Genomic DNA, 72089 nt, shown 5'->3' with positions numbered 1-72089 from the left:
CGTCGAACAGCGAACAGCCAGCTTAGGAGAGTGCTGAGGAAGCCGGCCGTCTTCGCCACCTTCAGCCATCCGTGCGAGCTACGCTATCCGGCGACGTATCCTTTACCTTGCTAAAACCTATTCTAAAACCTATTCTAAAAGAGCAGCGAGTGTCTTTTTTAAGACGCCTCGCACTTCCGGCTGTGAAGCGCTTCCGCTGTCGACCCTGCGGGCTCGACTCGAAGCCTTCAACACCCCCCGCCTCTCCTCACCGACGCGCAGCTGCCGCTCACGAGCCTCACTGCCGTCGCATCTGAGAATGAGGCCGAGGGACACGTACGAGCACGCGGCTAGCTCTCTTTACGTTACAAGAGAGCTACCCCGCCCTCGTGTCCCCGTTCGCGCGTCATGCAGAGCCCTCTCGAGCTCTCTGCATGACCCGGACGGGCATCATCTGTGTTACATGTAGGTCCCGTGCCCACTACTCGTGCGCGCGCCCTCGTACAAACACTGTTCCAGTTCTGCTCGACCACCGAGCACGCGGCTAGCTCTCTTTACGTTACAAGAGAGCTACCCCGCCCTCGCGTCCCCGTTCGCGCGTCATGCAGAGCCCTCTCGAGCTCTCTGCATGACCCGGACGGGCTTGCGCGCCGCCGTCGAAATGTCTCGCCATGTCAGTCCCCTTAGATAAGGCTACTGCAGTGGTTTATTTGGCAGCCAAAGAGCCGGTAATGCAACCCGCTCGCCTGCACACATCCACCGTTCTCGCGGCGACCCAGAGAAATCTCAAGTGAGTATAATGTCAGATTAAGAATGTAAGTTACGTACCCGCTCACGAGCGCTCACGCTTACTAACAGACACATCGCCTCCGAAAAGACGTGCGTGTTTAAGTTTATTCCCTGTCAGTCCCCTTCAAACAGGCTACTGCAGTGGTTCATTTAGCAGCCAACGAGCCGGTCTGTTGACCCTCTCGCCTGCACACAAACGCCGTTTTCACGGCGACCCAGAAAAATCTCAAAATGAGTAAAATGTCTGGTCCGGCTCATGCCGTCGGTGTTGTAAGTGTAATGAAAGTGCCCACGCCCCAGTGTTCACCACTACACATAAGCACTCCGAACCTCGCAGAGCACACTCTCATGAAGCGCAGAAAAGCCGCTCGAGTGTTGAATGTAAGAAATGTGTCCACAAGTCTGTGCCCACTATCTGCCCGCTCTGTTACACGATCAAGAAAGCAGGTTATGAATGTAAGTCTCGTGCCCGCCAGAGTGCGTTCACGCTTGCTAACACAAACCTCCCCCCGGGCTCCGCCCGCGCGTTTAAGCGTTATCACAAAACGCAAGGCATTAATAAAACGTTCCCCATCCATTATGATCGGGGCGTCAAATACACTTGTAAGTCTAGTGCCCGCGCTCACGCTTACCGGAAGCTTTTCCACCCGGAGCGCTGCTCGCGCGTCAAAGAGTGAAAAAAGAATGTTCCCCATCCCTTATGATTGGGACATCTCACATAAATCAGCCGGTCTCGGCTTTCAGCGAGCAGCCATTGCCCAGGACCGAGAGCGCGCGCGCCGCGCTTTCGGCTAAGGGGTCAGTTTCACAAAAGAAAGCAGGTTATGGATGTAAGTCTCGTGCCGCCAGAGTGCGTTCACGCTTGCTAACACAAATTAGACTGGTGAGATAAAGTCAAAGAGTGTCCTGGGATAGTTTCCCACGCAGCTATGTGAGCCGCTAGGGGGGAAAATCGCCATTTGCGGGCTTGTGAAACTGAACCGGAGCCGAAAGCGCGGAACTCTATAGAGAGAGTCTTAATGTTATTCAGGAAACAGGTCACAGGTTTAATTCGTTTGAAGTACTTGTACTAAATATTACGCTCTTAGATGTAAGAAAGAAATCCCTATTATCTCTAGCCTTGGCTACTGTATATAGACCTCCAGGGCCCTATGCTGATTTCCTAAAAGAGTTTGCAGAGTTTCTCTCAGATCTATTGGTCAATACCGATAAAGCAATAATTGTTGGAGACTTTAACATACACGTAGATAACACAAATGATGCGTTAGGGACTGCGTTTACAGATTTATTAAACTCTTTTGGGGTCAAGCAAAACGTCAGTGGTCCCACTCATCGTCTAAATCATACACTAGACTTAATTATATCATATGGAACCAATCCAACTGATATAGATATTATACCGCAAAGTGACGATCTCACTGATCATCAAATGGTAACTTGTATAATACGTACTGCTGAAATTTGTCATGTTGCGCCACGTTATCGACCAGGCAGAACAATCGTTCCAACCACTATAGATAGATTCTTAAATAGCTTACCTGATCTATCTCAGCTGCTCAGTGAACCCAAACAAACAGATGAACTAGAGGAAATGACTAGCAGTTTGAGCACCATTTTCTCTAGTACATTAGATATTGTTGCACCAATTAGATTAAAAAAGGTTAGAGAGAAAACTAAAGCACCTTGGTACAACAGTGCTACGCATGTTATCAAGAGAGAAACTCGTAACTTAGAGCGTAAATGGAAACAAACTAATTTAGAGGTCTTTAGATTCGCGTGGAAAGACAGTATGTCACGTTATAAAAAGGCTCTAAAAGCAGCCAGGGCTGAGCATCTCCACAAACTAATAGAAAATAACCAAAATAATCCAAGGTTTTTATTTAACACCGTGGCTAGACTAACAAATATACAGACATCACCAGAGCAAAATATTCCGTTACAGTATAGTAGTAATGATTTTATGAAGTACTTTAATGAGAAAATAGAAAGCATCCGAAACACAATTGTAAATATACAATCCTCTATGATGTCTTATGATTCAGCCTCAATTATCGCCCCTCTGGAACAACTACACCGCTTTACAACTATAGGACAGGAAGAGCTAAATAAACTTATCATTGCATCGAAACCAACAACATGTTTATTAGATCCAATACCCACTAAACTACTGAAAGAAGTGTTACCTGTAGTGGAAGAGCCTCTTCTCAATATTATTAACTCGTCTTTATCTTTAGGTCATGTTCCAAGAATATTCAAGCTGGCAGTAATAAAACCTCTCATTAAGAAACCGCAATTAGACCCAAATAACTTAGCAAATTACAGACCCATTTCAAATCTTCCATTTATGTCTAAAATACTAGAAAAAATTGTGTCCGCTCAATTGTGCTCTTTCTTGCAAGAAAATGAGATATATGAAAAATTCCAGTCAGGATTCAGACCGCATCATAGCACAGAAACTGCGCTAGTTAAAATTACAAATGATTTACTTTTAGCTTCTGACCAAGGCTGTATCTCAATACTAGTTCTACTCGATCTAAGCGCTGCGTTCGACACTATCGATCATAAAATACTCCTGGATCGACTACAAAACTACACTGGTGTTCAGGGACAGGCATTAAGCTGGTTTAGATCGTACTTATCAGACCGTTATCATTTTGTCTGTTTAAATGGGGAAAAATCAAAGATAACGTCAGTAGACTATGGAGTGCCGCAAGGATCGGTGTTAGGCCCTCTGCTATTCTCAATATATATGCTCCCACTTGGTAATATTATAAGAAAACATGCAATTAATTTCCACTGTTATGCCGATGACACTCAATTATATATTTCATCACGGCCAGATGAAAACACTAACTTATCAAATTTGACAGAGTGTCTCAAAGATATAAAATGCTGGATGACGCGTAATTTCCTGCTACTAAATTCAGATAAAACGGAGGTATTACTTATTGGTCCAAAAAACTACCCACAAACTCACTTACAATACAACTTTAATATAGAAGGATGTCCTGTTACTTTATCCACTACAGTAAAAGACCTGGGTGTTATACTAGACCGCAACTTGTCTTTCGAAAATCATATTTCATATGTTACAAGAACAGCCTTTTTCCACCTTAGAAACATTACAAAGCTATGTAACATGCTATCTGTTTCTGATGCAGAAAAGTTAGTTCATGCATTCATGACCTCGAGACTAGATTATTGTAATGCTATATTAGCTGGCTGTCCTGCATCCTCAATAAACAAGCTACAGTTAGTGCAAAATGCAGCTGCTAGAGTTCTTACTAGGTCAAGAAAATATGATCATATAACACCAATTTTATCATCTCTACACTGGTTACCTATCAAGTTCCGTATCAATTACAAAGCACTATTACTGACCTATAAAGCCCTAAATGGTTTAGCTCCTGTGTATTTAATGGACCTTCTATCGCCCTACAATCCATCACGTTCTTTAAGATCACTAAATTCGAGGCTTCTGGTCATTCCTAGGATATCTAAGTCCACTAAAGGAGGAAGGGCGTTCTCACATTTAGCTCCAAAACTCTGGAATAGCCTTCCTGATATTGTTCGAAGCTCTGACTCGCTGTCCCAGTTTAAAACTAGATTAAAGACGCATCTCTTTAGCCAAGCATTTACATAATGCTTACCTTTTATACCACTGCTGAATCAGATCAAATGCATTTAATATTATAAAACTTGAAGAGTCTGTAGGTTATTTGTATAAGTTGCATAGTATTTACAGTCATTACGTTCCTGTGTATATTGCGTGAATGACGAGTGGTTGGGTAGATATTGTGTTTTGCGGTAGTTGGTATGCCATACGGAACAGTTGCCACTGAACCTGCATTAACGACGACAGTGGGGCTCGACAGCCTTAGTCAAACGGGTCGGCGCGTATGGTTGGGCTGCGGAGAGATTGTGGTTAGGTCTCAGCAGCAGGAGGGATGTAGAGGTCAGTAGGCAGGGCTGAGTTGAGTGGGGGACGGAGGGGGGTGACTCTGGGACGCAAGAATCACTGTCTTCATGTTTTTTATCATTTACGCCCGTGTTATGGAAATCATTATGAACAGCAGCTACGCTAATTATTTTCCCTTTTTGCTTTTCTGCTGTTATCTCGGGACGCGAGTCCCGAGAAAAACGGCGTTCGTCAGCTCCAGTTTGTATCCAGCCTTTCACAGAGACTTCAGATACCCCAATCACAAAGCCTGTGAAGAGACGACTCAACACCGGCGATATGGACCCTCTGTGGTGGACGGCACTGATCCTCAACAACTCGTCTCAACACCGGCGTGATTACTTGGACTTCCAAAAGATGGAAATGGATAAATATTCTAAATGTTCCGATCCAATCTGACTTGTAATGCTGCCCGAATCATAAATCATGCACTGTTCCTTCGTTGGCCAGAGGAGAACTGGCCCTCCGACTGAGTCTGGTTTCTCCCAAGGTTTTTTTCTCCATTCTGTCACCTGATGGAGTTTTGGTTCCTTGCCACTGTTGCCTTGGCTTTTGGCTTGCTTAGTTGGGGACATTTAATATTCAATAATATTATTGATCTGCCTTGCTTCAGGTGGACGTTGACTCAATTTTCTTTTAGAAACAAACTCTGTTATATTATTTTCATGTTATCACTGTGAAGCAGCTTTGATACAATCTGTATTGTAAAAAGCGCTATATAAATAAAGGTGACTTGACTTGACTTGACAAACCTCCCCCCGGGCTCCGCCCGCGCGTTTTAAGTGTTATCACAAAACGCAGGGCATTAATAAAACGATCCCCATCCATTATGATCGGGGCGTCAAATACACTTGTAAGTCTCGTGCCCGCGCACACGCGCTCACGCTTACAGGAAGCTTTTCAGCCGGGAGCGCTGCTCGCGCGTCAAAAAGTGAAAAAAAAAAAAAAAAAGAATGTTCCCCATCCCTTATGATTGGGACATCTCATATAAATCAGACGGTCTCGGCTTACAGCGAGCAGCCATTGCCCAGAACCGAGAGCGCGCGCGCCGCGCTTTCGGCTCCGGGTCAGTTTCACAAAAGAAAGCAGGTTATGAATGTAAGTCTCGTGCCCGCCTGAGTGCGTTCACGCTTGCTAACACTAACCTCCCCCCGGGCTGCGCCTGCGCGTTTAAGTGTTATCACAAAACGCAGGGCATTAATAAAACGCTCCCAATCCATTATGATCGGGGCATCAAATACACTTGTAAGTCTCGTGCCCGCGCACACGCGCTCACGCTTACAGGAAGCTTTCCCGCCCGGAGCGCTGCTCGCGCGTCAAAAAAATGACAAAAGACTGTTCCCCATCCCTTATGATTGGGACATCTCACATAAATCAGCCGGTTTCGGCTTTTCAGCGAGCAGCCATTGCCCAGAACCGAGAGCGCGCGCACCGCGCTTTCGGCTCCGGTTCAGTTTCACAAGCCCGCAAATGGCGATTTTCCCCCCTAGCGGCTCACATAGCTGCGTGGGAAACTATCCCAGGGATTTCAGAATGGGTGTTGAGCACAATAAAGCAGGGCTATACACTTCAATTCATTCGCCGTCCCCCGCGCTTTCAAGCCCGGACCGCGACGATTGTGAATGCGTAAGTAGCACACCTACTTCACGCAGAAATAGCAAAGCTGCTGTGCAAAGGGGCTATAGAAAAGGTACCGCCTTCTCTGAGCGAGTCAGGCTTTTACAGCCGATATTTTCTCGGACCCAAGAAAGACGGAGCCTTCAGACCTATCCTAGATCTGAGATATTTGAACTAAGTGCTTGCGAAAAGACTGTTCAAAATGCTTACGACCAGGAAAATCCTCACGCACGTTCGCCCGAGGGACTGGTTTATTTCTCTAGATCTGAAGGATGCCTATTTTCAGATTCAGATAGTACCCCGTCACAGGCAATTTTTGAGATTCGCCTTCGACGGTCAGGTATATCATTACACCGTCCTGCCGTTCGGCCTGTCCCTGGCACCCTGTACATTTACGAAGTGCATGGACGCGGCGCTCGCCCCCCTGAGAAGTCAGGGGCTGCGAATAATGAACTATCTGGATGATTGGCTGATATTGGCACAGTCAGAGACAGAACTGCTATCTCACAGAACAGTGCTTCTCAGTCATCTGGAAAGCTTGGGTCTCACGATCAACTGGACCAAGAGCTCATTACTGCCCAGCCAGTCAATTTCCTTTTAAGGAATAGCACTGGACTCGGTGACCATGACGGCTCGTTTATCGACACAGCGCGCGCGCCGTGTTCGCCACCTAGCCGCATCTTTCCAGAAGGGCAGCTTTCTCCCTTTGAAAACATTTCAAAGGATGTTGGGCTGTATGGCATCAGCTGCAGCGGTGCTCCAGCCGGGCCTACTGCGCATGCGCCCGCTCCAACGCTGGTTGAATGCTTGCGTGTCCCGCCGGGTGTCTGGCGGCCAGAAAATCAGAGTGACTCAGGCCTGCATAGCAGCTCTGCAGCCCTGGTTAGTGACCGACTGGTACCAGCAGGGAGTAATGATGGGAACCATCTCTTAACGTAAAGTCATCTCGTCAGACGCGTCCAACTCGGGTTGGGGCGCACTGTTCGAGGGCAGACCGGCCTTTGGCCAGTGGTCAGACCAGGAGAAGGGTTTTCACATAAACTGTCTGGAAATGATAGCGGTCGAGAACGCGCTGAAGTGCTTCCTCCCGTTCATACAGGACCAGCATGTTCTTGTCCGCTCGGACAACATGTCTGTGGTATCCTATGTAGACCGTCAGGGCGGTGTCAGATCCAGAAATCTCTGCAATCTGACGGAACGCCTCCTTATTTGGTCTCCGATGCACCTGCGCTCGCTGAGGGCGGCGCATGTGCCTGGCCATTTGAACGACGGCCCAGACAAACTGTCCAGGGACAACGTTCCCCCAGGGGAATGATCCCTGCACCCCAAACGGTCCAGAAACTGTGGCGCCTATTCGGCAGAGCGGAAGTCGACCTATTTGTGTCAAAAGACAACGCTCAATGCCCGACGGTCTGTCCGAAGGATGAGGATGCGCTGGCCCAGGTTTGGCCCAGCCTCCCGCTATAAGCTTTCCCTCCGGTCTATCTGTTGCCACAGGTGATCAAGAGAATCAGGGAAACGCGCCACTCGGTGCTCCTCATAGCCCCGCGTTGGGAGAATCAGATTTGGTTCCCGGAACTAGCAGGGCTGTCACATACAGCTCCGTGGCCGAATCCGGTGAGGGCAGATCTCCTCTCTCAGGCTCGCGGCACGATCTGGCATCCCAATCCAGAGCGCTGGTCTCTGCATTTATGGTTGATCAACGGGTACTCGTTGCCCTGCCAGAAGGAGTGATGAACACGATCACGCAGTCTAGAGCCCCTTCCACGAGAAGGCTCTACGCGTCTAAATGGTCGGTGTTCTCTGGATGGTGCACCGACAGAGATCTGGAACCGCGGACATGCGGGGTGGCGCATCTGCTCACCTTCCTACAAGAGCTGTTGGATAAGGGAAGTTCCCCATCCACGCTCAATGTATACGTGGCGGCCGTGGCAGCGTTCGCAGAATCGACGCACGGCCAGTCATTGGTAAGACACGAGTTGGCCATCCGCTTCCTTAGAGGAGCTAGAAGGATGAATCCGCCGCGCCCCCCGTCGGTTCCCATGTGGGATCTTTCATTGGTCCTCGAGGCCCTGAAAGCTTTTCCATTTGAACCACTAGACACCGTGGGGTTGAAATATCTATCACTGAAAACCGTCTTTCTGACTGCACTGTCGTCAGTAAAACGTGTAGGGGACCTGCATGTGCTGTCTGTCAGCGCGTCGTGTCTTGAGTTCGGACCGAATGACTCTAAAGTCATCCTCAGACCTAGACATGGCTATGTCCCTAAAGTGATGGGCACTCCATTCAGAGCGCAAGTTATTTCGTTGTCAGCTCTCCCAGCATCTGACAGCGAAGGTGATGTGAATCTCCTCTGCCCTGTCAGAGCGCTGAGGTTTTACATTACGCGCTCCGCCTCCTTCAGGCGTTCGGAACAGCTTTTTGTTTCGTTGGTGGGCGCACCAAGGGTCTCGCCTCCTCGAAACAGAGCCTGTCCAGATGGATAGTAGACGCTATAGCGGCCGCTTACGCGTCAAAAGGTCTGCAATGCCCTCTGGGCATCAGGGCTCATTCCACAAGAGGCGTGGCCTCTTCGTGGGCATGGTCCAGTGGAATTTCTATCCATGACATATGTGTAGCGGCGGGCTGGAGCTCCCCGTCTACCTTTGTCAGGTTTTATAACCTAGAAGTTCCTGCCTTGCAGGCTAAACTGTTGTCAGTCTGAAGGAGAGGTGTATTCTGCCCAGATCTCCTGCTCAGATCGCTCTCACATGACTCAGCTCTCCTGGTTGAGCTGCACTAAGTAGGGTGTGTGCCATGTGCCTATACAGACCGGCGCGCTGCTCTGTATTCCCTATGTGTGCTTATGTACAAGTGATGGCCCGCGTGGCTGGCCACCTTATTTTTTCCACTTATGGGGTCCCCCTGAAAGCTCGGGGTCTCATGTGGATGCTTGGCGCGCACGGCGTTGACAAAGTGTTCCCGTAGCGTAAGCTAAACTTACGCAATACGAGAGAACCTCTCGTAAGAGAACGATACTCGGTTACTGACGTAACCTCGGTTCTCTCTAGAGAGGGAACGAGTATTGCGTAACCGGCCGTGCTCGCGCCACGAGCGACTTCGCTTCAGTCGACGAAAACCAGGGAATTCAGCCTACAGCCCCTAGTGTTATACGCTAAGCCACGCCCATTCTGGCGGGCTGTGACGCTATGAAGGCGCGGGCGCCCTTCATTGGGCGTGACGTCACGCCGGGCTCACTGGTAGGCTGCAGCAGTTGCCCGCAGGGCAGCCAATGAGCACGCGAGATGGCCTGCTCTAGGTCTGCTAGCTGCTGCACTGCGTTGACAAGGAATACAAAATTAAGGATAATTTTTTGGCTTCAGTATCTCGAGAAGGTGAATCTTTCCCGTAGCGTAAGCTAAACTTACGCAATACTCGTTCCCTCTCTAGAGAGAACCGAGGTTACGTCAGTAACCGAGTATCGTTATCCTTGTATTACATTACACTGTAGGTCCATGTAGCTAATAATAGCCTATATAGCAAATATAAAATCAGAAAGATTTATCACATGCACACACATCAGTTATGTTTAGACTACTTAATATAATAATCCTAATTGTATTTGTTATTTCCCCAGTTGTAACCTGGTTTCATTGCTGTGATATCTGAGAGGAATTTGCTTAGCTAATCAACTGATCGATCTCCTAACTGGCACTGTATTGTGTGTTGTAACGTAACGGCGACCATCAGTAAACGTTATTGATAGAAACAATTTATATTTTTTATTAAGCTGTTCTTGTCTTTACAAAAATCAAAATTAGGCTAAGCAAAGAGAAGAGTGCTCTTACAAATCACGAGTGAGCGATTTGACCGCTGATTATGGCTAACGTAGCCTAATAGACTCGCTGTTTTTTGCTGATGCTGGATCGTCTTTAGCATACACTGCATTCATTGAAAATGTAACTAAGTTAAACGTGTGTTTAACAACACCTGGGAAACTCACTTCACCTTCAGAGGCTCTGGGGCAGCTCAGTCTCTCCAGTCGGGTTTCAGGGCCACCCTACCACAGCAGACTCGCTGTGTGTGTGTGTGAGAGCGCCAGACTGAGTGAATGCCGCTCTCCACGTTTGAATCAGGGACGTACTAAGTATTTGAGGGATAGGGGAGGGGCTTTAATAAAAATTAAATTGTTCAATTTTGGTAAATGTATAGTTTAGTTCACTGTTTTGAGAAGCTTGCGAGTTGTTTTTACAAGTAAATTTTTTGGATCATCAAAGTTAGGGGGGCAGCTGGGGGGGCAAGGCTCTAGAGTGGGGGGGCACCTGCCCCCCCCCCCCCCCCCCCCTTGCCCCCCTGTAGATCCGCCCCTGCTACACACACTTATATACTGTAACCATGTGGTGTACTGCTGTGTTGTGTACAGCCAAAGATTGTCAACAAATACACCTTTGCATGGAACGGATCAAATCCAATGTGTTTTGACGACACCCCATTAAGGAAGGCTTGCTATATACCATCACCTAATACAGACCAACCTTTTATACTGTTCTGTGCTATACTGTTCTGGTCTAACACTATGTTTTCAGAAATGCTCAAACAAACAACCACACATGTATGCTCTAGTTTATTTTATTAAGCCTCATTTATATATCAGCAAATTCAACAGGTTAAAGCTTTATATTAAATGTAAAAACAAAAACAAAATACATTTAAGTATTTTTGCTGTTCAGGATGTTTGGATTATTCACTGTCCTCATCAGAAACGACTTCAGGTGAGTCACCAATGACTTCAGGTGAGTCACCAATGACTTCAGGTGAGTCTGAGGAATCTGGCTGATTGGGAGCTTGCTCTTCATCACCGCTGAAACACACACATACACACGGTCATCTATAAGTTATATGTTTGCATATTGCCATTTCTCAAACCACTGCACAAAGCATTAGTGCTTCTTGAAAACGGCACATGCAATACACAGATACATACATTGATTTTCAAAATGGCATAATAAGACTTTACTGCCAGATTTCGATTTTGATTTTGCAAGAGACATATTTTCTGTAAAGGTTGTTACATGGATGGTTCTTCTTCTGTCTCCCCGAGGTCATTCTCAGTGAATGCTCCAAAGTTATCATAAAAGATTTCAGTGGTGGGTTCAGGTTGGGTGTGATCAAATCTGCCCAGACATTTGCACAAAAAAGTATAAAGAAAGAATATTAGAGTGTCATCATTTTGGTCATATTCACTAGAACAAATTTCCTGATTTCTGCAAGAAAGATGGAAATACATGTTGAAAGTGATGTGGGCTATATTTAAATAATAATAATTGAATATAGTGCTTTTCGTGCACTTAAGCCATTTTATGCAAACAGAAAAAACAAATAAGAAAAAGATAATTGAAGAACACAGTCATGCATCAAAGCAACATTTCCACAACCATAGCAATATAATTATTTTATAATAAGCAAAAATTGAACAGGGAAATGAGGTGTGTACAAGTATGCAAATGTACCGTTCACAACAGATGATTCCATACTCAACAGAGTCCACACAGACACATATTTCATGTTCGTTCCCCCAATCAGAGTTAAATTCATGGAGATTTCCATCAGAGTCAATACAACCTGAATCAATAATAGAAATGTACCGCAGATATTATTACTTAGTTATCGAGGATCATAAATACACACAAACACAGAAATAGTTTTTAACTTGATCTCGTGAGAAAACTTGTACTTGCAGTGCATACATTTGTGCATTCATTTATACGGGCCTGCTGCTATAAATCACAGTGTCCAGATGAAATGTGCCAAAAACAAGTTTTTCGATCATTAGTGAATGTGATGCTTAAAGGGATTAAAAGCCACATAAATCTTCATACCACTGGAATAGCCATTGACGGGTCTCTGAACCCAATGGGCATTTAAGCCCTCCTACCACAGCATCATCTCTCTGGCTTTAATAGGACATGCTGACAATTTCTGAATCAATCAATTGATTGATAAATTAACCAATCAGTCAATCGTAGAGTTTGTAGCTGCAACCATATATTTAACGGTTTGCACAAATGTGAGCATAGTTACATTTTTAGCAATAGACAAGGCAGTAACATCACCTGGGGTGTTAGTGGTCTCTTGATTCACTGTTTCTAATCTGCAGGCATTACAGCAGACCACTGATGTAAGCAACACAATCAGTCTCAACTGAAAGAGAGCACAAATAGAGATTAACATGGACTTATTTGACATTAAATTTAATGTAATTATAGTATATGCTGCAAAGTATATAGAAAAATCAACATAACAAAGGCAACATAACAAATTTTTATTTTTTCTAATAAAAATATAGTTGCATTTTAAATAACTGGAGACATATGAACAGAACCAAATACATCTACAACATACAGCACACAAGACTCATGAATGAAATACTGACCCCCCCCCCCCCCATATAGGTTCCTTTTATGTAACAGAAAATCACATTGTATCATACTAAAGAAGAAAACACAAAATATTCAGTTCCAGAATAGACCCCAAAACAGCATATTGTTAAAGAGATCCCAAAAACCTGCTGTACCATGTTATGGCGAGATGTGGTGAGCAATACGAGAAGACTGGTCAATCAAACACCAACAGGCACATTTCAACTCTTGAAATGATACAATAAATACTACCTCTAAATTCACATACCTGTCTTTTCATCCAACCAGTGAACGGCAGCTGTGTGCTGGCATGAATGGGTAAACCCCACCCCCATTTCTGCTTCAATTGTTCTGCTTAGTTACTTTGCATCTGCGATTGTTGCAAAACAGCACTTATCCAAAACCAAATAATTTGCATTGGTGGGGTCAGTGTAGATATTATACAAATTGATCTTGGATAAATATGCCTAAGAACTGGTTGAGGGTGTGAATGCAAAGTAATTGATTTAAATTTTTGGTGGCTTTACAAACATATGATTTGATAAAAATCTAAAATATCCACTGCACGAATCTATAAACTTCCATCAACAAATTAGAAGAAAATTCATTATACACAGTCAAAATATTTTCATGATTTGTTATCACAATTTTTTTTCTTTTGTCAAATCAACTTAGATAATTCATTTGGTTCGGATAACATTTATTATTAATATTAAACTCAAATGTTTAATGTCACTGATCTCAAAATTTTCAGGCAACCAGGTTACTTACTTTTTTTAAAAACTGCATTCCCTAACTTTTTTGGGTTAAAATTATCCAAAATAAATTTTTGAGCAAGACAAGTACATACAGTTTTCAAAACTATCTGCTTGCCTTAGCTCGATTCAAACCGGTAAGCTTGTAATAATGTTTTTAATTCCAGTGGTACTGGTGGATTTCCACTGGAAATTCGAGCATGTCTTTGCGTCATTACGTCACATCTGTACACATAAAGAAGGTGTCTCGGCTAGTAGGCTATATTGGGTGTGAGGATGTTGGAGGTGGAGATTTATAGCCTTTTCTCACAGTACTTGATATAATTAAACTTATTTATTTGATGGCGGATCCAGAAAGGTTCAAACGACAATCACCAGTGACCAGTGATTCACCCGTTGTAAAATGCTAAAAAATGCTAAAAAAAAGAGACTGCAACGGGGACCATGCGAAAACAAGGATAAATAACAAAAGGGCATCAAATGTAGTCAAGCAATGCTGATGTTGTTAACAATAACAATTTGAGAACAAAGTATAGCCTTATTTGCACGGTTTGACATGATATGATAAGCGATCGTTAGATTTATTCAGCGCGATTTACTGCAATGCTTTTCCCCCCTTAGTTGGTCAGAACAAAAGTGTATGTTACCCCAGTCAGATGACATTTTCCAGTGAAAATTCTTATGTTGGTCATACTTGCAAAAAGTAGTACTACACACCAGCACGGTGACTGACAGCTGCACATTCTCCTCAAAACATTGGATTCAAGACCTCACCCATGCACTGCATGCACACATATGGCTATAGGCTAAGGTCAAATATTTGTAGTTTATATTAAAAAGTTGTTTAATTTAACAGAAATAAAAGCAATAATGATTAGCAATTAGCATTTAGCAATTAGCATCTTTGGAGGAGTGTTACATTCCCATTAATTTCATTCAAAGATAAAATTAATTATTAAAATTATATTATATCCTGCTCTCTGCAAAAATGATCCAATAGTGCTCTATAAATGAGAAATGTTTGAAAAAGTCTCAACTGAAAGAGTGGACAAAGAGACATCGGACATGATTTTAGGGCAGACTGAGTACAGTTGAGACACTTTTTGCGTTTTGATTTTTCACACAAAAATAGATACTGAAAAGAAGTGAATTTTCACATGACATGCCACATGACATTTCATTAGCTTGTAGACTAAGACATTATCAATCAATAATACCCATAAGTAGTTTATATTTTCTTCAACTAGCTCATAAAAATAAGGTGCCTTTTGTCTCAACTTTGTCTCAACTGTACCTATACCCATATGTGGTAGGCCTACAGTTGAGACAGCATGGTACAGTTGAGACACCCATTTTTAATGATGTAAAGGTACAGTAACTAAACATTCATTGCAAATATAATAAATAAAGACAAATAAAGAAAATAAAAATTGGGCAACATGTTTATTTATTCGTCCATTTAAATTCATTCATTTTATTTAAATTAGCACTGGTTAAAATATATAAAACAGGAACAATATATTTAATATATTCATTAATAATACACAGTTTAAATATCACAAATATCAAATTTTATTTTCATTTGCGTCCTATGGTGGCTAATTACGAGGTTTAACCTGTTATCATAACTCTGAACAACTAAACAGTGTGTTTCCTAATAAAACTCTATCGGGGGTACAGTTGATACACGTGTGTCTCAACTTAACCCGCTGGCCACCTTGCACATTTCTCTAGATTTTGCAATGACCTTGCATGACACAATACCATGAAATATGCCAGTTTTTAGGGCACAGAATAATGTTTGTGATGATACCAGTTACGTTTAACAGTCACATAAGGATAATAAGCTATTTATTGTGGAGTGTGCATAGTGAAGTGAAAGTCTTATCTTAGAAAAAAAACTTTTGCTGATTACTTCGGATCGGAGATGCACCCGTTGTTCAAATTTCCCACAATAAAAGAGGACACTAATACACATGTGCACAGCAAAAATCACAACTTGTGCTTGCTGCGCAAGCAAGTTATTTAAGGTGTCTCAACTGAACTTATTTCAACTGTACACAGTCTACATCAGATTTGAATTAATTCAGTATACAGAATATAATATATACAGTTTATAATTCAGTATACAGTTAAAATATTTTGCACTGTCCAATACTGCAAAATAGACCCTAAAACAGCACTGAAGAAAGAAAAAAGTTGTACAGTACCATGTTGCACTGAGGAATATGAGAACATGTGATGTTCAATGAAGCACCAACACACACTTCCCTTCAGGACTATAAGTCTTTTCCTGCAATAATTGAACAGCAATTTATATTTATATTGTATGGTGGACTAAACAGGTGAAACCATTGTGTTTTGATTCTAGCTTTCAAATCTCATTCACACTTCTAACTTAATATTCAACAATTTTATTGATTTGCCTGCATTGACACCATTATAGGAGAACTGAACTGAGCTGGGCGATGACATCACTGTTTTCTCCAGAGCGGTAGTATAGATAAATTAACTAAATGAATAACTTTTTTACAACAGAAATGAACCATCACTGAACTTACTTAAGCTGGACCATGACACTATTTTCTTCTAGAGCTGCTGTGCCGAAACAAACTTTACCCATTTTCCTGTTATCATTGTAAAGCTGCATTGAAACAATCTGTATTGTAAAAGGGCGCTATATAAATAAAGGTGACTTGATTTGACTTGACTTTTGCATGTTCAAATCTGGTAACATTACTTATTCTCTTCAAATGGATTCGTTCAGGGCAGGATTTAAGGTGAACAGAGAGTTATTAGTTGGTCTCTTACATAAAATTATTAAATTGTTTTAGAAGACTTCAAATTAAGAGAGTTCCATTGACTACATGGTATTTTCACATAGGCCTACAGATATTCACTTTTGTTGAATAATAAATTCTGTGCTCTGTGGTAAAAAAAAATTGGTATCAAAACAGAAATGCAGGCTTACTGCATCATTAAATTGTAGCCTATTATACGTAACAGTTTTGATTAACAAGAACGTACTCGGTTACTAACGTAACCTCGGTTCTCTCTAGAGAGGGAACGAGTACTGCGTAATATCTTATGCTATGGGGAAAACCTCTTTTCCACGAGATATTGAAGCCAAAAATTATCCTTAATTTTTAATCAATGTAAAACGCTTTGCGACAGCATGCAGACATAGGCAAGGCAGCTTGCGTGCCTATTGGCTGACCTGCGGCAAAAGCAGCAGCCTATCGACAGAGGCCCTGCGAGACATGACACCCAATGGGGCACTTCGCGCCCATATACGTCACGTCCCGCCAGAATAGGCGTGGCCTTGGCCTATAAATACAGATCGATAGGCTGATACAAACTGGTTTTCATTGCTGAAGCGAACCAAGCTGTAGTATGCACGGCAAGATACACAGTACTCATTCCCTCTCTAGAGAGAACCGAGGTTACGTTAGTAACCGAGCACGTTCTCTTACGAGAGTATCTCTCGTACTGCATAATATCTTACGCTATGGGGAACACAATGCAACACGCCGTGCGTACTGGGATCCGACACTAAAGTCCCAAGGGCAGTAGCCCAGGGCCCAAATAGTGCATAATCACCATAGACTCACAGAGAGTCGGGGAAGAGAGGCTGCAAGCATCATTCCCCATGAAATAGCATCCTACAGGAGCTAGTTATGTTAACAGTGTTCCACACAGACAGGGTGAACTTGTTCAGCCTGAACTGGGTAACAGTACGGGTTATTCAGCACCCATGGAGCTGTTCTCTCGATCAGTGTGCATAAGCAATGACTCAGTATTCTGCGCCGGCGCAGCGGGACAGATCATACTGAATTCTAGACCGACAGCAGCTTAGCCTGTAAGGCGGGAACCTCTAGGTTATAAAACCTTATAAATGTAGATGGCGAGGCCCAGCCTGCCGCCATACAGATATCTTGCAAGGAGATCCCGCTAGACCACGCCCACGAAGAGGCCATACCTCTCGTGGATTGTGCTATGACACCCAAAGGACACTGCAGGCCCTTAGAAGTGTAAGCCAGCATTATGGCATCAACTATCCATCTGGATAGGCTCTGTTTTGATGCGGCCAAGCCCTTGGAGCGTCCGCCAAAGAAAACGAAGAGCTGCTCTGTCTGTTTGAAGACCGACGAGTGGGACACATAAGCTCTCAGTGCCCTGACAGGGCAGAGGAGACTCGCATCCTCCTCCTCATCACGAGCCGGGAGGGCGCACAGGGATATAACCTGGGCCCTGAACGGTGTGTTGAAAGATTTGGGCACGTACCCGTGCCTTGGTTTAAGTATAACTTTCGAGTCATTAGGCCCAAACTCCATGCATGACGTGCTTACTGAAAGCACTTGCAAGTCCCCTACACGCTTCACTGAAGCGAGAGGCATAAGGAATACCGTTTTGAGAGACAGTCTGTCTTCATGTCTGTCAAATGGATTGGCTCGAATGGGGCACCTTTCATGGCTACCAAAACCGTAGAAAGGTCCCAAAAAAGGGACTGAGGGGGGTCTGGGAGGATTCAGCCTCCGAGCTCCCCTGAGGAATCGCACGACCAGGTCGTTTTTCCCCAGTGACTGGCCAGATGTCGGTTTTGCAAACGCCGCTATGGCCGCCACGTACACTTTGAGCGTGGATGGGGTCCTGCCCTTATCCAGCAGCTCCTGAAGGAAGGAGAGCACTTCCGTAACCCTGCAGTCTTTGGGTGAAAAGCCCTGAGCTTGGCACCAGGCAGAGAATACTGACCACTTCGAGGAATAGAGCCGTCTAGTAGACGGGGCTCTAGCCTGCGTGATTGTATTTAACACTCCCTCTGGGAGGTTAGCGGGCACCCGTTGATGGCCCATGGATGTAGGGACATAAATCCGGGTGAGGATGCCAAATCGAGCCCTTTGCCTGAGAGAGGAGGTCTCTCCTCACCGGTATCGGCCACGGGGCAGTGCTGGTAAGCCACATCAAGTCTGGGAACCAGTTCTGGTTTGTCCAGAGCGGAGCCACGAGAAGCACTGGGCATCCGTTTTCCCTGATCTGTTCTAGCACCTGAGGCAGGTGCGAGACGGGGGGAAAAGCATAGAGGGGGCAGCGGGGCCATACATGGGCCAGCGCATCCCTGCTCTTGGAGAAAAAGTTCGGACAGTGAGCGTATTCTTGGGACGCGAACAGGTCCACCTGCGCTCTGCCGAATGTGTCCCACAGTAGTTGGATCGTCTGCGGGTGCAGCGACCACTCCCCTGCTGGGACATTGTTTCTGGACAGACGGTCTGGTCCCAGATTCAGGCGACCAGGCACATGCGCTGCTTTCAGTGAAAGCAGGTTGTGCTGAGCCCAGACCAGGATGCGTTCCGTCAGCCTGTAAAGGTTTCGGGACCTGACGCCACCCTGGTGATTTATGTATGCCACCACTGACATGTTGTCTTTTATCTGGGGACAAAAACGCTGTAGCGCGTTGTCTACTGCTAGCATTTCTAGACAGTTTATGTGAAGGAGCTTCTCCCGTTCTGACCACTGGCCGAAATACGGTCTGCCCTCGAGCAGCGCTCCCCATCCCGAGGTGGAGGCGTCCGTGGACACCACCGTCACACTCCAGGGAATAGCCAGACTCACGCCTGACTGATACCAGTCGGCTATTTTCCAAGGTTCCAGAGCCGAGGTGCATTTCATGTCGACCCTGAGGCGAAACAGACCAGAGGTCCATGCCCGTGGTGGAACTCGCACTTTCAGCCATAACTGCAGTGGGTGCATGTGAAGCAAGCCCAGCTGGAGCACTGAAGATGCCGAAGCCATAAGGCCCAGCATCTTCTGAAACCTTTTGAGCGGGACTATAGAGCCGGGGCAGAAGGATTTCGCGGCGCGCTGAATGTCCAGTTCTCGCTCTGGCGATAGACGTGCTGTCATAGACAGTGAGTCCAGCACTGTTCCCAGAAAAGAGATTTTCTGGCTGGGAAACAGCGAACTTTTTGCCCAATTGACTGTGAGACCCAGATTCTCGAGATGCTTGAGCAATATTGTCCTGTGTTCTATGAGCTCTGAATGTGATCGAGCTAGAATCAGCCAATCATCCAAGTAGTTCAACACTCGCATGCCCCGAAGTCTCAGGGGTGCGAGAGCCGCGTCCATGCACTTCGGAAATGTACGGGGTACCAAAGACAGGCCGAACGGTAGGACTGTGTATTGATAAGCCTGGCCCTCGAAGGCGAATCTCAAGAATCGCTTGTGACGTGACGCTATTTGTATTTGGAAATAGGCGTCCTTCAGATCTATTGACATAACACAGTCTCCTTAGTGCACTTGCGTGAGGATTTTCCTGGTTGTCAGCATTCTGAACTGGCGCTTCATAAGCACTCTGTTCAGCTGTCGCAGATCTAGAATGGGTCTGAGACCCCCGTCTTTCTTCGGTACCAGAAAATATCTGCTGTATAGCCCCCCTTCGCTCTGAGATAAAGGTTTTAAGGCCCCTTTTCTCAGCAGTTTCGCTATTTCGGCTCGAAGTAGATGAGATACTTCGTTGTTCACCGAGGTTTCGACTCGTGCCGTGTAACGGCGGGGACGCCGAGCGAATCTGGGCTCTGGCCGCGGCATTGCAGCGGTTGCAGAGCTCCGGTGTGCTGAGTCATAAACACTGTGTTTACAACGTGCGAGGCGGGAGGCGCGCCGATCACGGCGGGCATCCTGGTCGCGCTCGAATTCTCTATAACCGGTTGTGGAGAGAAAGCGAGCGGGACAAACCCCGTGGGGATGAGCGTGTCTGTGAGGGAATGTGGGCGCGGGACAGCGGGCACATTCACTGCACTTATAACACCGTCGGTTTGTGCTGACTGAATGTGTGTCGGTTTCGTTTTTACAGAAACCGAGGGACACACATTGTGTAGTGTTTGTGGGCACTGTGTTGTGGGCACATTCACTACATTGTTTGCACAATCGACCTGAGTCGATTTTATTTGTGCTAGCCCTGCACTGTGGCGGGCTGTGTCTGTGTGTGGGAATGGGCACAGGGACGTGGGCATTCTTACAACACTCATAACACCATCGGCCGTGGCCGGAACACCAGAAAATACACTCTTTATCGGATTTATCTACGTAGCCGTAAAAACGGCTTTTGTGTGCAGGAAAGCGGGCAAATGAACCGGCTTGTTGACTGCTAAATACACTGGAAAAGTCACATTGCATGGAACTGGACGAGCGAAATGTTTTGGTAAAAAAACGGCCGGAGCGGGATTTGAACAACGTCCCTTTCCTAGAGAGGCTAGGAAGGCTTTGAGACCTCGGGCTTGATTTCGATCCTCGGCTGGGGCCTGCGCTGATGGGGGCGGCGTCCGGTAGAGCGAGAGTGCGGTCTCTGTTCTCGGGCCTGGCGGAGTTGAGAAGCGGCGGGTGGTCCAGGCTGCGGCTGGGAGCTCCGGGCAGGCGGCTGTTTAGAGCGACCTGTTGCAGAACTAGAGCGCTTTGGGAGGTAGTGCTTCATAGCCTGCGATGTCTTTTGAACCTCTTGGAATCTGACCGCGAAATCTTTGATGGCAGATCCGAAAAGGCCAGTTGATGAGATGGGCGCGTCGAGAAATACAGCGCGCTCCGCTTCAGTCATTTCAGACTGCGTCAACCACAGATGTCTCTCAGCCACGGTGAGAGAGGCCATGTTCCGCCCAATGGCCTGTGCAGCTGATTTCGTAGCGCGTAGAGCCAGGTCTGTAGTGCTCCGTAAATCCGCAACGCTGATCGATTCAGTGCCTTCCTCGTCCTTTTTTCGGAGAAGGTCGGCCTGGAAGATCTGCAGGATGGCCATTGTGTGTAGTGCTGACGCGCCTTGCCCGACGGCGGTGTATGCGCGACCGTGCATGGATGACGTCACTCGGCAGGCTTTAGATGGTAGCGTTATCTGAGCTCGCCGTCCAGCAGAGGGCGGGCAGAGATGGGAAGCTACCCGCTGCTTCCACTGGGGGAAGAGAAAGGTATCCTCTGTCTTTCGCACCGTCCACAGTGGAGAATGCAGCAGAGGCAGAGGTACGCACCCTGGTCGAGAGGGGGGCGTTCCAAGAGCCCGCGACTTGTTCGCGCGGGCCGCGCGGGCTGCGCGGGCGCCTCCCAGTCGAGGCCGAGGTTGCTGACGGCTTGAGAGAGCAGACGCATCAGTTCTGACTCGATGCCGGCCCGTTTCCCAGCAGGCTCGCGGATAGCGGGGGGAGGTCCACAGAGCTCGCCCAATCCTCACTATCTGATGCCAGGATAGAGCAGACCTCGGCTGTTTCGTCAACCTCGATGGCGGAAGCGGCGGCGGGCGCTGTCCGTCGTTGAGGGACTCGAGCGATGCTGGCGAAGCTGGCGGGCGAACCGGCGAGCTTTGGCGGGCAGGAGAAGGCTCGGGGCCGCGCTGTGCACGGCGCTTTTTACGGCGCGTCGCTGCAGCTGGTTGAAGTGCAGGCTCTGAGAAAGTGCCAGGCGAGTCCTCAGAGTCACCATAGGCAGTAGCTCACAGTAATGGCATCCACCGTCGACGAGAGCGAGAGCCGCATGATCCTTGCCCAGGCAGGAAGCCCAGATGACATGGCGATCCGTGTGTGACGATCCGTGTGTGTGTGTGTCGCAGCGGCGAACACACACACACACACTTGAATGGAAAGGATATGACGCCGGAAAGCGTAGCAGGTACGGCGGCTAAAGTTGGCGATGCCAGTGACTTCAGACTCAAGGCTCGTCCCGCTGTATGCTTTTCCTCAGACGGCGCGGCTTCTCACTCCGGATCCAGCGATGCAGATGCTTCGCTGAAGAGATGAAAATCAGTTTGTATCAGCCAATCGATCTGTATTTATAGGCCAAGGCCACGCCTATTCTGGCGGGACCTGACGTATATGGGCGCGAAGTGCACCATTGGGTGTCATGTCTCGCAGGGCCTCTGTTGATAGGCTGCTGCTTTTTCCACAGGTCAGCCAATAGGCACGCAAGCTGCCTTAACTATGTCTGCATGCTGTCGCAAAGCGTTTTACATTGATTAAAAATTAAGGATAATTTTTGGCTTCAATATCTCGTGGAAAAGAGGTTTTCCCCATAGCGTAAGATATTACGCAGTACGAGAGATACTCTCGTAAGAGAACCACTATTGTAAAACTCACTTACTTGGAGTGGCATAAAGATAAACAACTAATTCTATTCTATTCTATTTTATTCTAGTCTAGTCGAGTCTAGTCTATTCTCTTCTTCTGGGTCCACATCAATGCAGCGCTGTCTCGGAACCACAATGGTGGGGTTGAATTTGACTGAAAATTACATTGTAACATATTGCAGTAAGAAAATCACTGGTTAGTCTTCTTGAAGAGACCTCAACACACAGGTGTGGTTTGAACATCCAATCACTTTACTGCTTTCTTTTTGGTGGTAAAATGGGGAAAAATGTATCTCCCCCGCTTCCCGGCAAATGTCTGTTGTTTTTTTTGCATCAGTGCTGGTGTGGGTGTGTTTGTCTGTATAGTCATGTGTTACCTGTTTGCAGAAGAAATTCTATTTTATAACTGATATGTATCTTCAAATAAAGCAAACTGGAAGGACTGTGCAAATTTATTTGTAGTTCTCTTTAATCAGATTAGAGATTCTGAGAATGTAACTAACACATAACAAATCTAACACGTTTAGGATAAGGCCAACCAGATAATGTGATTTTTGCATACATATGGTTTCATTTGCCTTTTCATTTTATTTGTAAATTTAAGACGAACAAACTTAAATCCAAATACATAATTTTATTGTATAATCATCTCATTCAGTTTTTTAACAAGACACTGTGTTAACAGGTATAAAGCAGACAGTCTACTATACTAAAACTCTAATGAGAATTAGTTGACATGTAGGTGCAATGTTCCTAGTCTAAAGGAGACCAGAAAAATAACGTTGCCAAACTTAATAAAAACCATACAGATTTTTTTAAAAACAAGACAAAAAAAAAAACTAATAAAAATGACAAAACACACAACCTACAAAAAATTAAACTAAAATTAAAATGAAAACAAAAAATATTATATATTTTTTAAAAATATTAACAAAAATATATCAATGATGCTAATTTATTTTTTGTATCTGTTAGGCTACTTATTGTATATTGTTTTTATTGAGTAATAGTTAGATTTAGTGGTATTGGTTGGATGAGTTTAAACATCAACATAATAATGTTTGTAACTTGCTCTTCAAATTGAAAATCTTACTCCAGCATGCCATTATGACAAAATTATACTACTAATTTCATGACGATAATTATACTCCAACTAATTTCATGCTGATAAAATTCCCATTCCTTGTTTAGTTGTGTATTAAAGACTTAAAAGAAATTTGAGGAACTTGATGTTTTCATTTACATCAACTAGATCAAATAAAAGTTAACAATTAAGTAAGGCTATAAATTATTAGGTAACACTTTATTTTACAATGCCATTCTTACATGTTACATGTAGTTACTATATTAATAACTATTATGCATAGTTAGATGCAACTAAACAAACCAAACCAAACCCTATAGTAGCATACATGTAGTTTAATATTACTCAGTACTTAAATGTATAATTACAGTGTAACAAAGACACCTTCAAATAAAGTGTACCAATTATTACTATTTAGTAATTTTTTAAAGACAGTAGCCATACAATAATAATTCACATGCAAACTCCTTGCTGTTAAAAAACATGAAAACAAAGTTTACATTCCCTTTTATATTAACAAAGAATGAGGAAAAAATTCAGTAATGTGCTTAACATTCATACATCATATGTTCTCTCTATGTCATAAATACAGATTTAAATATTTATGTAAAGCATGAAAAATACATTGTAGCGATTGGAGCAAAAACAACCTAAGACCAATGGAAAAGTCAGTTCTGATACTGAACTCAAGCTAGACAAATTTCCATGAAGAGATCGGTGAACAATACTGCACATTTACAATGGATTAAACTACAGAGAAAGCCAGATAAATCATTTTATTGTATATCAGATTATACAGTTAAGCTTTTGTTTTATTTGTAAGGCTTTTCACCCAATATGAGACTTATTCCATAGATGTGCGATTGCTTCCAGTTGTGTTAGGCAAGTTCGCATGGTTTGCTGTGGTCTGAAACAAGTACTAGGGTGAAAGAGCAGGTTGTTTTGTCAACAACCATCTCGCATTCATCAGGGTGTTCTATTACTGTTGGGATCCTACACACACACACACACACACACACACACACACACACACACACACACACACACACACACACACACACACACACACACACACACACACACAATACCATGTATATAAGCTTTGTATTATTACTGAAAACAGAAGGGTTATGAAAGGACTTAATATCATGGCCAACTACTGTAAAACTTACTTGTTACAGCATCGAATGCCAATCTGTGTACAGAGACAGTTGTAACAGTCATTCTGCCACTCAGAGTTGAAGTCATGAGCTACTCCCTCTGAGTCGACACAACCTAAATAAACAAGCACGCATAACACCATAAAGCTGTATGCAAATGTTGTTATTTATGATAATTGACAACCATTATTTAAAACAGGACACATAAGATGGAGAGATAACAAACATTAACATCTATAACAGCTGTGGCTTATAGCTTATAAAATGGCACTATGCTCCTTTGGTATAAATTAATTAAAAAGACTTTTATATTTTTATACATTAAAACGAATCAAGTCAACTATTGTTTAAATGTTAAACATACAAAGTAATTATATATTTAATATAACTTATAGTAGAAACATAAAAGAAAAGGCTTTGAACCAGGGGCATGGGAAGTGTTTTCACAGGATTGTAAATGTAGGCCTAACGCAATTTATTGTTCATTTACATTTATTTATTTTAAGCATTTAGTAATTTATTTGTAATAAACATTTTAAGTGGGCTATTTAAAAGTGGTAGGACTATAATTTATATGTTAAAGTATGTTTTTTAAAACATATGCGCAGAGTGTGATGTCATATTGTGCGTGCGTAGAAAGAAGTCGTTTGCAGCCGTTAAAAAAACAAAAACAAACACCCGCAGCCGATTTACTTCTCCTGAGCGCAAGTCCACCGTCAGTTTTGTATAGCCTTCAGTAGGCCTAGGCCAAGGAGTAGGCAGCTTTTTGTGTTAATTTCTATATCCTTTCGCTGTGCAGGATATTTTATTGTATATGACATTCTTAACAGCCCAATAACCCTTTTATTTAAAGGCTTAATTTATCCGTTGTATTACGATTGAAAGCAGTAGGCCTACCCTATCAATAATGTCAAAAATGTGATGTGCAGTCAAGTTCGGGTGTGCTGTTTAAACGAGTGTTCTCACCGATACGCTTGTTGTGATTCGCGGAGTTTGGACGAGTTTTATAGACTTGATATTGTTTCTTATTCAAAAGTGGTGGTCTTAATTCACCTCCAACTTAAAACATCTTCCCGCGCCCCGCTTTGAACACTTTTAGTCACCTTGCAGATGGTTTATTATGTCTTCGGGGGATAACAAATCAACTTGAGGTTTCTGAATGTAGCACTCGGCACTACAGGAGACCACCATGAAGAGGAGACCGCACACTCTCAACAAACACACCTGAGAAGACGATGAGAAGTTACTGGACAGTTAAACATGTCAAGACATGCAGATACCAATAAAAAAGAGAGAGATGAAAAGAGAATGTTAAATTGAATGTTCCACCAATTAAATACCAATGTTAATTATTAATTACAGACACTTCCCGAATGTAAAATAAGACAGAGATACTAAAAGTAGCCTAGTATTTGGTTGTAGTAAAAAAAAGGCTGTGTATCCTACTGTACCATGTTGTAAATATCCAGCCAAAGCATGTGCTGATGAGGGATCAGTTAGTGTCCGAATAGAAAACCTCACACCTTTTTATATTGTAGCCTACCATTGCTGTGATAAATCAAAAATGACAAGTTTGTCCTCCATTAATAAATAGGAACTGGTTTTCCCTCATGATGGGAAGGTAAGGTAATTTCTCTAGAGAAATGAATTAATACTTTGAGCCTATGTTTGACCATGCCAGTTCATTTTGTATGTGTTGGCATTAATCACAACTGCATAAAAAAAATAAAGGGCCTTTTGTTCCCTCTACTGAATCAATAGGGTTCCGCCAATACATATAAACATATTTAGTTCTTTTTTAAACAAAGTTACATTTTGATTGTACAAATTTCAGATCATTCTGAACTGAGTTAAACAAAGCAACATTGTTATTATCTTTAAGTAATTTACATATTAAGTATTAAAATATAAGCAAGTAATAAACTAATAAAAAACCTTTTTATATAAATCCTATTTAAAATGTACATGAATAACTGTAAATTAACATTTGTAATATCATATCATTCATATTCATTAATATCCGATTCATGTGATTTTTCTTGGTTTATTTACCATCAACATCTACAATGATGCCAATGTTGTCTGGTTGCTCACAGGTTCATCGTTTTCTCTATATAGCCTCTAACACTTCCTTGTGATCGAAATCTTGATGGTGACACTACTTGTTAAACAAAATAGTATATTTCATGCATGGCATGGCACCAAAATAAAAAATGTTGAAATTAAATTGCATTCTCTTCTAGTTCAGTTTAATTTGTAGTATAGATTAAATTTACTTGGTGGTGTGAGTCTGTCTGATTGAAAAAAATATATAATCTAGATCCCACATGTTGGACAGTTAAATCATATAATCTCTAGTTAAACAGTGCTGTATATTCTAAGCTACTTTATATATCACACCTAACTGTATAAATAAAAACTATCATAATAAGCTAATATACAACACACTGGACATTTGTCATGCTGCTAGTTTGGTGTATTAAAAACGCATATATAAAAGTGTTTAGTGAGTCTGTAAACTTTTATTATTCCAGTAAGTATCGTCTGGGTACCCCAAATGATAAGACAGAAGTCAAGTTACATTTAAATAAAACAACAAAAAAGAAACAGTACTATAATTGTTTGTTACATTCAAAAACACTGTATGCACAAACATACAAATACAAATCATACTGGTAAATGAAAAGAAAATACCCCCCCCCCCCCCTTTTTTTTACAATGTACCTCCCTTTAAGTCCATATAAAAGTGCTGAATGTGTCTTTGATGCTGATATTGGCAAAACATTTCATAATAGCAATTTATTCCTAGAATCACATGTAAATTTAAAACTATCTATACAAAGGTCACATATTAAGAACAGTGTCAAAAAACATAAAAATTATATCTCTGTGGCTGTATTATGCCATTATGGCCCATTGTGACGTAGCATAGACGTAGCATAGGCAGCACGAGGCCTCTTTTTTTAATAAAGACCGAATGTATATTAGCACTTTTCCTCGGTTAAACATACTGTTAGTGTTCAGGTGTTGAAATACTATGTGTCCAACGGTTAGAGAAACATAAATCTGCAATTGTAGGAACTCAAACCTGCTTCACCAGATAATGGAAAATATGATTCTGCATAATGAGGTATCAAAGAAAAAAAGCATTTCGAGATGTGCTTTTTAATTTGGTATACAGGCAGAAATTATAAGAAGTTAAAGTCACCAAAACGATGTTCTGATTTAGAGAGAATAAAGCATTACAAATAGCGGTTTCAAGAAAGTAAACAAAACAAAAAAAAATAAAAAAAATTAATAATTCCCCCAAAACTCCAAATTTGAAGACTGTGGAGCCAAAGTCTGAGCTAGACATAAACACAGATGGCCTATCCTAGAAGTATCCTCATGAAGGAGGGTTTGGAGAAAGGCCAGCTATACTCGTTTGGAACCGGTCCAGTCACGTTGCACTCAAAGAAAGAAAAGAGAGGGAACCAGATACGTGCTCGGCGGCTGTGCTGGTAGGCCTGCGTGTTTGCTAGCGTGTGGTAGTACAGGAACAGTCTGGTGGTGATGTAGAACGCGATGAAGACGTCGATGGAGTAATGTTCATGAGCCGCTAAGATGAAGAAGATTCCAAACAAGTTTAGGACCCAAGACATGGTGTGGATGATGTTCCAGTTACGTGGCGTGTCTAAAAAAAACACAAAAAAAACACAAAAGACGTTGACCACACCACTGAATCACAGCTGATAAAGTTGATATGCATGATACAAATAAGTGCTATCTATTTAAAATGAGTAAATTTCTCTACACTGTTTGTGTACACTCACATTCGGTGACAAAAAAGTTGAGCATGGTGAGAACAACAGTGTGTCCGCTGAACATGTAATCGCCACATGTATGAACCCCAGTTAAAGACATGCCGAGCCCGCTCCAGATGTCCAGTGCACGCTGCACTTTTGTCCATGCATCACCATACATCTGCAAAACAAACATATGCAGGCAAAAACCAGTCAGTATCTGGTGTGACCACCATTCTCCTCACGCAGTGCAACACATCTCCTTTGCACAGAGTTGATCAGGTTGTTGACTGTGGCCTGTGGAATGTTGGTCCACTCCTCTTCAATGGCTGTGCGAAGTTGCTGGTAGTGATGGGCAAATTAAGTTTTGGTGAAGCACTGAACCACGTAGAAGAATTGTTTTGAAAATGGGTTCATTACTCGAAGCTTCAGTAACAGCGACCTCGCCTGGTGAAGTGGTACTGATAGTGGACAGGAGGCTTTAAAACGAGTGAAATAAATCTGATGCACGCACTTATTACTATCATAATTACTATAATAATTAAATAATTAATATTACTTATTACTATAATAATAAGCTAATATACAACACACTGGACATTTGTCATGCTGCTAGTTTGGTGTATTAAAAACACATATATAAAAGTGTTTAGTGAGTCAGTAAACTTTTATTATTCCAGTAAGTATCGTCTGGGTACCCCAAATGATAAGACAGAAGTCAAGTTACATTTAAATAAAACAACAAAAAAGAAACAGTACTATAATTTAGTACAGGGGCGGGGCAGGGACGTGATCGGCTCAGAAAGCATTTTCAATTTGCACATTGAATTTTGGTACATTCATTGCGGGACATTTAATGAAAATGCAATCTCAAGTGTCTAAACTGTGAGTGTAAAGGCAATTAAGAAAAATAACATTTAAATGATCATTTTGCTACAGTTTTTGCTTGAACATTTTAAACAGATCTAATAATTTTTTTTATACATTTTCATTTTAATTTTGCATTAAAATATTTATTCAATTTACATATTAAAACTAGTGTATGAAATGTGGCAAATGTAAATTATATAATTTAATTATCATTTTTATTTTGCACCAAACGTTGCACAAATGTAATGGAAAATGTACATTTAAATACAGAAATGCATTGCCATTTTACATATTGCATTGTCATTTTACATATTGCATTATCATTTTGCATATTACATTTCAAATTGAATATTGCTACCCATATGCTTCCATACAAAAACAGATATGAGCTGAGCAGAGCTGAATTTGAAATACTAGTACAGATCGCTTGACGGAGAGCGAAACTCTCAAGCACAAACTCATACCTGACACACACACACACACACACACACACACACACACACACACACACACACACACACACACACACACACACACACACACACACACACACACACACACACACACACACACACACACACACACACACACACACACACACGAGTAAAATCTAAGAATTTATTAGCCAATAGCTAATGATAGACACTATTTAGTTGCCCAGAGTGAAATTGACTCGCATTGTAGAGGGTTGTTATTGTATTAACTAATATGATCTAACAGTGAAAAATAGTTTCATTTACGACATTTAGCATTTAAAATTATTAAAGGGCCCCTATTATGGATTTTTGGAAAATTACCTTTCATGTAGTGTGTAATTCTAAGTGAATGAAAACATCCTGCAAAGTTTTAAATCTGAAAGTGCACCGTATATAAAGTTGTTGTATTTCAAAAGTAAGAGTCGACTCTGAGTCAATGAAATGAATCGTTTTTCAAACAAGTCATAAGCCGTTTCGTTGTGACGTCAAGAGGAAACATTAGCATACTGCCCGCCCACTTATTGCGCGCAGACACCAGGGAAACCCCCTCAATCCCCCTCATACTGGATAGCATCATGTCGAGAATATGCTATGCTCTACAATGTGAAGGTAAAGCCAGTTTTTTTCACTGCCCAAGGACGAGCATGTGAAGAATAAGTGGTTAAAATTCATCTTTACCACGATACCACAGAAGTATGATCCTAAACTTTTGCTGTGTTCCTTTTATTTTACTGACGACTGCTTCTCAAATCTCGTAGTTTAATGCAGGATTCGCAAACCGCTCGTTCAAAATACTTAGTTTTGAATTTTATATTGTGTAGGTCTCCTTTTAACTGGTTAACTCACATTATTACTGTCTTACTGAAATACTTCTGCTAATCCGTTGTGGGGCACTATTACCTAGAACTGAAAAATTAAGCATGAAGTAAGATTTGTTTTACCAATGTTTATGTTACATCAGTCATTCACGCTAGAGCTCAGCTAATGTATACATTGCATACATACACTGTTATTGATACAGTTTCCACGTGTTCACCGCAATATATTAGAAAAATACTCGGTAAATAAATTATTACAAGTAAAATAATCGGTTTGTTGATGGACATGTACTTGTTAATGCTGATGCTGAGGAATTACAGTTGCAACATGTCATAATTTACCTCAAACTAAGAAGTCTATCACTGAGAAACGTCCTGCTCGAGTCGTCCTTGCGATGGAGGTTCAAGTTGAATAACTAGTTCTTCCAATGTTTTATCATCGTGCTCGCATTGATAGGGTAAAATCGATGTCATTGTTCATTACTGTGTTAAGTTTATGGTGTAGGAAGCCTCAGGACACGCAGAGCTGACGTTGTTATGGCAATGGCCGTTTTTGTTTTTGACGCGCTTTTGAAATTTTTAAATAGCATAATAGGGGCACTTTAACATACATTAATAGAGTTTTTCATATTGGTTTACAAATGTTAATAAAATGTATTTAAAATTTTTAAACGTATTAGAAATTAAATGTTGTAATTAACATTAAGATTAATAAATGCTATGCAAGAATTAGTTCATGTTACCTAATGTATTTAACTAATGTTACAAATCAAACTTTATTGTAAAGTCTTATCATTTTATATTTATATGGTCTATCCTTAAGTTTTATGTGCAAAACCTATAAACACTTTCCAAGGAGCTTTAGAGTAACAGAGTGATCTACACATTCGATTACAAAACATGTCTGTTCCTCTTCAGTCGGTCAGTCGACGGCACGTCGAGGCTGACCAATAGGAATCTCGTTAGAGGCCAATCTACTTCGAGTGAAACTAAACGAGCCAATGCACATTGGCGTGCAATCATTTGCATCAGCTGTTCAGCCACGCAGCGTGGGTATATAATGAGGACCAGGTGCGATTGCACTTCAGCCGTTTGATGAGGAGCAGAGCGTTTTGATCCTGTTCTCTTCAGTGAAGCTGTTTATATTAAACGAGCAAGCTCTCCTGGAGGATTTCTCACGTCTGGTGCGGGTGATACAGTGTGGCAGTGGGGTTGACATATTTCTGTCTTTTTGTGTTTGTGTTGTTTGTAAACTGAGCAAAACAAAAAGGCTATTTTTACTGCTGGTACGGTGTGCCAAGAGCGCTGAAAGGCCATTCTTCGCCGCGAGAGAGAGACAGCGTACGACAGGCTGCACACTTCCCTGTCTGTGTTCGCTGCGTGCTTCAGGATCAAGGAGAGCAGTCCATTGAAAGAGCTCTACGCATGGGTAGAGCACGTCTTTTTTAAGATATCACTTTACCTGTGTGTTTCTGGATGCGGTCGTTACCTGGGATGCGGTCGTTACCTGGGATCGCAGGATGGTCATGAAAGCTGCGTCGTGTGTCTGGGCATTGAACATGCTGATGCTGCGTTTGTGGATGAGTCATGTACACATTGTGGGACGATGACCATCTCGGAGCTACGGTCGAGACTCTCGTTCCTGTAAAGGGGAGGAGTCCCTGCACCTCTGCCGCGATTAGGGTTGGGTATTGGTTGGGTTTTATCCGATACCAGTTCCTACTCGGTATTTTTTAAACGGTTCCGGTGCTTAAACGGTTCTTGAACCGGTACTTAAGAAAACGAAACCCCACACACTTTGTCAAAAAATAATACCATTTTATTTACAGGGCCAAACTGGACACAACATTAACTTAAATCTTTAAACAATATAAATACAAGTAACATATGATAATAATAAATAAACCAATATAAAATAAAAATTCACATTTACATAATATCAAATAAAACAATATTGTATCAAACAATGTAATAATACTGGAGATGAATAGAGATTACTACCAGGGTAATCTAATCTCGACATGGCTCCGGGTTCCCATGTTTTGTCTGCTTAAACCAGTCATTAAAGTTATCTGGTCGTTGTACTAGTTGAGTTTGGTATTTCGTTCCCACTGCGTCTAAGCTACGCAGCGTTGAGTGAACCTATGAAAGAGAAGGTCTCTCTTACTGGTGTAATCTATGTTCTCTGAATAGGGAACGAGATGCTGGGTTCGCTGCCAAGATCCTCGCGCTGCCGACAAGCTTCCTTTTTCTGCAGAGAAATCTGAGAAGCAGATGATGGCGCACGCCAATATAATATGACGACGTAAGAGCGTCGAGGCGGCGCCCGCGCCATCAGCCAACGAATTGGTGTAATTCTGTATGGGCTTCAGACAATCGGCACAGAGAGGGCGTTCTGACGCGTAATTTTACACTGATGGCCGCAAATTAGTTGAAAAATGTCCCGGAATCAAGAGCGAGCGAGCGAGCAAGAGCGCGCATGTGAGACAGAAGAGACTGTGCTCCAAACCGTATAGCGCGCGCACGGCAGAGAGGGAGAGAGCAATAGACCTTGCGTGTGTGTGCGTGTGTGCCTCATGAAGCGTATGTAAAACAGAGAGTCAGGCACATATTCAGTTTCGTTACTACCGTTTATGTCGGAACCGGTTGCCTATTGGCGCCGCGTTTCGGTACCCAACCCTAGCTGCGATCTAATCCTCCACAGAGGGTTACTTCAGGCTGTGGTGCAGGTGACCTGAGGATTACGGTGAGTGCGCTTCCTTCGGGGAACCAACCCCCTAGGAACCCTCATCCCTCCCGGGGTCAGCAGTTGTGGCCCTTTGGTAGTGATTCCTATTCGTCGGTCTCGACGTGGCGTCGACTGACTGAATGAAGAGGAACATCTAGGTTACATATGGTAACCCTCATTCCCTGAAGGAGGGAACGGAGATGCCATGTCCCGTCGCCACATCTGTTGCGGCCCACTGAGGCAGCCAGCTTATCGGCTCGGCTCCTCAGCAAAAAACTGAAGCGCAATTGCACCTGCTGCTCATTATATACCCACGATGCGTGGCTGAACAGCTGATGCAAATGATTGCACGCCAATGTGCATTGGCTCGGTTAGTTTCACTCGAAGTAGATTGGCCTCTCTAGTGAGATTCCTATTCGTCGGTCTCAACGTGGCGTTTTAATATATAACATATAATATGACATATTTCAACTCTAATTCCGTCCAAAGAGAGAAACAAGATTAACATTGTGTGGCATTTGTCTTGTTTTCAAGAAATTTAGCAGGGACTACCTACAGTAAAGTGTCTTACTCCATTGACCATCCCAAATGCACCTTCAAAAATAAATCCTATATATGCATGTTTCTCACCTTGCCTGAACACTGTAGGTGATGACCAGGTACAGACAGTGACGTAACAAACATGGTGACACAGCGGAGCAAAAATACAGTGCCCGTCAAATTACACAGTCTGCGAAACAGAATGGACCTATCACACAAACACACAATGACAGAAGTTACAGTAAGATGGGAACTGAAAAAGATCAGAGGTTCACAATAAGCAAAATAACAATAATATAAAATTCACTGTTTTACCACAATGAAAAAACAAAACCAACTCTTAAAGGACAATTACGGCCAAAAATGAACCTAAGGCTAAATAACACATGGGTACCGAGTCGACCGTTCTCTGGGTTGCGTTTTCATGATAATCGAATGTACCCAGTTTTAACGTTAGTTTTAGTTTAACCACAGATTAGCTTATAAGGCTAGTGTATGGGGCATCGAATAAGTAAAAATAGAAATCGCTAGTTAATACCACTAACAAGGCTCAAAATAGCCCCACACTAACACGGTAGCATAATTAGGGTCTCTATCTGCAAAACGAAGCATTAAGAACTTTGTAAATGTACAGACAGTTTAATAAGAAGATACTTTATAAAGGCAGTACACTTCGCGTTTACATTCGATTATCATGAAAACGCATTCCAGAGAACAGTCGACTCGGTAACCATGTGTTATTTAGCCCTAGGTTAAATAAGTATATAAATAAATGTCCTTTAAATGTTACTGTAAACGCATCAACCAAACACTACATAGTCTACATAGTCAAATTACATCTAGAAAAAGCCTCTCAGTCTAATGACTACCTCTATCAAACATGAAAATAACATGTACATGAGATTGTCATAGTAATGAAGTATTTTCATACTGTAAGTACCAGCAAATTTCTGAAAAGAACAGTGTTGTCTCTGAGAAGATTATAATTACACAATATGCAACAGTTGTGAGACCACAGTAAACTTTATAAAGTCTCTAAGTGCTGGTTTGTATTTTCTGTGTGCTTACCTGTGTTTGTGCATCAACAAGACCAGCACTAATATGGAGCCCAGCACCACTGCACATGCTTCAGCCATGGAGAAGGCCCAGGGAATTCTGGGAACACTGACACATAAATAAAGAGTCATAATTCTTGATGTTAACACTCAAAACGAAAAACAAGATACTGAGCATAAACACAGATTAAAATGAAAATTCAGATTTTTTTTTCTTGATCGGAGGAATCATCATTTTGACCCCTAGTGGTAAGCACATATATAAAATATAAAATAAAATAGACGTAAAATAAAATAAAAATCTAGTAGACATGATTCAACCGATTTCCATTTTTTTCCAACAAAATGAATATTTATTTATCAATTATTTTATACTGTTCATTACTAACTCAGTACTATACAGTTATATCATTGCATAGTAACAGTTATATTACATTTACTGTATTTACATATGTAAATAACATTACATATGTTTATTTTGATACATATTATTTTACTTAAACATTTTAAAGAATTTTTGATTCACTGCCATGAACTGACTAATAGATATTAATTTTTGCAGATTAGGTTTAAATAAATGCAATTAAAATATATCTGTCTTAACAATGGTGAAGCAATATAACACACTTATTCAAAAAATACATCCACCTCACACATCCAGATAACTCACCTGTCTAGAAATATGTCTGGAAGTGGCGGGTACGTCCTCATGTCAGGAACCCTCTCATGCACTAGCACCATGACAAATGATGTCACTCCGCACACCAGCATGGCATAAAGTGCGCTGAGGGTGGTCTTCCAGTACTCTGGGTCAAACCGACCACAATACTGCTTACGCTTCCCATTTGAGTAACTGTGTTCACCACCAACAGTAGTGACCGCCCCATTATAGTGTTGGTGGTCTCCTGACCCTCGTTCTGTGAAGCTATTAGAGATGGCACGGTCTTTTCCGCCAGTGTGTATGGGAGACAACGCAGTGACCTCTAACCCTGAATGCATGAGGACTGTGTGTTGTCTCTGTAGCCTCCGCACAGCCAGCATCAATCTCTTGATATCACCCAGCACGTTAAGCTCCAGCGGAGGAGACCGCAGGTCAGTCTCAGTAAGACACAGCAGGCTGGCACCATCCAAACGGTGCTTAGAGCACAAGAGATCCACATATTCACGAAACCCCTGTTCTCTAAGCCAGCCAGCTACCTGCTTACTGCTCCAACTCTCCACACATACGTACCTGGAGCCCGGCATACCTGCAGAGACAGACATGATGTTCTTAGTTTTGCATGGAAGTTGAAGGTAGGGTGGGCAATTTTCGGAGAGGCTAACAATAGCGAGCTAGCTTTGAAATCATAAGATCCCTCCCTTCCTTCAGAGTGCCTCCAAAGCCACGCCTCCTTCAAAACACATGAACGCGAACAGTAGGGAGCAAACAAAAGCATCACGAAAGATGGCGTTGAACTACCTCATGTCTCAAAACACATAACATTAGAATAATAATGAACATAATCAACTTAAAGTGCACTGACCTGTACCACCTGACTGCTGCAGGTTAATTTCCGCCAGAAATGCATAAATTCGAGTCAAGAACCGCTCTTAATATAACGTCACAGGTTTTCTTCCAAATCTCTTCCAAATTACAGTAGTTATGGCGTGAACGCAGCATAAGCTCGATGTTTTGGTTCAGGAGGAACTGTAAAAGGTGGCTGCTGTCTCGGTTGCAGTGCTCTGTGACTGTATCTGTCTAACTCTGCATAGCATGAAACGGGCTGACGTGTAATATCTATCCAAACTGCGTGCAGGCTGGTAGGACATCGTATCGGACCGAATGCAATAGACGGACATTTTATGCCTTCCACAGATGATGTATATACATATAAATAAATTTAGACCACTTAACTTAGTGATTGCTATCAGGATGTGAAGAGACTTTCAACCAGTATAACATTTTTTTTTTTCCCGGAACAAATAGCCTACCCTGCCTTTAACTTAGTTCCTTTTTATTTTGAAATGTCTTATGTTACCTGCTTTCTTTTCCATTCTGTTGCAATCCATCTATCTGTTTGTGATGTAAACTCCAAGAACAAACCTAACTATACAGAAGTTCCTTAAAGGGATTGATCACTGAAAAATTAAACTTCTGTCATTACTTACTCACCCTCATCAGAAGAAAGTCAGTCATACAGGTTTTAAACAACATGAGGGAGAGTAAATGATGACAGGTGTTTTGGGTGGACTAAGCAGACAGTCACTTTTTACATCCCTGGTCTCATTGAGTCACTCTACATCTCAACATCTTTAACTTCTCTCTCTGAATCCAAAGGTCTGCGTACAATCAGTACTACTTGTATCTGAGTACATTCATGCAATCTTCAGTGCAAAATTCTGCTGATTCTGGAGCTTGAGTGCTAAAGTGCAGAGTTTCTAACAAACACACAAGGGATACATTCTTATCAGGGACTGTGTGTAACTTATGTAATCAGTTCAATGAATGTCTGAAATTGGATCAGTGTGCTAGGCTGAATTAAATCTAAATGATCAAACCTTATGACCGGAGCTCGCTGACTTAAATAACATTGTGAACTAGTCACTTCACTTGTATGATCTCAATAAATACTCATTTAGACAATTACAGGGAACTTAAGATCTTGAGCTTACGGAGATTAGGTCTTAATTTGAGATCAAATGTTTACACCTGTCATCAGGCCAAAGGACTTGCAATCTGTACACAGATAGACAGGATCTGATAATACCAATGTTTCTTAACCATGCTGAATTACATTACACACACACATCCTTATTAGTGCTCTATGTTAGACCTACTGGCTCAACAGGATGAGCTAAAAGAAACAAACATTTCTAGCCATCCTATAGATAATTGAAATTTTTGGGTGAACTATCCCTTTAGAATGTTCAGTATGTAATGCGTTTGACAGGTATGAGCTGTTTGTTCATGTTTACTGTCTACTATCTACATTACTGATCTGTTGAACCTTAATGACAGACTGTCAAATATGTGACAGTCCTGGAACTAGAATTACCAAAATAAAAAACATCACAACATTCAGTGGAGCGACATAAATAAGTAATACTCAACTAAAACAGCCCCAGTCCATTTTAAACCAACAACAAAATGATTACAATCATTGGGTGTGTGAACAAACACACACACACACACACACACACACACACACACACACACACACACGAATACCGCCACTCGGTACCAAGAGCAATTATTGATTCAGGGAAGCTTCATCCTCTTGCACAACACTGCATGAACAAACAACTTCTTGTTACCAGATCCAGAGGCATTTGGATGAGTTTTATCTGATAAACGTCCACATCAGCAGTTTATATAAATAAAATAAAATAAAATATTATTCTTAGTGGATTAGAACCTACAAAATTCTGGAACTGACAGCAGAAGAATGAAGTTAATAAATTAAATGTCAAGAGTTAATTTCCAGCACCTAACTACAAACTTAAAAAAATGTTAAATGATTTCTGGATAACCTATTTCATATTCATGACATAGGCCCTTCCAGATTAATTTTGCAGAACAATATAAATTAGGCCAACAAAACTGAAAAAGTACAAACAAATTATTAAACATTTTTTTTTGCAATATGTTTGTACTTTTTCAGTTTTGTTATCCAGAAATCATTTCACATATATTTTTTAAGTCATTTCATTGGGTTAGATTAGATAGTGAAGGAAAGGCAGCCAACAAGTGGGCACTAACTACGGACGCTAGAGGCGCCAAAAGACAAACAGGATTTCGCCTCAGAGAACACGAACCTATGAGTGGCGTAATTTAAGTTACTTTAATATCTTCAAAATTGAAAAGGTAATTAAACTTGATTAAGTCGCGTTTGGAGCGAGGCCACTGGCCACGCACTGATTCCAGTTTCCGAGCTGTGGCTCCGGTGTCCGTCCCGGGGGCGCGTGAGTCTATCTTGACTTTGAAAGTAATCACAGATCCGACTATGAAACTAAACCCTTGCTGTCCCAGAGGCACGACCAAGGACCATAACCTTTAAAAATAAATCACATCAAATTGTTCTAAAATGGACACTTTACCAAACAATAATATGAACACAAAAGGAGATATCAGACAAAATGACAGCCTTAGTCACCATTCAATTGTATGGAAAAAGCTACGAAACTAAATGGTGACTGCGACTGTCGGTTTATCTTAACATCTCTTTTGCGTTTCACGGGAGAAAGAAAATCATACAAATTTCAAATAACATGAAGGTGAGTAAATTATATCCATTGTCACGGTGGAAGAGTGTGATGTATGGTTGGGAATTGCTTGTCATATGAGCTATCCGTCTGTCTTACCCTGTTTATCCTTGTGGTTATTTAAATTATCCAGTAGTTAAAAAATCCTCACCTTGCAATACCGAGCCACATCAGCCTTCTGTTTCTGAGTCACCATGCTGCCAGTGACGCCCAAAAGCATGTAAACAGGAATCGTCGTCACACATACACGCCCCTTGGGTGTTGCTACGGAACTACAAATATGGAATGTTTCTGGGATTATGTGCTGTAGTAGCCTACATCGATACCGACAACTCTCTCATTACTATGGACCTTCTTATCAATAATGATCTTGTTTTACACGCTGTACCTGAATGTAATGTACTGGAAATACGCTAAGTAGCCTACTGATATTTAGATTTAAGGAAATGCTTAAGCTGAACGTTTTTTGTTGCGTTTTCTGGAAGTTTGAAGGCAACTATGATGGATATATTGAGTGCTTAGTCATAAATATAGGTGCCCATACTTAAAAAATTTAAAAAAAAATAACCAACGATCAAGGGTGGTATCTCACAACAACCAACAATAAAACCAAACAAACAAATGCATATTTATTATTTAATATTAGACTAATATACTAATATTGGTTATTAAGTTTAAACATTATTGTAATTTTTCATGGCAGGTTACAGAAGTACCAGTTAGGCGGTCCATATACTGTACATTATAATGTTGAATTCATATGGAACACTGCATATTTCCAAACAGCCAGATGCAACTCAGCAGCTTAATTCTCATCATTTAGTTCTGTTGGCTTTAGTCATGCAGGGTGTGAAGCGCTGTGCTGTGGTCACCACAACAACAGTTACTCATTGGTCAGGAATCCTCTGGAACAGCAAGTGTGTGATTTGATTTAGTGGTGAGACTTCACATTGTGACCTCAATTTTGGGAAAGTGAATATTATTAAATTACACATTTGAACCACTTTTGTTAATGACAGCTCAGTTTACTGTGCACAGCCTTTGTCAATAAAGCATACACAATTTTCTGGAAATATTAAAATTTCTTTGTTGTTCAGTGCTACAAGATCTAGAAAATGTTAAAATGCCAATTGTCACTATGATATCAATGATGATCATTTCCTAAACTATTACTAATAGTAAAAACACAGTTTTCTTATTGTTCTGGTAATGGCTAATCTGATTATATTTTACCTTCCATGGCATGTAATAAACAGATTTAGAAGTAACAGAAACATATAAATTATTCTACACTCATAAAAATAAAAGTTTTCAAAAGGTTTGTTTTTCTCTCGCAGTGATGCCTTAAAAACCTTTTCAATGGAAGGTTCCATTGATGTTTTTCATGGAACCGTATAGAATATTTTTTATTTTTAAGAGTAAAGCAATCCACATATTGTTTTACCTTATGTCTTTTTATTAATGAGTTTGAACCTGAGTTGAGAATATACAGAGTTGGTCTTTGTACACTAGGTTGTGCTGTTGTACTTAGATTTTGCAGTTGACTTAGTAAGGCTATATATTCAGTGGTATATTTTGTAAAATTAAAGGTGCATGGTCTGAAACACTTCTCTGCATGTTGGTTGGAGGGCAGTTTAAGAATAACCCACATTCAACATTAGCAGCTTTCTTGTGTGTTTGCATTAGTTAGATTGTATCTGATAACGATTTCTATCTGTTTTAGCTTATTTTAATTGTCCTGAGCCTTACTGGTTATTGTTACACACCTACCATTATTCTGAAAGTCTGACCAACCTTTTCAGGATGACCTAGCAGTAGTTGTCCTGCATGTCTAATGAAAAGTGTTTTCTCAGGATAAGCTGCTTCACCATTACATTATGGGAAGCACATATTTTCAACAGCTGGAATCAATTTGCACAGAAATATCCTTGTTAAAATCCCCTGGACTGCTGATGTCAAAGGGATGCAGGTTACATCTGCAAGATAATAAACACAATTACAGTGAAATAGCATTATTGATGCAATTATTATCTCAAATTAAGGCCTGTGTATAATTGTGCATGCCTTTAAATCCCAATATTATTGTGCATCAGAAAGAGAGCTAATCTGTTGGCTATTCCACAGTTACATTTAACATTATGAACACAGAGTACGACATATAATGTGTGTTTGGATGTGATATGTAGGCCAGTGCAAATAACTGCTCGGGGTGATTGGAAAGAATGAGAACAAATATGAGCTCTGTTGTTTTTAGTGTGTGTTATATAAATGGTCTCTGTTTGGTACTGATCATTGCAAGTTTCAAGTTATCTAGAATTGGTTTATATGTTAATTTAGGGGCTGCCAATCAATTAAAAGTATAATCAAATTAATCACAACATTTGCTGAGAAAAGGCTCAAAATGAAGATAATTAAAAGACATTGTGATAATTGAAAAGTTACTTTGGATTAGTTTAGATATATTGTTTGTTGTATATAACTGAACATAAGACATTCGCAGTACACATCAATTCACTTTGCTATGTTCAGTCATGCTTGTGCATTCAGTCTAAAATATTAGTCAGACTGACGTCATTGGTCATAGAATCACGTTTGTTTTTCAGCGCTTGGCGATATTGGCACTGCATTTTAAGATGGTGTGTAAAGTACTTCAGCTTTAAAAATGTTGAGACCCCTGCATTCTCTCCTAGAATGATTGTAGCAAGACATTTTCAACAATTTTGTCCCCAAAAGTATTAATCTGTTGGTCAGAAACACACATAAGCATAGTGTGCATACCCGTACTCATGCACAAATTACTAACTTTTTCCTGAGTTTGTGTGGAAGTCGCAACTTAATCACACATTGCATTTTTCATGTCAAACCCAGCAGAGTTCCAACATATTTATGTAATTGATTAAGTGAAATTTAGTGTGCAGTATTACATTTTCAGTATGATTAATAATGTAAGAAAGTGCATTGTGCTTGTTTCTTTCACGAGGTCAGCTGAACTACTGTAGAAATAAGCAACAAAGACATGTAGTCCATGTAAAATATGAAATTGGGGTCAGAAAGAGAGTTAGAGAAAGAGTAATGAAGACAAAAGAGATAGTCAGAGACAGAGAGAGATAGGGATTCTGTGATTTTTCAGGAAAAGCAGTTCAGAGGGAGGCCGTTGACGTGGCAAAGAGGAAGTGGTTTCAGTCCGATGGAGGAATGAGGAGTGAGGAGAGGGGGAGCCATAGGAGGGTAGGGAAGAGAAAAATTTAAGCGCAAAACAGAGAGAAAGCGAGACTCTAAAGAGGGGAATAAAATGTCCCTTTGTCGGTACACTGTGAAGACTAAAAGTTTATCAAACTCATCAGTGCAGCTTTGAGGAAAGGGTTGGAAAATTAGGGCTAAAATACAAATTGTAAGAAATTATTAGACCAAATAACAGCATCAGCAGAAATGCTCCAAATCTAAATCTGTTTATAAAAGTTTTAACTACATTTTAGTCATATAAGCAATATCACGAAAAAGGGTGCTGTTGTTTTGAATATCACCATGATTGTGATTTGAGCATAAAAAATAAAATTACATTTATGTGTGCACTAGTAATGCATTTACAGTAGAGGATAATTGCTCTGGAACAAACATTAAAAACACACTGTTTTAAAATATAGCCACAAAAACAATATCATACGAGTGAACTGCTTACTAACCTTGTGCAAAGTTACACTAGAATTCAAAAATTTGGGGTCGCTACTACGATATTTTAAATGTTTTTGAATGAGTGTCAGTATTTAATGCTCACCAAGGCTGTATTTATTTGTTCAAAAATACATTAAAAAACTGTAATGAAACAGTATTACAATTTAACATAGCTTTTTTTCTATTTTTCTTTATTTTATTTTATTTTATTTTATTTTTTGTTTTAAATTTAAAATGTAATTTATTCCTGGCTAAGCTGCATTTTCAGCAGCATTACTCCAGCCTTCAGTGTCACGATCCTTCAAAAACACGCTGATTTGCTGCTCAAGAAAAACTATTATTATTATTCTTATTCTATTATTAAAATTATTCTTATTATTGTCAATGTTGACGACTTTATTTTAACACTGCACTGTTTTTGTTGAAATCGAAATACATTTCTTTTAGCATTCGTTGATTAATAGAAAGTTCAAAGGAACAGCATTTATGTGAAATATATATATTTATGTATATATTTTTAATACATAAATATATATGAAATATATATATATTACACACACACACACACCCACACACACACACACACACACACACACACACACACACACACACACACACACACACACACACACACACACACACACACACACACACACACACACACACACACACACACACACACACACACACACATCTTTCACCTCCTGTCATGACCATATACTGTAAAGCTGGTAAACCTGTGGGTCATGGTTTGGCAGATTAGCAGTTTGGCAGTTAGTTAGCCAGTGCTGGTAGATACTGTAACTACACTATTATATTTTTTCTTTGACGGCTATTCAAAAGTGTATTGTAATGAAATACTTTCCCCCCCTCGCAATAGCATACATTTCAGAAATGTCATTAAAGATTTTTGTAGATAAAGCACTAATAAATTCTAATCATGTTAATGCTAATAAGAACCATTAACAGGCCTATATTTTTTTTTCTTCTAGAGAAGCATAGTGGTGAGTGCTCTTTTTATGTCAGAGAGCACTGGCAGTAGGAGGTATTTCAGAGAATCTGAACAAAGTTGGACAGAATGTGAGTATGTGCTGACTGTGTGAGTATGCTCTATTTTCATAGGCCATATGTTTCTGTTTAAACTGTTTTAAAGGGGTGGAGCATCATTTGATTGGCATCTGTTTCCCCTTTCTCTATTGCCCCGCCCCTTGAGCCTTTAGCTCTTGGTTTATTTTCCTCATCTCATCTTTCACTTCTTTCGTCAGCTACCCCTTTTCCCTTTCTCTCTCTTTCTTTTCCCCCTTTGCTCCATTTCTTTATTCAGTCGGGCCTGTGTCCTGCTTCAGAAGGGATCTGAACCTCTTAGAGGAGATGCCAGAGCCCATATGAGTCTTGTCGTTGGTTGGACCCCTGGGCCCAGGGCTGGTAGGATGTGCTTCAGGTTGAACTGTGCTTGCTCAAAAGCTTTTACCTTGGAACTCTAAGGCTCGATGAGACTGGATGAATAGTAGGATTTGTTGTACCTGAGCCTTTTGAATGTTGAGACATTAACTCCACATATCTGAGCCTCTTTGGGCATGTGTTCTTGTTGATTCTTGGATGACCCTTGATCTGTTACCACGTGCTGATTGGCTGGGGCTGTGTTGGTGTTGGTGAATGGCGCGGCGCAGTTCAGGTGGACACGGGCGGGGAGGCAGCTGGCTCACGGCCTGTTTTTTTCCATCATCCACAGAGCGTGGAGAAGCCTTGGGTGCAGAGGAGTGTATGTGTGTGTATGCGGTGACGGCGGATTATCAGCGTCAAGAGAATACAGAAATCAGCCTGAAAGCAGGAGAGAGAGTGGAGGTGATTGAAAAGAGTGAGAGCGGTGAGTGACACACATTCATAACACATACATAACATATTCTCAAATGTACAGTTGGGTCCAAAAGTCTAACACCATGCTTGAAAATGTTTGTATTTTGCATTTCATAATGTAATGCAACATTTTTAATTACTTATAACTTATATTAATGAAATATTCTGAGTGAAAAGTTAAATTGAAAAAAGAATATGGATTTCAGAATGTCTTCGTATTTGATTATTCTCTCTTTTGCTTTAATGACAGCAGCACTCAAACTGTGTGAATTCCATAAGTTTGTCTAAAAACAGATAATCTTGTTCAGCAGCATGATTTGAGATTGATCTTTCATGGCAGTTGTGCTTATTTTTTAAATTATTTTATGACCTTTTTGTAAGCTAAATGAGAGAACAAGGATATATGACTACCACAAAATGACCAATTTAATTCAAAAGGCATGCAAAAAGCCTCAAAGGTGCTCATTCATCATGGATCACCTTCACAGAAAAACTAGTAAAATTAGTTCTGTCATGACAACTCTCTGAGAGATTGGCATGGCAATGGATGTGGTTTGTGCGGAATAGATCTGCTACGCTGCTGCTGCTGCTGCAGAGCAAGTACAGAGACTTACTACTGCCAAAACATTCACAGACATGCTGCTGTGGCATATAAGACATGCTGCTGCTACACATATAACATCCATGAAATAACCCCTGTAGCGGATCTATACAGGTGGAGCTGGGGTTTTTGAAAGCGCACTGTATACTGCTAACAGCATACAATGCCAAGCATTTGAATGTCAAGCCAATGTATCTATGTAGATAACAATGTGATCGCTGACAAATTGAGTTAAGGACCAATCAGCCTGCGCCATCTAGAGTTTCATGACAGAACTTTGTATTTTGCAACTACAACTATTTGGATGTGGGAAAATTTGTATCACAACATGAGTTATTGTCAAGATTTATAAGTAAACATTGCTTGGTTTACTAGAGTTTAAATGAATAATTGCTTGGTTTACTTGAGAAATGGAAAGTTTTCAGCCTACAATGTGTTTTTGAAACAAATAGCATGTCTGGAGAGAATTCAGAATGACCTTTTTACTGAAATACTGCATTGAAATGTGCAAATAAACGTACACATGCAAAGACAGAGAATTAAAAAACCAGTTGTGAGGAAATCAATGATATTGAGTCATTTTGGCGCAGTAGAAGAGTTGCGTGTGGGTGTGTGTGTCTTGAAAAATCCCACCACAGCCAGCGCGTTGTACTAGAGTGAAGGTCTTTAGACCATCTTAATGGATCCTCCAGAATATTTCCTCTGCAGAAAAAGTGTACGCTCATATGCGAATGTGCAGTTGTTTGTGTAGATGTCTTTGGTTGAGTGTGTGTCGCTGAACTCTTTATGTTTAAGTCATTATGAGCTTAAAACAACTATATTCTCTCTCTTCCACTGACTGTTTTTTTTGCCATGTCTGATTTCTCTTCCTCATTAGTGACTTCTAATATCTGTTAACATGTATCTCTATCTTACATTTGTTTTGAATATTCTGATTCTGTCCTTTAACACACACACACACACACACACACACACACGCACACGCACACGGACACACACACACACACACGCACGCACGCACGCACGCACGCACGCACGCACGCACGCACACACACACACACACACACACACACACACACACACACACACACACACACACACACAGAGAATGCAGAAAGTACTCTAGAAGTAATCTGGAGTGCTGAACTTATATGACATTTATGTTTATGTGTCTCACATTTTCGCATTTCCTCAGTATATGATGCTTGTAAAGGTCCTTAAAAGATATTTTTTACACAACATAATAAACTGTGGATCTGGCAACCTAGTTTTGTTTCACACTGTTAGCACTAACTCAAGGCAGGTGTGTGCAACTATAGTGACGTTCGTGTGATAAGCATGAACATTTTTGTGGTTTTATTTTTTGGGGGTATTTTCTAAACATTTGTGAAGTATATACAAGGGTTAAAAATATGCATTGTAAAATATCATGTAAAATGTAAAGTAACTTTTTTGTTTTCGTCAAAGAAATCTGAAAAAAATTAGCACAGTTAAGCTGTAATGATGCTGGAAATTCAGCTTTGCCATCAAAGGTATAAATCACATTTGAAAATTCATTAATATTAAAACTGTTTTAAATTGTATTAATATTTCCCAATATTTGTTTTTACTGTATTTTTAATCAAATAATTGCAGCCATGATGATAGCATAATGGACTTCTTTAAAAAATAAAAAAGTCTCAACAACCCCAAAGATTTGAACGGTATAGCGTAAGGCGTGAGCATTAAAAATATTTGATATTCTTAATATCTGAAGTTAAAATGAAGAAGGTAAACTTCAGGTAAATGTTTCATAGTCCCTCCCAATAAAATTTCATGTAAAGTATGAGACTTGCACATCAATAAAGATCATCATATCTTTGAAGTGTAATGGGGTACAACTATCATATTCATACCTTGCGTCACCTCTCTTTCCACCAAGGGGTCCTCGGTCTGGAAATGGTTTCTATTACATTAATCACAGATGCATTTTGCCAAATTCTTTGTTCTTTAAAATAATGTTTATTGATCTGAATTTTTTTGTTTATGTTGATGTGCTCAGGACTATTAAGACAGAGGGGATGTGACCCAATTCAAAAGAACAGCTGGAATCAGTTACATCAGTGGTATGTGCTCACTGAATCTCTCTTTTTCTCTCTCTCTCTTTAGGGTGGTGGTTTGTAAGAACAGCTGAAGAACAAGGTTGGGTTCCTGCAACATACCTTGTCTCTCTCACAGGACGTCGAGACAGCCACAGAGCAACGAATGGAGAGAGTAAGGCAAAGATACACTGCTAAACTACATATTTATTCACCCACACTGCTGCTAATCTGATTTAAGAACGGTTGAAGAAACAAGGCACATCTTTTACAGCAGATATCAGAGCTGCTTTCTTTCGTAAAACACAAGCAGCTGCCAAATGTCCTGTTTTTCTTTGTCTTGCGCAACCCTTAACAGTTTCCATCCATTCGCTTCACGAGATTTATGGGTGAAAACTGTTGGTTAAGTCTGTTATGGATGCAAGTTCATGCCATGTCAGCACATAGAGTCTTGCTTGGATGAAAACCATTCAGTCATCAGATCGTAGTCTAGGGACCCCCTCACTCCACACCACACACACACACACACACACACACACACACACACACACACACACACACACACACACACACACACACACACACACACACACACACACACACACACACACACACACACACACACACACACACACACACACACACACATTTAACAGCCTGGGAGTGGAAATTCCAGCAAAGATGTCAGATTTTCCATCTCTTGGTCCAGAAGGCTTCTGCTGTTCAACTGGGTCCAACACACGCTGACCCATATTACAGAGAGAGAATATAACTAGAGGTGGAGACTAGATTCTGCAGTGTCTGCATGTTTTGATTGGTTATTCCACTGCAAAATGAAAATAGCAAACAGACTAAATACACAAGCATTACATAAAGTAGCCCACATGATTTTTTTCACTTTAGGTATGCTTAAATTATTTATGAATGTTATTAGACTAGACAACAAAATATCAAACCATATGTATTTTAAATAAATATACCACAAACAAACCTTTATCCAAAACATTTCACAAAGTTTGTGAAAAAAAAAATCTGTCACAGCACTTTTAAAAACCTTGACACACAGAAAACTTACTTCAGGAGAAAAGGTGTAACAAATAATACAAGGTTTGATATTTGCATATCGAATTCAATAATGATTTCCACACTTGTGCTTTGCACCGCTTTTGCGTGGAAAAACAGCGTTCTGGCTTTTGAGGGAAAGAATGTCAAATGTTGATGGGAGTCTCGTCAGCTGAAGTGAAGAAGAGGCTACCTTTATAGTCCGAAAAATCCATTATGTTGCAGTCGGCAATGTTTAATATGATGATGCGCAATGTTAGAGCCTTTATGTAAACAGGTTGAGTGCATCCAATCAATGAAACTGCACTGCAAATATGCAGATAGAACATTAACCCAGGGTTTAGGGATGTACAATGTGAAACATCATTTTATGAATATCCAGGATTAATTGTAACCCCGGGTAAATTATGAGCAGTGTGAAACGTGAAGCAAGATATCCCAGGATTCCGTTTATCTGGGTTTTAGAATGACCTAGAGTTAACTATGTTAAGTGTTAAAAGCCCTGATGAAATGTTTAAATGTGACTCTAAGTGTCGAATAATTTCGAGGGTACTGTATGTGTAACATGTGGCTGTAGTAGTTAGCACATGAAGAAGAGGGAAATCCAAAATAACAGTCTTTAATGACAAATCTCAGGAAAAACACATCCACATAATTCAAATACAATACAGAACCAAGAATTGAGAAAACCATGGTGTTAAATACACAGGGAGTAATGAGGTAACGCAAGGAACAACAGATGAAGGTAATCAGTAACTATAGAAAAAAACAAGGATCTAGAACACAGTCAAACGGACACAGGGAGAACCAAACTAAAACACACTGGAAATAAACAGAACCAATGCATACACCTGAGAGTATGAGTACACATGCAAGACACCTACACAGATTTAAAATGTTTTTATTCTACGCTTTTTTCTCTCCTGTAAGTCTAAGCATTGCATTTGGTTGTCTATATATGTATCCAGTTGCAGGACAGTATACAATGTGCTCTCTTGCCTCTTTTGTCCGTAGCAGAGTGGTATATTACAGTTCAGTCCTTCAGCAGTTCGAGTCAGGATGAGCTGGGCTTTGAGAGTGGCGTCATTGTTGAGGTCATCCAGAGGAATCTGGAGGGCTGGTGGTTCATACGGTAAACTCTTCTTCCACATGTTTATTCTTCTCTTTGAGCTACTTTAGTATGCTTTGGTTTCTTCTGCTGGAATTTACTCTGTATTTATTGGGTTTTTGCAGATACAGTAAATGTGATAATAAAATTTCTAGGTGACCAGTCAGCGATGTAAACAACTGGAAAAACACTTACGTTATTGTGTCGTAATAGGATTTATTTCCTAACTCTCTTTTTTGACCTTCTTGCCTCTTTGATTCATACTATAGTCAAACGAAGATCGGAAATATTAGGCAGTATTGTTATATTATGCAAGGTTGTTATATTTTAAAAAATTAAATTTTATGACAATTTATTTACAGTATTTTAAAGTAATTTATTTGATGGTAAAGCTGAATGTTCAGGATCCATGTCTCCAGTCTTCAGTGTCACATGATCCTTCAGAAAACATTCTAAAGCTACATTTAGACTGCAGGTAAATGTGGCCCGAATTCGATTTTTTTGCTCACATGTGTCTCAGATCTGTTTATTCTCATGACAGTGTGAACAGCACAAACCACATGGAATCTGATATTTTCAATTACGATTTGCGCCACTTCCAAAAATGGTCCTAAATCCGATACAGGTCAGATGTTTTGCAATGCGACCTCAGTCTGAACAGTCATACTGGAATTCATGCGACTTTTACGTCACTCTCTAGAGTATTATTCATTACAATTCGGTCTCATGGGAGTCATTTCAAAGATTTGACACTCCAGAAGTTATCAAGACAGTTGAGAAAGGTATCAGAACTTACAAGTATTACAGAGTTAAAAACTCTTTTTTCGCATCCTCGTCTTTGTTTTTAATATTGCCTGTACATAAATTCATCGGCTTCCACGATAGATCACACTATAAATGAATTCGTAATCACTTACTTTAATGTCCTCCATGTTTACTTCTGTATAACAGCGTGCTGCGTGACATCTATTTCTTATTATTATATGTGTTGAAAACAGTTGTGCTGCCTAATATTTTTGTGGACACCGTGATGCATTTTTTTCAGGACTTGAATAGAAAGTTCCATAGAACAGCATTTTTATCTATTTGAAATATATATATTTGTTGTTACATTATAAATGTGTTTACTGTCACTTTTGAGACATTTAATCTTTGCTAAATAGAAGGAATAATTAAATTGATAATTAAAAATAGTTTAAAAAATCTTTACTTCTGACCCCAAACTTTTGAACTGTACTTGTTTTTTGGGGCATGTGCATCATCTCTCTCTTTCTATGGTTTCCCCTCTCAGTTATGGTGGAAAGGAGGGATGGGCCCCAGCTGCTTACCTGAGGAAAATGCAAGATGGTGTGATGGCTGGTAACAAGGCAACAGAGACAAATAAACCAGCTGTGCATGGTCAGGTGGAAATCATCGGAAACCTTATGGAGATCAGCAACCTCCTGAACAAGAAACCCGTTAACGAACGACACTCGCATACACAACCTGACACCAATGCACACCTTAACAGCAACACACTAATACATTCAGCAAACACATACATGCACTCGCAGACTGACACATATGCACAGTACAATGGCGATGCAGAGCAGACTGATGCTTACAGTAACAATACACACACTGACAGAAACAGCAGCATTAGCACAGCTGCTAACATGGGCAGCAGTAGCTCAGAGAGAAACTCGGATGATCAGCTCAACCAGCACACAGACTCGAGTTTGCATCTGTCTGTCTCAGATACCAGTGTGTCTTTGTCAGTGCCAGATGTTTGTGTATCTGCGTCTGTTTCTGAAGCAAATGTGTCTTCAACACCATCCGCACTAAAGACCAAAACTGTCCCTCCATCTCCTGCCATTGCTCGAGTCGCACCTCAGAGATTCCACAGCACTGAGACCAGTGAGATTCTTTCTTTCATTCATTTTTTTCTTTACCTTTTTTGTCATTTTCTTTCTTTTATTTCCTTTCTCTTTATATTTCTTTTCCTTTCTACCTCTTTTAATTGTTTATGATGTTATTCTTTCATGTAATGTGTTAAAGATATTAAACACATTTTGTGTTTTGATTTGTTTTTCCTTTGAATCCAGGATCCCCATCAATCAATCAAAAACCACCTCCCCGTCGAGAAAACAGCCTGGTCAGTATGTCTCTCTCATTTTCCCTTTCTCTATGTTTCTTTTCCTCTTTCTCTCCATTGCACACAACACACAAATAGGTCATTTTGTGGTTCATATTATGCTGAACAGCATATTCTTCTCTTCACCTTCAGGGATTTCAGTTACCACAGCCCCCAGATCCCCCTACTGTTGAAGCCGAGTATTACACCATCGCTGAGTTCAGGTCCTGTTTGACAGATGGGATCAGTTTCAACGGAGGACAGAAAGCTGACGTACGACACTGTTCAGTAGCTTACATGGAATTATTTGTAATTTACAGTTTAGGGGTTATGGAGAATAATACACTACAATTCAAAGATTTGAGGTCAGTAGGCTACGTTTTTTTTTAAAGAAAGAAATGAATACTTGTATTCAGCAAGGAGGCATTCAATTGATCAAAAGTGATTGTAAAGACATTTATATCGTCAGAAAGGATTTTGATTTCAAATACCGTAAATGCTGTTCTTTTTACCTTTTTTTTAATTAATTTTAAATATTAATTTTTATTAATCCTAAAATAAATGTACCAGATTCCATAAAGATATATTAAGCAGCAAACACAACATTGTCAGAAACAACAAAAAAATCAGCATATTATAAAGATTTCTGAAGGATCATGTGACACTGAAGACTGGAGTATTGATGCTGAAAATGTAATTGCAGACATTGATATCACATTAAAATATATTAAAACAGTTAATTTAAATCATAAAAAATTGGCTCAATATCACAAAATAAATGCTGCATTGGTGAGCATAATAAAAGTTCTTTCAAAAACAAACACTTTTTAAAAAAATATTTAAAAAAATCTTACAGACACCAAACTTTTAAACAACCTTTTTTATAGTTAAAAAAAATTGATTTTATATCAGTGTAAAAAAAGCTACAATATTCACTAGAGTCAAAAGTGTGACAACTGAGCCCAATGTTTCCTATTAGCTGCATATAACACTACATATAAGTATCTCTATGGAAGACCTAAAGGCTGTGTATGTTTACAGGTCATTGAGAAGAACTCTGGAGGCTGGTGGTATGTCCAGATTGGAGAGAAGGAGGGTTGGGCCCCTTGTTCTTACATTGACAAACGCAAGAAGCCCACCTTGAACCGCCAAACCAGTACATTGACCCGCCCCAAGGTCCCACCTCCTGCTCCGCCAATCCAAAAGCAGAACTCGCTTCCATGTGTTGAGTCTGAGGTTGTAAGCCTAGCAAGTCCACGAGTGTATGAGGAACCAGAATATGATGTTCCAGCAGTGGGCCTTGAATTTGACCCCGAGCTGGAGTTTCTCAGAGGAGACGCACCGACTAAAGCCCCTCCTCCTCTGTGTCAGCGCATCGTTTCCTTCACATTGGGCGAGGGGGATGAAGAGGATGATGAGGGTGTATATGCGAACGGTGGCTTCAGATCTGTGCCACAGTGTAAGGACAGTTACTCTGACATATACTCGCCCTCTGGGGCCCATCGGGCGTCTATGTGGGATCCACCGGAATATGACGCCCCTACAATCGAGCCCAGCATTGACACCGATACGACACTCTACGCACACTCAAAGCAACCTTACCTCAAACAGCAGGCTGATGAGTCTAAATGCAAACCATCCGTGCGTCCGAAACCCGCAAACCAAGACTGTAGTTCCCTCAGAAGCCCCCGAAACCTGGAGCAACCAGGCCGGATGCAGTTCAGGACCTCCTGCACATCTGAGGAGTCAGAAAATGGCTCATGGGATGATTTCCAGATGAGATTCTCAGATCCGTCTTCCCTCCTGTACCGTACTACTGCAGCGTACCAACGAGAAGAGCCGTGTGAGCTCAGCTTTCCTGCGGGGGTGCCGGTGGAGGTGCTGGAGAAGCAGGAGAGCGGCTGGTGGTTCATCCGCTGGGGGAACGAAGAGGGATGGGCACCCACTTACTATCTACAGCCAATCAAAAGCTCAGAAACAAGTGGTATAGAAGCCAAAAGCACCGAGAAGGTTAATTCTGAGACGTCTTGGTGTGCAGCTCCTGAGTTGGAGATTTCGATGCAGGTAGATGTTGGTAAGATGGGTAAATGTGTAAGTTTGGAGAAGAACGAGCAGCGTGTTAACCAAAGCCTAAAGGCTGGACACAGATCTAACCAGCAGAACTGCAGGGTTGGCGTGAAGCAGCTCGCCGTCAGACCTCAGAACGTCCTTAAGGACAACACTAATACGCACACAACTCCCACAGGATGGAAGAACGACATGGTGACTAATCATGCCACACTACATAGCTACAATGACCAAACGTCCTCTTCCTGTGTAGGTAATACCGAGAGCATGAGGCGTAAGGTACCGGTGTCAATGGTGAAGCCTAAACCTCATCTGATCCACAACAACCTGCGCGAGGAGTACGTTTCTATTGCCGATTACTACGGTGATGCAGAGACCATGAGCTTCCCTGCAGGTACGAGGCTGGAGGTCCTGGAGAGAAACCATAATGGATGGTGGTTCTGCCGTGTGCTCGACACGGCTAAAACACGTAAGGGATGGGTGCCCTCCAACTTCCTGGAGAGGAGGAGCTAGTGTTCTTTGATTCTGCCATCAGAAACAAAAAAGGATACCAGAATAAATGATTTCCCATTACCAAATAGTATTCATTTTAAACACTCTATCGTGACCGTGACCCCAATCAAAATGTGTTTTCTTTTTATGTCTTATGAGCCATGGCCGTCTCTGTTCACAAAATCAAAGGAAACACAAACAGAGCATGTCCCAACGGTTGATTGACACCTTGTTTATATGCTGTATACTCCCGCTTCTGCTGGATGATGTGATGTTATTGTCACTGAACAGGCTTTTAGTTATTGTTATTTTAGTTATTTAGTTAGCTGGTCTTGATGTGCTGCAGAAGGCTTCTTTTAAAATTTCTCTTTGTTTTTTTTGTTTTACTAAATAAATATATCAAGGTTATACTGTTTACAGACTATATGCACTTTCAGAATGTCTGTCTGTCTATCTATCTATCTATCTATCTATCTGTAAATGTCTCTTTGTTTGTGCAATTAAACATGGTGCTATTCCTATTAAATCACTTCATTTTCAAACCGAGTCTTATAATAAATGTCCAAGTGCTGTTTTCCATCTTAATCACAATAGCTTGACGGTCTTTGTGTGTTTGTGTCTGTGCATTAATATATAAATCAGGCAATAAGTCATCAATCACTGCATTTTTCACAAAAAACAAGGTAAAAAAGCGTGTATCCAGATTACAAATGCTTAAAATAAAAACACAATTGCACATAATAAAAACCTTTAAAAAAAACTAAATCTATATATTTATATATTCACAGTAATAATAAATAACAACAAGCTCTCTTGTTGGATATCATTAAAGTAATATATTTATTTCACAATAAACAGATAAAAGTTATTGGCACTTACAGTATTGTGAATGTCTACTTTGGTATGTAAAAACATTTCTAGTTTTTCAGTTTAATGTTTTGCAGAAATAAATAGCAACAGATCAGATCAAATGAATAGTTGGTGGGGGAACAAACAAAATTTTGAAAAATTTAGTATAAAGTTATGAGGACATTATCAAACTGAAAATCAGAATTAGTCTCATAGTACCTTGACTTTCCATTGTGCACATCTAGCCATAAGATTTATGATTTATAGAATTTGAGATTATATTAATGTCATGTATTTATATTATGCCATTCACATATGCACAGTCATTTCTGGGTTTTCTCTGCATTTTTGGTTAGTCGTTTTAAGCAGCCATTTCCTTGCAGAGCTCAAACAAGCAGCCTTTTAAATTTAAATGTGGGAAACCCTTTTGGAACAGGACAATGACCTGTTAAGGGCCTCTTCAAAACCATCCAGGTACTGTGATCCTGTTTGTTGCCAGGTTACATGCTGCGGTAAATTTTGATGATGTCTCTGATTGGGCTGCGACACATGGGACAACATGGGTTTGACATCTCCGTCAGCTTGCCTCCACACACCGAGCACACACACATGTGTCCGCACGCGTACAGAACTGAGTCCACTGCCCTCTCACAGCAAATCAAACACTCCTCACCAGTAATCGCACAGCATGATGGGGTATTTGGAGATTCTGAGGACAGGGAACTGAATGTTGTCCCTGGTGACCACAACACACATAGAAAAGCGCAATGAGAAAAACAATAAAGAGTTTGGTAAATCAAGAAAAGAATAACAATGAGAGACAGGAACACACCTGCAGAACTGCTGAGGCTCTGTGGGCGGAGCTGAAAGATGTCAGTAAAGCCCATGACTGCTGTTCTGTGTCTCTGATTGGCTGAGGTGTGACTGGCATCACTAAAGATGGACCTCTGTGCTTCTGAACTGGATGCAGTGTAACCAAAGGACGTGCCTAGAAAAAACAAAACAAAAATTATTATTATGTATAAATTATTTATGAAAAATATTTTTATAAAATGATATATATATAAACTAAAAATGTATTTAATAATATTAAATATTATAAAAGTCAAACATATGCATGACTGCTGTTCAGTACAAAGAATAATTATTATATTATATTATAATAAATAAATTTAAAGGAAAAACAAACAAGCATCTTCACATTATGTCAGAGCATTTTCTTTCTTTTTTTACCCAGTATGCTGATTTGCTTGATGTGAGTGTGTAAATCAAAGATCATCCACAGAGGAGTGGAATTATCCACACACATCTCTCTACAGGCTCTCCCTCCATTATGACTCACAAGCACCTCCCCTTCTGCAGTTGCCCGGAAACCGATGATATCCCCGCCCACAAGTGGTGAAGTCAGGCAGCTAAAAGCCCAAAATTCTTTGCGGTCCAGGAGGTCGTCTGGATTGACCGGCAGGTGCTTTGAGTTAATATGGGCCGGGTTACAGGAAGTGAATCCGTAAGACAAAAATCCATTCAGGGCAGATGACCTCAACGAGACCTTTAGGAACACACACTCTCCACAGCGCAACGGTCGATGTGTGAACACCAGGGCACAATCCTCACGTCTGTTATAATAACGCACTGCAATGTGTTCAGTCAGCAGACGCAGACCGTTGCCATGGACACAGTGAAAATGCAAGTCATCGTTCAGTTGACGTGACAGCACTGAGTTGAGGGCATTTGGAGAGCTTGAGAAGGATGGCAGGTCAAGCTCAGAGCAGTTGCTTGACAGATGCCCGTCATCCATCCCTTCATGAGTCAAAGCAGGGCAGAGATACTCAGCTGGCACAATCTTGCTGTCTGTGAAACAAACACACACACACACACACACTGCATTTAAAATCAGAATCATGTTATTATTACACTTTTGTTTGCACTTACAAGGGACATGATCCCACCCCCTGTGCCAATAACCAACTACCTAACCAACCAGAAAACCCTAGCAACCACAATTCCATTCTAGTTTCCCCTATTGTTACATTTACACTACTGTTCAAAAATGTAACGCCAGTTCTGTCGTGACAATTTTCTGAGGCATTGGCATGGTAATGGTAATGGATATGGCAATGTTAAAGTATACAGAGACTTTGGCTTCTGCCAAAACATTCACAGACATGCTGCTGTGAAAATATAAGACATGATGCAGCTGCACATATAACATGCATGAAATAAACCCTGAAGCAGATCTATACAGGTGGAGCTGGGGAAGGTGAAGGGTTTCTGAAAACACTACCAATTGAGTTAAGGACCTATCGGCCTCAGCCATCTGTCATGCCAGAACTTAGTATTAAGATATTTATTTTTTTACAAAACAAATTGATACTTTTATTCAGCAAGAATGCATTAAATTGATCAAAAGTGACTTTTACATTGCTACAAAAATTCCTTTTCAGGTAAACTGTTTCAGGTAAAAGATAAAAGAATCCCGGAAAAGAAGGTATCACGGTTTCCACCAAAATATTGAGCAGCAAAACTATTTTCAACATTGAAAATAATAATAATGACTATCCACGACAACACCCTAGCACTGTGGAAGTATGTTTTGCATGGGTAAGCACAATTCATATTTTCTGTACATATTGTAAAACTCTATTGCTCATGTAGCCTGTAATCAGCAACATCAGTATAATTGCACTGGGTGGTTTTTCATTTTGACCTCAGTCAGTAAGAACTTAGCCATTGGCCATCCACGCTGTACAGCCGCTGATGAGAACACCAGAGCTTCAGTGATGGAAATTACTGGTCTACTATAACTTTCACAGCAGTCGCATCAGCAGAAACGTCTTGACGTTGCTGCCATCCACTGAAGTGCCTTCAGCTGACACTGACTAGTCTGAACAGGAATTATTGAGACATGGAAGCTTCAGTGACACTGGGGTCATGAAACGGAAGATCAAAAGGAAGGAGGCACGTGGATTGGTTCTTTATCAATATTTTAAATTTTACTTGTAGGTAATATGTGATGACCTGCAGTACAAGGGTTCTTCCATCTAGAATTGAAACACTTTAACAAAAAGACAGATGTGGTGTGATCTGCATTAGTAAGAACAGGAGGCGATTTTAGTCACAGCATCTGGCCATCTGACAATAAACTCATTTTGGTAGCGGGAGAACACAGTGAGAGAGCACAGTGCGTGCGGTTTGCTTGAGGATGGTTCATCTATAAACCAACTATGTCTGTCTATTTATACAGAGGTAAAGTGCAACTGAAAATAAGCTTTAATAAACATAGAGGATGTTGCCAGCTGGATAACAGAAGCAAAATATGGCTTGATGTTTGTGTTTATTTGCATGTGTCTAGTACGTTTTTAAAGCTGAGATCGGGTTATATAATGAAGGTTAAAATAGTCTAGCTGTCCCAAAGGTTAACTGATGTTACACCAATACTGATCCCTGATATCAACACACACACACACACACGCACGCACGCACGCACGCACGCACGCACGCACGCACGCACGCACACACACACACACACACACACACACACACACACACACACACACACACACACACACACACACACACACACACACACACACACACACACACACACACACACACACACACAGAGTCTATGCTTGTGAACACCCACTTGCCACTGCTAAGACATACTGCTATCTGACTCTGTGGAAACATTGACTATTTTTACTCAAACGTAAGAGAGAGAGAGAGAGAAGAGAGAGAGAGAGAGAGAGAGAGAGAGAGAGAGAGAGAGAGAGAGAGAGAGAGAGAGAGAGAGAGAGAGAGAGAAGAACGTTTCAGAATAGTGTGATCAAAAAAAGTACTTAAATAGTCAAAAACAGTGTGTAGGGGAGTGACTAACTAAAAGTAAAATTGCTACTAAATTAAGTTAATTTTTTGTATTGTGACAGTAGCTCAGCTCTTTTCAAAATAATATAGAAATAGAAAACAGTTTATTTTACAGTGTAATAATATTTCACAACATTACTGTTAATAAAATACATGCAGGCTTGGTGAGCAAATAAATAAATAAATAAATATAAAAACCTTACTGACCCAAAACTTTTAAACGGTAGTGTATATCAACCTCTTTTTATCAATGTCTTTTGGTAGCGATACACACAATAATGTCAGATTTAACGAAGCAAGATGATATTTAGTGTACATTTTGTGCATTGGTGTTATTCTATTACTTACTACTAAAAGAAAACTAATTTTGCAAAATGGTAGTTTAAGTAGTTGTATTTATGACATTTGATAGCGTTATGATAAAGTCACTTTCCAAACACTGTTAACCTTTAACAGCTGCCAATCTGTTTTTTTAGGTGAAGAAAACTGCTAGTGAATAATACCAAACACCAAAAACAACTGTATTCTGAATCTGATCTGTATGCATTTACAAATTCATAAAAAAATAATTAAAGTTTAAGGCATAATTCTTCTCATGGTCTCACTGAATGCTTAATTGGCTTAATTAAACCTGACTTTGTTTCCACAGAATCTCAATAATACAGAATTATGAATGGAATAACTTTGAGTTTCATTGATTTTGTTCAACACAAATATTTTTTTCTCATTCTGCCAGCATTCTGGAATTCCCCAGCATACCTTTTTCATTTTTGAAGCGAAAGTGTTGCTAGGCAACATTCCAATCTTTCCAATCTTTTTTCCATTGGGCAGTTTTTGTAATTAGGATAAGAGTGTATAAATCTAGGATTCTATTTTTAAATGTTGTGAATTTAAATTGTTTAAATGTGCTCGGCACAGCAAAAACAAACTGGCCTCTGTGAACTTTACAACTCATCAAGCGATCAGCACGAGCTCAGTGAAGCGCAGCTCAGATACTGGCCCACATTACACGCCGACCTGGAGCTCAGCAATTCCACTTGGAGCAAACTCTGAATGGCACATCATCTGATCTGCATAGAGAGTTATTTCTCAGAGATGTCAGAAAAACCAGCTTCAGGCAGTTTGATGATTTCTTGGTTTAGAATTTGACGGGACATTAAGAATTCTTGAAACTTGATATTTCATATAAGAGAAATGTGGACTCACCAAGTAGCTGTACTCCACGTGTCAGTCCGTAAATGTCAATGAGCGCCCATACCGGCTCTCCGGCAGGGACACCGCTGAAGAAGAAGATCGGACAGCCGCCGTTAACCCGATAAAACACTCGTCCTGTGTTATCCAACCAGAAGGAAAGAATGGTTCCTTCTTCACATTGTTCCTCAGGAAGTGCTCGGGCCCAAAATCCCCTCTCGCTGACCAGATCTGGGCAGGCGAACCGCGGAAGCCACGTTGAACACAAGTCTGAAGGGTCGACCGTACTGAAACCCACTCGCAGGGCACCACTCCAACATCCCTGTCTCTTTGTTATCTAAAAGAAGAGGCCAAAAGTTAGAGAAACTGAGGAAGTTAGCTAAAATAACACATTTTTAAAACAATATTTACAAAAAAACTCTTATAAAAGTTATTGTGTGATGAAAAGTTATTGTGACCAGCAGAAGCATTTATTAGAAACTGATTTTTGTTTTTTCATTCCCAAACAACCTCATTCACCAGAACAAGATAACAGCACAACCTCACATGTTAGCATTTCTAGCATTCTCTTTCTGTTTTCCCTTCGTCGGGAAAGTTTGAGATGGAGTGATATGAAGGAGGGATATGTGAGGGCTATTTTGGGACCACAGAGGATGGAATGTGGAAACGGGTGAGAGTTAGGTTACCATACCTTTAGCCTGACCTGCTCGTAGATTCTGATTGGCCGGTTGGTGAAGGTGATGGCATTGCAGAAGCTGGCAATTCGGCGCACGCTGCGCTGTGTCTTGTCCATCACGATCTGAGAGCCTTTAGTGTTGGCATGGAAAGAGAGCGGCAGGAGGGCTGGCATCTGTGGGTATATGCTCGCCTTCAAGGGGTGGCAGTGAAGTGTTTCGCCATCTGAGAGATGGACAAAAAAAGAGTTAAATTGCTTCCAAATATATATGTATTGCCTATATAGGCACTCACAACAGTGTAAATTCTGACTAGCTACTGTCATTACTTAAGAGCTTTGTGCAGTGTTTAGAGATCACAGTGGCTACCATCTCTGAATGAAAATCTTTATCAAGAACAGAGACAACAAAAGAGACACAGAGATAGAGAGAGAGAAAGAACGCAGGTTTCTGCTATTCAGGCTGCCAAAAATGAGGTTATGTCTCCACACACACAAATACTTACACATTGGAAAGACATCTCAACTCAACATCAGACTACCTCATTCTTTGATCATACATTTGATTTTATGCCTTGCAAGCCTTGGTTTACTGAACATTGTTGTCATGAACTCTCATAATTTAAACATTTTACCAGAGATAAGTTATAGCTGGCTAATCTGAGGTTTTGTCACAATTGCAATGTTTGAGAATGGAAGCATGTTTGAATGTGTTAAAAATTAAGCAAGTCACCAGTAAAGAATGTCATCGTTTTCAACTAAAAGTGTTTATCAGTATATAGTTGTCTACTGAGTTACATTATAACGGTATAATTACCAGCTATTGCTGCTATACATGTATATATATATATATATATATATATATATATATAAACATAACTTTTAGTGAAATATGTAAATATATAAGCTTGTTGCTAAAATATTTTTTTTGTCATTGCTAAAGTATAATTTCTTCTGTAGTCCGGTACAGCCCAGAATTACTGAACTGAACTGAATAAAAACAAAAACAAACAAACAAACAAATAAATTAACAAATAAATACAGGATTTCTTTTTTAAATAACTGAAATAATTTGCTGTGATTTAGAATTGTAATATGATCAGTTTTAGAACTATTCCATACTGTGTAGTTATTGAAAAAGTCCGTCAGCCAATCAGAATAATGTGCATGGTATAAAGGTACAATGTAGTGTCTGGTATTGTAGTTGAGTGATAAAATGCAGTGATAGACAATTCTGGGATAGTAGATGGTCTTACACAATTCCATGATGATGAATGAGACAATAAATAAATAAAAACATAAACAGCCATTAAAAGTACCAAATGCGATGCACATTGATTCTCACAGATGAAATTGGCTTGTGATCAAACACTTGCTCCTCAACTCCCTTTCATATTTTCCCAGGCCTCTCCGAAGCATTAAGTCAAGGACACAGTCTTGTTGCAGAGATATTTTTCTCTGTAATTAACTGCTGTTGACATTTCACTGGGTGTAGGTCTTTAGCTTTTAGTTGCACATGCGAGAGACAGATTCTGCATACTTCTACTTCCACACATAAGCTCTGTGTGGGCAAATGAGGATATGTAGTTGCAGGTGTATGTGAGTGTATTTGTGTATGTGTTAATAAGGGAATCATGAGAAACACACACACACAGCCAAGTGGGACATAAATATAAATAATATTCTGAGTCTGAGCTCTATGTCATGACAAATACACATAAACCAATTATTGTTTTTATGGTGTGGATTTTTAAACTACATTCTGTTTTAATGATCTAACGATATTTTCAATTCCGTAACACTAAACGGCCCCATATTTTGGGGGACGGTTGGTTGTTTGGTCCTTACAAAAACTGCCCCACACAAAAAACAAGCTACCCAGATAACAGGGTACGTTCTCAGAACTAACGCCATGGTTCTCTCAAAGTTATGAACAAATCATCCACTAAAGTTAATTAAACATTTGTTCAAAGTTATGTGGTCTCTATAATGTAAGCACAAAAATATTATTTATACATTATTCATGGAACGTTTTATTTTTTACCTGAAACATTTAGTTGGATGTTCGTCTAAAGTTTTTTTAAATGTTAGTAGTTTCAGAGTAGTAGAGAACATATAAGTAACATTCCCATTATGTTTGCAAAATTATGAAATTAAATGTTGCATTAACATTTGCATAACCAAGAAAAAACATTTTTGAAACATTTAGCCTACATAACTAGACGTTTTGAACATTCAGAAACACAACTTTTTATAACTTAATGGGAATGTTAGCAAAACATTATTTGAACATATTTTTGATAGCTGGGTAATCACTAATCACATATTCCAATATCCCTAATTTTTCATATTGATTCGAAGAGATGCTAGGGATTTTCTCTTGATAATAATGTCATATCCCATTATATGTGTGGACTCTTTCTCTCAGTGCTGTAGGCAATAGCTGGCCTAAGTGTCAGGTTGACTCAGTGTCAGCTTCGTTTACTAAGTGGATATAAACTTGAAATGGTTTATTATGCATAGTTTTCTTGATTACAGCAAGAAATAGCAAAACATACAACATACATATCTAAAACTATGAATATGTGTGTGATGAATATAGGAACAAAATAGTCAATTTGGGGACATACACAAAAGTATAAATTGCTCAAAACTCTGTGAATAATATTTTTAATTATTATTAAAAATATCAAAACATATTCTTTTAAGGTTTGGATTAGAGTTAATCTGTATAATTGTAATATATATATATATATATATATATATATATATATATATATATATATATACATATACATACACACACACACACACAAACACACACACACACACACACACACACACACACACACACACACACACACACACACACACACTGTAGGCTATATATATAAAAAACAATACTCCCTGAAAGAAAAACTGTTGATCAGAAGCCTATCGATCGACAGTAGCCTACAAATAGTTATCCCAGACAGAAAGTCAAACCATCTGAAATATGTTGGAGACACGGAAGAGAATAAAGTCACTTGTTTGATAAGAAGAGTTTGAGCAACAAGTATTCTGTTTAGAGCACCTTTTTAAGTAGGCAAGGTAAAGAGCGCAGTAAGGAAGATACATTAATCTTCCATATGTACATACATTCATAACATTCATTCAGATAATTTGGGAAAATTCAGCCATATTTCTTTATATAATATTCTGATAAATAATTAAGATGCTCTATATATCAGTTCACAAAGGTTCCTCGAAAACATTATGGATGAAATTATTAATTACACGCATATTTCGTTTGTTACTCACCTAAAGTGGTACGGGTAACCTGCCCACCCATTTCAGCGATGTTCATACAATGAAATCCTGAAAAACGTCTTCAACAGCTTTGCATTTCAAATGAAGTAACTCGCACTATGTGTCAGATACTCCGCGGGTGTGTGTTATTGTACAGCGGCTGTACACATGCAAACGCGTTCCCATTCAACAAGACCCTTCAGCGGATTCTCATTAGCATAGGAGGCGGGGCTTGGGAGGTCTACTGCAAGGATTGGATTATGTAAATGAGTAGCTTACGTGACTAGACGCTCCCGGAAAACGTCGGAATCACCTAATAATAACCAACTGCAAATGGTAGGAGTCGGACTAGTATTCAATACGTCCCAATGTGCATACTATCCACCCTATCCGCCCTAAACAGTATTGACAATTACTAATTCACATACTATTTAGGATGGATCGTATGCACATTGGGACGCAGTTTTGTATATGATTCGCTCTTCTGACGGATCCGTGGGCCTACATTTTGCCTCTCTGCGATACCTATAAAATGACAGTTGACACTAAAATTGCCAAAGTATCCTACTTTCACTTGCAGTGTGCATAACTGTCCCCGTTTTTTCAGTAGGCTGAAAAAACGATGTAATTATGGGAGATTGGCGATCCCTTTGACATACTGTTGCCTATATTTGGAGAATGTTACATTATATTTTTTCCTATCTTCCATTACAGACTGGACATGACCACAAGCAGTGGTGTAGTCTAGTTTTTTGTAGTGAGTATACTGTGATATACCAGAGCCCCCCACCCGGGGGGGGTGGGGGGCTCTGGTATATCACAGTATATACTGTGTATATACTGTGTATATACCTCACCACCAATTTTCTACTGTTTGGTGTTAATCGCCATCTAACTAAGCCAGTAAAGAGCTACATTTAGCCTTAAATGTTATATCAATATGGTCCCTGAAGCACAGGTTTTATCAGCTGACAATTAAAAGACTAAAAAATTATAAGCACAAATAAAAAATTTACTTTTTAAAAACTTGTGTGATATTCCTTTAAAATTTTGTTTTAATAGATTAGATTTTTTTTTTTAAAAGTACATCATACTATGCAATTTCTTTCATAATTCCCTCGAGTTACTTTATTTATCTCTACAAACTTTTATTTTAGTGTGTTGTAAATTAAAGACATTTAAGCTTCTGTGTGTTTTAATAAACTATTATTATTATTATAATTATTATTATTAGGCCTATGAAGTATACTCTACTGTGCAATAGTAATAAATTTCTGTTATATTTTCTTCAAGTTATACAAAACTTTGATTTTGACAGGTTGTCATGAAGACTTTAAAGTTTGTGAGTGTGTATATGATACGAATGAATGACGATAGTTTTATCAAATGAAATGGTAAAATTCTTGTGAAGTTACTCTCATAAAAGCTCTGCAATGAAGTTCAAATGTGTGCATGTCCTCCTCATAGACGCTGAAAACACCACTAGTGTCACGCGCGCGTCAGTGTATAGGAGCTAGAGCACACATTGAGCGCTCATTCAAAGAAACACGCAGAACATTAAGAGTTTAATTTCAACAGCAGTATTTTTGAGCTTTAATATTCATAGACACTAGTACATATCGAGATTTGATTCATTGTATCATTACTTCATTATTTATTCATTCAAAAATGGCCAAATTGCGTGACGTTCCGCCTTACATATAGGCTTACATTTGTTGGTGGATTCCGCGATTCGATCCGTGTCGCTGCGCAAACACAGACGGGGTGAATTTATGAATGAAAGTTCTTTCACAAAACGATGTTGTTACGAATCCTCACGCTTTTTAAAGTGGGTATACGGAGATCTTTGACATTTCCTAGTGGGCATACGGAAATCCTTGATATTTTCTAGTGGGTATACGGCGTATACCTGCGTATCACGTAGACTACACCACTGACCACAAGCATATATTGCATTCTAGCATCACAAAATAAAGGTAGGCTAAACATGTTTAAATAACACTGGGAATCTTTTGTTGAGTGGGAGTCATGATATGGTCTGATATGTGTCTTGATCAAATCAGCTTCACTACAAATGATTATCTGATTGAATTCAGAAGGCACGTATTATTCTGTGAGTGGGTGTGTGTAGCCCATACCTGCAGACATTGTCTGTGTATATAACGTAGCTGATAGGCTATGGCAGCATATGAAAGGTCAAAAAGAACAGAACACATTAATCATCACTCAGTTTCTCGTCTAAGCTCATCATGATTGCATGAACAAACAAACAAAGCACACAAACCCACAAAGTGTTTGAATTCAGTTTTGGCAGGAGAGACTAGTTCACCCTTCACTACTGCACTGGCCATTTGATGAATATTCCTTCAGTAGAAAAACAAACTTACAAATGTGTGACACGTTGTCATATTGACAGTCATGTCATGCTTATTCTACAAAACTTTCTTCACTGACACCTAGAGTGCCCCCCTGCCCCAATAACCGCTAAGAATAAATAAATAAAATGTGTTTCATGTGAAAATTTACATTCAGTTATTATTATTTTACTATACTGTAATATGAGTAATATGAATTACTCAAAAGTAATTCATATTAATAAACTTATATGACAACAGAATGGTACGTAAAGGTTAGCTCAATAGAAAAATTCTTACAAAATCAGGTTACCACTTTTTTTGCAATGTAGCCTACTCTATAAATGATAATTGATAACTTGTGAACCCAAATTTTATAACCTGCTGCAAGTATGCAACATTAAACATATTATTAAACACATTAAACTTGTGAACCCAACTGTTACGGGCATAATGTAATACACATCTGTTTCACTTCAAGATAGGCTACGATATAAATTTGAACAAAGCATGCTGCAAAATATTATTTAAAAAAATATTATTTATTCAAACAACTAAATCTAGACAATTGAAAAATGAAATGCAAACATGGCAAGGTTTTAGACTGGTCTTGCAATAGCATCTCTATACTGCCTTGCAAAGGCAAAAGACCTTAACTTCAATTTTAGTCAAAATGAGTTATTGCCATATTTGGAACAATGGACATACGTTTTATCATGTGGACAAATATCCTGCGTCAATTTTGTTCTTTTCTGCTAAAAATAAGATGTTGTTTTTGCCATAACTTCCAAAAGCAGAGGGAAAGCAAAGGCAGAAGACCTTAAAGCTACACTGTGTAACTTTTTTAGTTTATTCTTAGCTAAAAAAACTAAGTTCTTTCAAAAATATATGTGCTCATTAATGTGGGGGTAAAAATCACACAGTGTAGCTTTAACATCAGTTACAGTCTTTTAGCTTTGTACTGCTGCACTTTAGAACGCTGTTATTTTAAGTTACAGTGGAGTAAAGGCACTCTGCCTTAGTTGTACCCACTAGCAACGCGTTTGCCGCGCTGAAGTTACGGTGTTATGCCTATATGTAATTGAAGCACTTTTGCCACACACATTAAATAAAGTGAAAATAAAATTGTTGCAGTGGTTGTTTTCTATCTAGCATTAAGAATTTCCTATTCTCGCGGGAAAACTATGGTAGAGATGGCTTTGAAACGCAAAAACCAAGATCAATATGGATGATATGGATAACGTTACATGAAGAAAAAATATTCTACTTCAGATTTTGTGAAATTCAACTAGGATACTGGTAGCCTAGTTAGCTAGCTAGCGATGCAAACTTGGGCTAAACTAGGCTAACGTACTTGACACACAAAACACAACTGTTTCTGATCCACAAATATGATGGTGTGCCAGCTGTAAGACACCATAAATCAAAGCCTGGATACTATTAACTAGTACTAGTACTAGTAGTAGGCCTAACGTTACAAGTTCCCTCAAGGGGAACTCGAGCTGCGTTGAGACGCGGTGGGGAACGCTCTGCGAGATTGTGTCGTGAAGCATGTGTATAATCAGTCCAATTGAAGAGCGAGACGTCATAGGCGGGTGACGTCATAGACCAGGAAGCTATAAAGCACACCAGAACACAGACCGCGACAGCATCTGTGCCTTCAGCAAGCGATCTGTGTATTCTGTCCTTGTCATATTTATTGTTGTCTGTCAAGTTGCAATATATATATATATATATATTATGGCAAAAAAGAGCAAGCAGCTTTGTGTTGTTCCCTGCCCACGTTATATCACGGGTGGGGACACACTAGACCCCGAAGCCGCCGCCAGGCGCCGCCATTTGCGCCATTTAGAATTTCAGCCGCCGCCAGCCAATAATTTCGTAAGCCAAATTGAGCCGCCATCTGATAAAGTTTGGCTGAGCTGGCTAGAATTATTTGCATCAAATAATAATTCTATCACATAGAGACATACACACACGACACGAATATATAAACAATACACGAGATCTATTTTCCCACTGGATTCATAACGGCACAGTCTTGTGCTCGTTGCTACGATACACAGACTCACTGTGAATTGACGACCAATTAAAATTGCTCGTTTTCCGTACAGAAGAAGCGATGCATTTTTTTCTCGCACTGAGGTGAAATGGCGGAAAGAAGCAAGCAAGGTAATTTTGATCTCACTTCTCACATACTTTGCTAATTCCTACTTACTTTTTTTTTTAACTTAGGCCTAGCCAGACTTTTGTTAAATCTTCAGGGCACGGTTGCACAAACACCTGAATCAAAGATATGATGTTATGAACCAAATATTCTGGAACGGAGAGATTTATAGCACTGAACGTGATATTACTGCAGTAACAAACCACCGTTTCCACATTGCTAATTCACGACGCATGCTTCAGTGTACATTGAAGTGAAATGTGCAAAACTTTGTCCAAAATAATACTGATAACAGTGTGTGTTTATATTAAGGCGAGACACGGCAGGCAAAAACATCGTTTTTTTTTTACTGGTCAATTTTGAGATTTTTGGATATTTGTCTTCCATGTCTTCTTACAGACTTGTGGTGAAAAAAAGTCCGAAATACACATTTAGGTCTTTATTTTACTACACTTCGTCTGTTTGCGTCTGTAGATTTCTCATAAATTCAACAAAAGTTTGCGTTCTTAATCAACATAACGTACTTCTCCGCGATCAGACTACAAAATAAATATGTACATACGTTGTGAAAGTAAAATCTGGTGTTTTCTTTATTACATTGTATTGCATTTTGTAGAAATATAGTGTAAGCCATGCATTGCTTGGAAATATTGAGATCTAGTAAATCAGTATAACATAGACATCTGTAGACATGAAGTGGCAGCTTCAGCCATTTGCAGCTATGAAAAGTTTGGCGGCTGCAGCAGCCATTTAGGTTTTGGCTGAGCCGGCTAGCCAGCCAATAACTTCATCAGCCAGCCATTATTCTCAAAACAAATGGCTTCGGGCTCTAGGACACACACATCAGCTTTTTGTTACTATTTGGGAGTGGAGCATGCCACAGTCAGTTCTCGAGTGGGCTGAATGTGAGCATTGCGAGAAGCTGTCCGTGAGGACACTCCACTCCCGCCGGGCGTTCTTCGAGGAGGACGGTTCGGTTTGCGCTCCCCGCGCGGGTCCCGCGGTTGCCGAGGCACGGCGGCGACTCGCATTTTGGGACGGATCTGACAGCGGGGGTTGGGACGGGCTCCGCCCTATCTCAGCTTTCACCTGTCAGATCCAGTGCTGGCGATTTCCAGTTCCGAGGAATTGGTATCGTTAGTGTTTTGTTTAGAAAAAAGAGAACAAAACAAATAAAGATATTTAGAAAAAGGCAGATGTTTGAGTTTTCAATAAATAAATAAATGTCAGCTCATAACTCTGTTGAATAAAGAGGAGCTTTACAAGGAGGTTTATCTAGTGCTCTTGCTAGTTAAATATTTACTGGCCAGCTGAACATTATGAGAGTGAAAATAAAAAGAGTTTATTAGATTAAATATATCTAAAAACAGAAAAACTCTGTATCTCAGCCTCCTCGTCGGGGACTGCTGTTTTTCCCTATCTCCACACTGAGGTGTCGAGATCGTGGAATAAGCCGGTTTCTATTTTATGTGTTTAATGCCCAAACGTCTAACTATAGTAATGCTTTGGGTATTAAGTATCATAGTATGACAGTGCCTCGGGTTAAAGAGACGCTTGCGAGCTTTCTCTCTCACGAGTCGACGTCATCGTTTTTAACCCCGACGTTACCCACCAGCCATCTTAAATAAATAAATTTTATTAGGCAGCGCTGGTGGGTAAAGTATAAGGACATGGATGAATGTGAGGATGTCAGAACTGACGCTATTCGAGAATTGCGTCATGCAAAAACAGATAAACTATACTGGGGAGGGACGGTTTCGAGAAATCGTTTCTCCTCTGCGTCCTCTGGGGGGGCGACTCTCTGAGGAGGGTCGCAGCACGGCCAGTTCGGTTGTTTTCCTGCTGGTGACCACGGAGTGATATATTTATATATATATATATATATATATATATATATATATATATATATATATATATATATATATACGTTTTTCTGATTTAAAAATAAAGAAAAATAAGATAAATTATGTCTGTTCTTTTGGACGCTCCGCTTTTAAAAAAAACAAGAAATAAACCATTCAGCGGCGTTCCAGAGGTTTCTTCTTCACCAAACTAATGTTCCCGAGACTGCTGGGCGGGAGCAGTCTCGGTCTACTAAGCTCCTCGCAGCACAGAGTGCAAAACGAGCATCACCATTTGGGCTCCTCCACAATCGAGGGGGACCTGGGTGGCGGTAGCAGTCTAACTAGTTAGAGATATGCAAGATCTGAGGACTGTTTTATCTCTAAAATAGCTTGGACAAAGAGAAAGACCTGACGCCAAGGCTATCAGGCTTTTAAGGGTGGTCCCCTCTGGGGCAGGGATGGTTTTGAGAAATCGTTTCTCCTCGGCGCCCTCTGGGGTGCGACTCTCTGAGGAGGGTCGCAGCGCTGCCAGTTCGGTTTTCCTGCCGGTTCGCCGTTCAGGGCACCAAGGTGTCAGTGTCCCCAAACGATCCTCCGAGGGGGGTCGTAGAGCAGTCAGTTCGGTTTCCCTGCCGTTTCGCCGTTTCAGGGTGCCGAGGTGCCTGCTTTTTCCAATGATCCTCCGAGGAGGGTCGTAGGAACTAAGCTATTTAGAGGTAGGCAAGATCTGAGGATTATCGTCATCTCTAATAAAGCTTAGACAGGAAGTCCTGTCACAAAAAACGAGGCTATCAGGCTTCTGAGGGCTCCTCCGGGGGAGGGGCGGTTTTGAGAAATCGTTTCTCCTCGGCGCTCTCTGGGGTGCGACTCTCTGAGGAGGGTTGCAGCGCTGCCAGTTCGGTTGTTCCCTGCCGGTTCGCCGTTCAGGGCACCGAGGTACAGCGTCCCCATACGATCCTCCGAGGAGGGTCGTAGAATGGTCAGTTCGGTTGTTCCCTGCCGGTTCGCCGTTCAGGGCACCGAGGTGTCAGCGTCCCCATACGATCCTCCGAGGAGGGTCGTAGAATGGTCAGTTCGGTTGTTCCCTGCCGGTTTGCCGCTTCAGGGCGCCGTAGTGACTGTTCAACCAAATCCAGAGGCCAGTCTTGAGAGACTGGTTCCCCTAGTAGAATTTCTGGCAGCGTGGAAACTACTGCCACATATTTCTCAGTGGGTCCTGCACACTATACTTGCTGATCGATTGCTCCTGTCTGCCTGCTGTGTTTTGTTTGCTTCGAGGCTGTAAGCTCCGTCTAAGCCTCGTATTAGCTTTGTATTTCTTTCTGTTTTGAACCATCATTTACTACCATTTCTAGTTGTTTATACTACTAAATACAGCTTAGACAACATCCCAGATTAACCTGACATCGCTAGCTTCCTTTATTGTTAGAACAACACGCTAGTAACTCGCTAGCCTGT

The 72089-nt window shown here is 40.5% G+C and overlaps 4 protein-coding genes across 9 annotated transcripts; 1 reads left to right on the top strand and 3 right to left on the bottom strand.

Moving 5' to 3' along the window:
• Positions 1-10935: 10935 nt before the first annotated feature.
• LOC143746404 (uncharacterized) lies at positions 10936-12962 on the bottom strand. The gene is made up of 5 exons (XM_077238213.1): positions 12897-12962; positions 12436-12523; positions 11833-11944; positions 11395-11496; positions 10936-11183 (listed from the first exon to the last, which is right to left on the bottom strand). Exons 1-5 carry the CDS (start codon positions 12897-12899, stop codon positions 11063-11065), a joined length of 426 nt encoding a protein of 141 aa, XP_077094328.1. The 5' UTR covers positions 12900-12962; the 3' UTR covers positions 10936-11062.
• Positions 12963-27342: 14380 nt separating this feature from the next.
• samd8a (sterile alpha motif domain containing 8a) lies at positions 27343-39603 on the bottom strand. 2 transcript variants are annotated; one of them, XM_077239313.1, is made up of 6 exons: positions 39503-39603; positions 35780-36356; positions 35123-35218; positions 34145-34262; positions 28653-28803; positions 27343-28513 (listed from the first exon to the last, which is right to left on the bottom strand). In XM_077239313.1, the coding sequence occupies exons 2-6, from the start codon at positions 36352-36354 to the stop codon at positions 28209-28211; spliced, it is 1245 nt and encodes a 414-aa protein (XP_077095428.1). In that variant the 5' UTR covers positions 36355-36356; positions 39503-39603; the 3' UTR covers positions 27343-28208. The 2 variants fall into 2 exon arrangements, with proteins under 2 accessions (XP_077095428.1, XP_077095430.1); XM_077239315.1 differs by having other exon boundaries at positions 39451-39547.
• A 4673-nt stretch (positions 39604-44276) lies between these two features.
• sh3pxd2ab (SH3 and PX domains 2Ab) lies at positions 44277-54943 on the top strand. Of its 5 annotated transcripts, none has more exons than XM_077239310.1 (8): positions 44277-44448; positions 44756-44890; positions 47630-47734; positions 49636-49753; positions 51021-51625; positions 51814-51863; positions 51996-52115; positions 52884-54943. In XM_077239310.1, the coding sequence occupies exons 1-8, from the start codon at positions 44409-44411 to the stop codon at positions 54420-54422; spliced, it is 2712 nt and encodes a 903-aa protein (XP_077095425.1). In that variant the 5' UTR covers positions 44277-44408; the 3' UTR covers positions 54423-54943. The 5 variants fall into 5 exon arrangements, with proteins under 5 accessions (XP_077095425.1, XP_077095426.1, XP_077095427.1 ...); XM_077239311.1 differs by having other exon boundaries at positions 44336-44455; positions 44758-44890; XM_077239312.1 differs by having other exon boundaries at positions 44381-44472; positions 44758-44890.
• Positions 54944-55217: 274 nt separating this feature from the next.
• Positions 55218-64478, bottom strand: neurl1ab (neuralized E3 ubiquitin protein ligase 1Ab). The gene is made up of 6 exons (XM_077238212.1): positions 64279-64478; positions 60997-61205; positions 60321-60642; positions 56484-57101; positions 56083-56238; positions 55218-55986 (listed from the first exon to the last, which is right to left on the bottom strand). Exons 1-6 carry the CDS (start codon positions 64322-64324, stop codon positions 55751-55753), a joined length of 1587 nt encoding a protein of 528 aa, XP_077094327.1. The 5' UTR covers positions 64325-64478; the 3' UTR covers positions 55218-55750.
• Positions 64479-72089: the final 7611 nt, after the last annotated feature.

This window comes from Siphateles boraxobius, unplaced genomic scaffold (assembly GCF_051911475.1).
Source record: "Siphateles boraxobius isolate OS27281-9 unplaced genomic scaffold, OSU_SipBor_1 22, whole genome shotgun sequence".
NCBI classification, from domain to species: domain Eukaryota; kingdom Metazoa; phylum Chordata; class Actinopteri; order Cypriniformes; family Leuciscidae; genus Siphateles; species Siphateles boraxobius.
Note: the sequence above shows the minus strand (reverse complement) of the source record. Positions and strands in the feature narration are given on the sequence as shown.

Excerpts from the sequence above, each read along its gene's own strand:
- neurl1ab (XM_077238212.1), bottom strand. The coding sequence starts at position 64,324 with ATGAACATCGCTGAAATGGGTGGGCAGGTTACCCGTACCACTTTAG. Across the intron at positions 61,206-64,278 it reads GGTTACCCGTACCACTTTAG|ATGGCGAAACACTTCACTGC; the intron begins GTGAGTAACAAA and ends TCCATCTCTCAG. Across the intron at positions 57,102-60,320 it reads ACGTGGAGTACAGCTACTTG|ACAGCAAGATTGTGCCAGCT; the intron begins GTGAGTCCACAT and ends TTTGTTTCACAG.
- samd8a (XM_077239313.1), bottom strand. The coding sequence starts at position 36,354 with ATGCCGGGCTCCAGGTACGTATGTGTGGAGAGTTGGAGCAGTAAGCAG. Across the intron at positions 34,263-35,122 it reads TTGTTGATGCACAAACACAG|GTCCATTCTGTTTCGCAGAC; the intron begins GTAAGCACACAG and ends TTTGTGTGATAG. Across the intron at positions 28,804-34,144 it reads ACCTACAGTGTTCAGGCAAG|ATGTATGGTGATGCATGGAC; the intron begins GTGAGAAACATG and ends TTTGTTTTGCAG.
- LOC143746404 (XM_077238213.1), bottom strand. Across the intron at positions 11,497-11,832 it reads GGAATCATCTGTTGTGAACG|ATTTGATCACACCCAACCTG; the intron begins GTACATTTGCAT and ends ATGTCTGGGCAG. Across the intron at positions 11,184-11,394 it reads ACAGAAGAAGAACCATCCAT|CGGTGATGAAGAGCAAGCTC; the intron begins GTAACAACCTTT and ends TGTGTGTTTCAG.
- sh3pxd2ab (XM_077239308.1), top strand. The coding sequence starts at position 44,680 with ATGGCGCGGCGCAGTTCAGGTGGACACGGGCGGGGAGGCAGCTGGCTC. Across the intron at positions 49,754-51,020 it reads GAGGGCTGGTGGTTCATACG|TTATGGTGGAAAGGAGGGAT; the intron begins GTAAACTCTTCT and ends TTCCCCTCTCAG. Across the intron at positions 52,116-52,883 it reads ACGGAGGACAGAAAGCTGAC|GTCATTGAGAAGAACTCTGG; the intron begins GTACGACACTGT and ends GTATGTTTACAG.